The sequence below is a fragment of the Medicago sativa genome, chromosome 6 (assembly GCF_051527215.1).
Source record: "Medicago sativa cultivar Bolivia chromosome 6, Bolivia_mono, whole genome shotgun sequence".
In the NCBI taxonomy this organism is placed as follows: Eukaryota; Viridiplantae; Streptophyta; class Magnoliopsida; order Fabales; family Fabaceae; genus Medicago; species Medicago sativa.
This window is the reverse complement of record NC_140754.1, coordinates 44,694,096-44,766,184: the sequence shown is the minus strand read 5'-3', so window position 1 is coordinate 44,766,184 and position 72,089 is coordinate 44,694,096. Positions and strand designations below refer to the sequence as shown.

The following is a 72,089-nucleotide window of genomic DNA, read 5'->3' as shown; positions in this document are numbered from 1 at the left end:
CTCCATGCCATCTGGAGGACTTCCTTCCACCTTCTTTGTTCCCACTTCCTTCCAGTTTGTAGACAGCACTGTTCCATTCGACTCCACCTGCAAACATAATAAAACGACATGGTTTTCGGTAACTGTGACATTGATGCTAGGTATCAACCAATTTAGCCAATGACTAATATTTGTCGAAGAACCTGACTAGTAAAAAAATTAATAAAAAATCTGACTTCAAGGGATCCGAGTCCAATTCCACTCAGACCAAAGTTTTGATCCTTGAAAGTTTTTGTTACAAAGTGGTCTATATAATATTTCTGTTTTGTTAAATTTTTATGCTTGTGTTGATTTTGTCCTTATACCATACCCATTTTTATTTTAGTCCTTAAAATATTTAGATTATGTTCATTTAGTCCCTGTAGTTTACACACTGATAGAGACTCAACAAACAAAAATATTGGATCATACCATATAGCCAAGATCAAATATAAGAAAGTGAAGAAAAAAAAACTTACAAATGACTTTTTCATGGCTCTTCTTGTATCCTCATCAGCATCTTGATAAATTTCACGGAAAAATTTGTTCAGGGCAGCATCGCCATCAAGGTTTTCATCTTTCTCCTGAAATGACAAATGTTTAGACGAAAGAAGAGCACTGAAATACAAAGAACTGAAACTTTTTTGCAGGCAGAAGACAGACCTCTTTCTTAACTTGAGCCTCAAGCTTATCCCAATCTGTTCTTTTTGGTTTTGAGGACGGGTAAGTGGGTCTTTGAGTGGCAGTAACTGCAAAATCCATGTTAGGGTTAATTTTAATCATAGAATGTAAAATGTAAATAATGATGAACATTAAGGGGTGGCCATAATTTCAATCACGCTAATAATTTGGTCCAATAATCCAAAAAACCATCACTCGTGACAAAACTTTGCGTACAGAAGTTTGCTAGTATTGTGGTTTTTGTTATTATAAAACATCACATGTATTAAAAAGGTTTTGCTAGTACTATTACTCAGTACCATCACGTATGCTAAAAATTGATTTGCATTGTATGTGCTATATTTGGTATCTGTGATTTTAACGAAGGAAACAATTTTTCAGAAATCACCAAAACATAAAGCTGCAGTGAAAACTGTAGATAAATCTGAAGTTACCTGCAGCAATAGCCTTAGGTGCAATTGTGGTCTCTTTGTTGAATTCTAGGGACCTCCAGTGAATAGATTCAGCTTTAGCAAGACGAATTTCAATTTTGGTGGACAAGACTTCATACCGGCATCTGGAAGGTATGATCTGTTTGAAGATATAACCACAGGTTAACATATTATACAGAAAAATAAGACAATGCTAAAGTAAAACGTAAGGGTTTTAATTTTGAATTTCCAATAAAAAGGATTGAAACAGGACAAAATAAATAAATAAAATAAGAGATCAGTATAACCAAAATTAAAAGAACTATCTGTCGTATCAGCATTATAACCATACACAATTTTTTTAGTATAAGCCTATCCAGTTGTAAACTACACTTTTTCCACGTGATCCAAGCTTATTACACATATATGAAAGCTCCCATTCATACCTTTCCAAACAAGCGATTTTGAAAAACATACGCATCTTCTCCAGGGACATCAATGTTGACACTTAGCTACAACAGAAAATCAAAAAGTTTAGGGAGCAAGCTTAGAATGTTATATCCAACTTGTTAAACCAAGTTAAAGTGTAAATAGAAAATAAGAATAAAACGACTAGATATTATTTATAATGTAAACCATACAATTTGTTCACCAAAGTCAACAGTAATGCTTTCCTTCGAGACCCCCTTTGCAAATATGGTTACAACCACTTCTTCAGGTTTCTGGTAAAATTCATGCCTGCAATTTTTTTCCACAGATCAGTAGGAATTTTGTCAATGTACAAATAGTACAAAAGTATCATACGGAATAATGGAACCAAACTTTTCCCCAATTAGATACTAAATTAACAAATCGTATAAGCGTAAAAATGCTGAGGGATAATTGTAAAATGCATAAACCTTTTAATGAGATTTCGAATAATGATTTGAACTTTTGGAATAGTTAGTACATGACATTGGCACAAGCGTCAACATCATTGACCAAGTGGTTTGGAGTTTTACCTTTGCCACTTTACCCTTATGCTTGAAAAGAGTTCATTTTTTACACTTAACGATACCTAAACATTAGCACCCTCCACAGTCCAAACAAACAATAAAAAAGCTGTACTAACCTATATTTAGGCTTAGCAACCACCACTATCGGCTCCTCTGAAAGATCTTCTGGCTGAACATCTTTTGAAGTTGGATCCTGTGTTGTGGACTTTTCCTGTGTAGGTACGGTATCAGATTCTTCTGTTTAACACAATATATCCACCAAGCTCAAGTTAGTTTCCTAGCCAAAAGTGAATTATCCACATTTTCCCTTTCAACGGTCAAGATACAATCATCAGTCACATATAACTCAAACAAAATCTAAAGCACGACGAGTACACCAAAAAAGTAAATAATAAAAAGTGTTTTCAACAAAAGGAATAAAGTTCACCTGCAATGCGTTTGTCACATTCTTCGATCAACTTAACAAATCTTGATTTGTCTGCAGCCAATGAGGCACCCGTCTCTAAAGCAGTCTTAGCAGTCTGATATTCCTCAAGCTTCATGCACGCATTGCTGCCAAAAAAAAAAATTGGAAAAACAAATTAAGAAATTTGGTAACTACATCATGGGAAAACAGGATGAAAGAATATCAACAGTTCTATCATACAAAATTATAAGACATGATGCACTTGATCCACAAATAACCTTGTACCATCTAATTTTCAGATAGTATAACAACATGCCGAAATCAATTTAAATTAGTTTGCAATAAGCAAAAGTTATATGCCATCTCAGAACGCATTTACTGAACTTAAATTGAAAATGCATAATAATGTCATGTACAACTCAGAAATCACATTCAAAATTAACACGTAGCAATAACAACATTTCAGGAACTGACTAGACAGAACCAGCCTCACAGACCCACATTCTGGAACAGATAAGCTTTCGATAACACGTAGCAATAACAACATTTCAGGATATTATTCTATTAAAAATAATTCAATGCGTGCAGCAACAATTACAGAATACTTAGGAATAAGAAAGGGAAAGACAAGGTGGTGACGTATTTACCCTTTGCGCAAATATGCCTTTGATAGAGAAGGATTCAACTCAATTGCTTTGTTTGCATCAGCAATAGCATCTGAACAAAAGTCAAGAAATTTGGTTGCCAAAATTAGTAAATCATTAAAATCACGTAAAAATCAAAAGTACACAGGATAGTTACATTCCAAAACATTTGCAATAACAGAAACAACGTGAATGAATGAGGAATCACGCTCCAAACCAACACAAATGAATAATAAATAAGTATAGTGAACAACAGGATTCAACAAACATATAGTTCTTTTATCATAACTCTACTTTAACTTTGTAATGTTGTTTATCTCATGTGATCAGTTTTCAAAATCCTACAAACCTTATACTAATAATTGCGTGTTTATCAAATCACAAGTACACTTTGAACAAGAGAATTTGCATAACGAAATTTGAACAAATAGTTATTGTTCCAGTATATGCTATTGAACAAACCGCTATTTTCTTCAATCTACAATTAACAAGACTACTTTTTTTCTTTATCACATCATTAAATTGCAAGTTTTAATCATTAAAGGTTAAATACATCAACAATTCCTTCCATTATTGGAAAGAATCTCAGGTTTTCCACATCAACATTCATCCATAAGCAAAACAGACTTATATTAAACTTATTTATGATAGCTTTCATTTCTTATACATAATCCTGCATTAAAAAAAACTCTTACTATAAATGTACAAGACTATTTATAGTTAACAGATTTTGTACACACTATTTAGAGTAAATTTCAATAAAGGTAAAATAGGTCTCACTTGAAAGGGAATGTTATATATACAAAATAGGTACCACAAGACGCAAACAACTCAATATTTGAGGAAGACTTGTACTTGAAATTCCACCAAAAGGGTTCAATAAAAGTGCAAGTATATCAAAATCCCTGAATAGTTTCCGCTTGTGGGAACAATTCTTAGCGAGACTTTACTTGCCTCCGGCTAAACTCTGAATTTCAAAGCCCCTTCCCTAGAAACCGGAGGGTTAACACATATAGACACGGAACACGACACGGACACGTTGACACTGCTAATAATTTGAGAAAATCACATAATTCAGTGTAATCATATGTGTTGGTGTCAGACACGACGCGTGCCCGACACCGGGACACCTAATCCAAGGAGTGTCTGTTCTTCATAGGATAACGCCAACTTTTTTTTTTAAGAAAAATGCAAAAACTTTGGACAAAACAAAAAAAACAATTCATCATGATTAAACCATAATGATAGACTTTGTTATTCATACAAAACAAACAAAGAAAGAAACAATACATACCCTATTGAATAGAGTTTAAGTTTTCGTCAAAAACATGGTTATTCATACAAAACAAACAAAAGGGTATTCAAAAAACACAAATTCTTCAATCAATACATGACCCAATTGAACAAACTTTAATTTTTTTGTCAAATACATGATTGTTCATACAAAACAAACAAAAGGGTATTCAAAAAAAAAAAAAACAATCTTTTTCAAGAAACACAATAGATTATAATCTGTGAAACATGGATACAGACACAGACACTAGACACAACACTGACACGCCGACACCGCTAATAATTTGAGAAAATCACATAATTCAGTGTAATTATAAGTATCGGTGTCGTGACACGTCTAACCCTAACCCAAGGAGTGTCTGGGCTTCGTAGAACAGAGTTTAAGTTTTCGTCAAAAACTTGGTTGTTCATACAAAACAAACAAAAGGGTATTCAAAAAACACAAACTTTTTCAAGAATCAATACAGAAACAAACAAAAGGGACATAAAAAAATCAAAAGGTCATAGAAAAACAGAAACTTTACACAATAGATTATAATACATCAATGAAATACCCAATTGAACAAAGTTGCAGTTTTTGCCAATTTTTGCGGTTATTGATAAAAAAACAAACAAAAGGGTCAAAGAAAAACAGAAACTTTACAACAAAAGAAAAGGGTAAGAAAGAAACTGACTCACCAGTGAAGTGGTTGAGTTTGATATGGGCTTGAGCACGATCAGCGTAGAATTCAGGTTTAAGAGGGTCAAGAGTAATGGCTTGAGAGAGAAGTTCAACAGCCAACTCAAAGTGATCTTCAACAAAGGCTTCTTTTGCTTTCACTTCAAGATCGGAAGCCATCGTAGAGAGAGAGAGAGAGAATCTAGAGAGAGAAAGTGAGTGAGAGAGAGGGAAACGAAAGGGTTGATTGATGATTGAGAGAGAGAGAGAGAGAGAGAGAGAGAGAGATGAAGGAATGAAGGGGAAGAGTGGACTTACACAAGTCTTCTAAAGTATATATAAAAAAAATTAAAAAATAAAGTTTAGGAAATTGTTAAGTAAATATCTTTATTTTTCGAGGAAATCTCGTTTAGATCTTAACAAAAATATGTTTTTTTTTTGTAACAAAAATATTTGTTTTGAAAACAAACAATAAAAAGATTTGTTTTAATTTTGTTTTATTTAGAGGTAGTTTTAATTATTTTGATTTTGATTAAAATTAAAAATATAGATATTTATGATTTTTAAATGACAACAAACTATGTTTTTTTAGGTCAAAGAACTATTTTTCATACTTTGACTATATTTCTCTACTAATATATTTTCTTCGTCTCATATTAAGTGATACAGTTGATTTTGTCACACATATCAATGCATATTTTTTATCTTTAAAAAATATAAAAATTTAATATTTTGAAAATATTCATCGAGACAAATCCAACAACATCTTATATGTTATTATTTATCTTTATATGTTAGATCAACAATGTACATTGTTAACTAGGTCATCTGATATGAGACGGAAGAAATGAAACGGAAGAAGCATAATCAACAATATAACAAATATAGTATAAATTCTTTTTTTGAATAATAATATAAATTCTTATTTTTTTCAATTACACCAATAATATAACAATTTTGTAGACAAGTTTATTTAAGAGTATAATTGAAAGTGAACAAATTACTCCTAATATAAATTCTTATTTTTTTCATTGGAAGTTAACAAGTTACCCTAATATAATTTTTTTTCTTTCAAAAACACTATTATTATAGCAATTTTAGAGGAAAAATTGTTTGAAGTATAATTGAAAATGAAAAGTCAATCCAAAATCATGTATACGCTTTATATGTAGTATAGATAGATATCTACAACAATATTTAAAGGGAATACATGATTTTTTGGGCTGGATTTTTCATTATTTGAGTAATACCTCTGAAGTCTGAACAAATTTGCTTTTAAAAATGTTATATTATTGGTGTTATTGAAAAAAAAAACTTTTTTATTATATGTCAAATATTATTCGTAAAAGATAAACATAGTTTGTTACTATTTAAAAAGTAACAATCTATACATATAATTTTAGTCAAAATCGAAATTTCATAATAAAAAAAAATGTTTATAATTTACACGCGTCAGCGCTTAAAAAACGGACATAGAGTGCTCGTCTGAACGATAGTAACAATATATATAATTAAAACTTTAAAGGTTTAAAAAAAACTTATTCATTTCATTGTGGTCATAATACAAGATGAAATATGCTTATGAACTTGGAAACAAGCGCACGACAATGTCATTCTAGCTAACATATGCGGAACATTGTTTGATTGTCTTTGAATAAAACTTATTTTAAAGTTTCGTGTATGACAAAGAGAAGCTTTACCAAAATATGAATTTACTCCATATATTGTCAACCACATGCTTACAATCAAGTTCAAAAGACACTCATGTTATCAAGTCGTTGATTGCTTCCTTTAAACCATATGCATCTGCTTCCCAAGGTTATGGTCACCCTCTATACCAAGAAATCTTTGTTGATATGAAGTCACCTTTGTCGTCCCTCCAACACATCTTTATACCAAATCACCCTTGCTCCTGAAAGACTGTCGCATCGACATTGTACTACAGTACCCCTGCTTCAAGTCCTTGCCAACAAATCCTATCAACAATGATCTGATTCAGAACTTAAGCAAAGCCATTTTGCATTGCTTGTTGTTGTTTTCTTTTGGCTACACACATGCTTCTATTCGAACACGTATCATGCGCCAATTTTATCATCGCAAGGGAAGGGATCTCAACATCATTTCACATTTTATCATTTCTCCACTTCCATATACACCAGAGAGTATAACAAATATACACCAAAGAGTCATATCAAACATGCAGAGATGTTCGTTGTTGCGCTTAGCTTGCCCATGTGCCGATCATGTGAGTACCTCGTCTTGTACCTTCCACGTGTTGGTATAGCAAAATTCCATATGGAGGTCCACATATCCTAAGCACGAGACCTGTAAGGGCAAAATGGTTTAGTCATTTTGATGATCGACAGCCTCCCAAACACAAAACTGATAAGGGTGAAGTGTTGAATCATTTTGATGGTCCAATTAGGGGTGTTCGCGGTCCGATTTGGATCAGTTTTGAGGCAAAAACTAACCCGATCCAAAGATAAAATTATATGCAGTTCAGTTTGGTTTGGATGATTAATTTTAAAAACCGATCCGATCCAATTTAATGCGGTTTAATTTGGATTGGTTTTTTGATATCCAAATTACAAATAGTAACTTTTTCTATTAATAACAATCTTATAAAAATATGATAAAATAATAGGTTTGATACAAAATATAACATGTGATTTATAAAAAAAATTAATAGTATGAAATAAAAATGATTGATTATCTTTGAAACATATGAAATAGATACAAAATTGATTAAATTAAACTCATATGTAGTATCAAAAAAGAGTTCAAAAAAAAATATTGTATTAAAAAGTTAAAAAGAAAAATAATAATAGCTTAATAAATATACTATACTTATAAAAATGGAAATATGTTTTTTTTTGAAGAAATAAAAATGGGATATATTAACAACGGCGGGGAGAACACTTTAGTACAAGGTGTACCAAAGGAACCACCCCGGAAAATAAAACGTCATACAAAATTTTTACAAGATAAGGTCAGTCGATATCCAAACAAAGTAAAGGGTCCGACCACCATCTTTGGGAACCATACACAAAAGTGATATTGTGGGCTTTTAGCCACCACAACGAATGATACTTTGCCTTTTCTAAAAGCTGGATGACCGGTGTTTCAATGTTATTAAATAACCTGTTATTACGTTCTGTCCAAATCAGCCATATGCAAAGCAACCAAACCAATTGAAGAAACGACCTACTCTTCCTTGAGTGACCTAAGACATGAATAAACTGATAAAAATGGTCACGTATATTTTGGGGATCAACTCCAGCCACACCAATCCAAGACCTGACATGCTGCCATAAAGAACTGAAGACCTCACAGTGCAGAAACAAATGGGACGCCATCTCAGCATATCCGCATCCCGCAACACAAGTGATAGCCGCATCCTGCAGGGAACCTCGCCTTTGCATATTGATTTTGGTAGGTAACCTGTCCTTCAGCAATCGCCAAGCAACCATGGACACCTTCAAAGGAACCGATTTGTGCCATACTAGATCATCCGTTTCATCATGAATTAAAGGACCGTTGGAAGAAACCGTTGATGTTAGAATCTGATACGCTCCTTTCACTGTATAACCAGCGTGAGAATCCGGATCCCACTGCCACCTGTCAGACACAGAAGACTGTACACAAACAGTATCAAGTAAAAGCCTACACTCCCCTAGCATCTCTTCCTCCCACGCCCACAAACGTCTCCGCCACCTCCAAGCTTCACCACCTACCTCCCAACCTAGAGAAAACATATCCGCCACCGTGCTTAACTTATTTGTTGACAGATCAAATAAGCGGGCAAACCTACTACATAAAGGAACCTCTCCTACCCACCTATCATACCAGAATAAAGTATTAGATCCATCCCCTAACACCTTCGACACCCTCGTTGTAAACCAGCCCCCGTCAACCTCACCTACACCATCCCTAATCTTTGCTACCTCCTTCCACCAATGAGAAACACTCCGGCCCCCAACCTCCAACCTTCCAGCCTCCTCTCCATATCTCGCCACTAACACCCTATACCAAAACCCACCTCTATCCACCAACAGCCTCCAACACCATTTACCCAACAATGCTAAATTAAATTCCCGCAACTGCCTCACCCCCAATCCTCCTAACTTCTTTCGTAAACAAATGGAAATATGTATTAAAATATATGTATGCAGTTTGGTTCAGTTTTGAAAAATCAATCCAAAATCTGATCCAATCCGAGCGGTTTTCATTAAATGTCATCTAAAAACATCCAATCTTATTCGATTTTGTGCGATTGTTGTTTTTTTCAGATCGGTTTACGATTTTAATTTGGATTGTTTTGAATTTGAACATCCCTAAATTCAATATCTTTCTAATACCTTTCAGGTGCAGATCCTCTCCATTTCCTTAAGAAATTGAGATCTCAAGTTTGTTGAATATGAGCTTGACACATGGCATATTAAAAAATCAAGGGCTGAGATTTGCTGAAGAAAAAAATGTCTGAAAGCATGAGTGGGAATAGTGAATTCGAAGAGAGAGAATACACTTTCTCCATCTCTCACTAATGTCTCTGAGTAAACCCTCCGCCACTACCATCGCCGCGCCTCTCAAAGTAAAGCTCTCCGCCACGGGTGCAGATCCTCTCCATTTCCTTAAGAAATTGAGATCTCAAGTTTGTTGAATATGAGCTTGACACATGGCATATTAAAAAATCAAGGGCTGAGATTTATTTTAAAATAAAATCATTTAAAAATTAAAAAAAAATCAGAAAATTAGAACAGAATACGAAGAAACGTTTCACTTCCTTCGTCGTTTCACTTCCTTCACCTCTCCATGGTCTGAACCAATACTATGGTGTTCCCAACCTCCTTCTCATTACTTGACTTACCATCATCATTTCGGTTCACTTCTGTGTTGCTGTTTCACTTCTGGCAGATTCCTCAAATTAAATTGAAATAATGTGAAATAGAAAAGGTTTAACTATTAAACTATTTGGCAGGTTTCTCAAATACAAATTGAAATAGTTGGCATGTTCCTCAAAGCATGTGTGTTATTTTGACGAGTCTTTTTGCTGGATTAAGACATTGTTTAGTTTTCAGTTATCAGGTGTGTAAATTTATAATAGTCCCTGTTCTAAATAAAAAAAATCTCAGCAATCAGGTGTATGAATTTATAATTTTCAGTTATCAGGTTATACTTTGCTAGTGTTGTTTTTATACTTTGCTAATGGCTTTATTGATAACAAAAACAAAAAAAAATCGAAAAACTTCATTTGAGTTCAGCAATCACATGATATAAGTTCAACCATAAACACCATCTCAATCTCAAATTAAATGTCAATATACAAAAGAAAGCACCAACGAGAAAGGGTAGGTTTGGGTCGTCGCAGTAACATATGGTGTTGGCGCGACGGCGGCAGTGGCGGAGGGGTGCAGATCCTCTCCATTTCCTTAAGAAATTGAGATCTCAAGTTTGTTGAATATGAGCTTGACACATGGCATATTAAAAAATCAAGGGCTGAGATTTGCTGAAGAAAAAAATGTCTGAAAGCATGAGTGGGAATAGTGAATTCGAAGAGAGAGAATACACTTTCTCCATCTCTCACTAATGTCTCCGAGTAAACCCTCCGCCACTACCGTCGCCGCGCCTCTCAAAGTAAAGCTCTCCGCCACTGCCGCCGTCGCGCCAACACCATATGTTACTGCGACGACCCAAACCTACCCTTTCTCGTTGGTGCTTTCTTTTGTATATTGACATTTAATTTGAGATTGAGATGGTGTTTATGGTTGAACTTATATCATGTGATTGCTGAACTCAAATGAAGTTTTTCGATTTTTTTTGTTTTTGTTATCAATAAAGCCATTAGCAAAGTATAAAAACAACACTAGCAAAGTATAACCTGATAACTGAAAATTATAAATTCATACACCTGATTGCTGAGATTTTTTTTATTTAGAACAGGGACTATTATAAATTTACACACCTGATAACTGAAAACTAAACAATGTCTTAATCCAGCAAAAAGACTCGTCAAAATAACACACATGCTTTGAGGAACATGCCAACTATTTCAATTTGTATTTGAGAAACCTGCCAAATAGTTTAACAGTTAAACCTTTTCTATTTCACATTATTTCAATTTAATTTGAGGAATCTGCCAGAAGTGAAACAGCAACACAGAAGTGAACCGAAATGATGATGGCAAGTCAAGTAATGAGAAGGAGGTTGGGAACACCATAGTATTGGTTCAGACCATGGAGAGGTGAAGGAAGTGAAACGACGAAGGAAGTGAAACGTTTCTTTGTATTCTGTTCTAATTTTCTGATTTTTTTTTTAATTTTTAAATGATTTTATTTTAAAATAAATCTCAGCCCTTGACTTTTTAATATGCCATGTGTCAAGCTCATATTCAACAAACTTGAGATCTCAATTTCTTAAGGAAATGGAGAGGATCTGCACCCCTTTCTAATAGACCAAGAAGAAGAAAAAAAGACAAACAACAACTTTTTTTAAACATAAAAATGTAGTGCAAATCATCATCATATGAGAGCAAGGCATCCCAACTCAACAACCACTTCAGTGCTTTGAAATCAATACCGTTTTTTAAAGAAGAAATCAATACTCATATCTAGGTTTAAATGCGTAATTAGTCCTTGCACTTTGACCATTTTATGGTATTGGTCCCTGCACTTTTTTTTGTTTGGTTTAGGTCCCTGCACTTTGTAAAAAAATTGTTATTGGTCCCTCTGTTAGTTGACCGTTAAAAAAAACCCCAAAACTAACGGAGTGCCACGTGGCCCAATCATTTCGTGTCACGTGAAATTTTGTTTTGTAGTGTGCCACGTGGCACGAAATGATTGGGCCACGTGACACTCCGTTAGTTTTGGGGTTTTTTTTAACAGTCAACTAACAGAGGGACCAATAACAAATTTTTTACAAAGTGCAGGGACCTAAACCAAATGAAAAACAGTGCAGGGACCAATACCAAAAAATGGTCAAAGTGCAAGGACTAAATTACACATTTAAACCCTTATATCTATAAACATTTGTTTTTTTTTTACCATGAAGATACAAATTATATATTTGGGTTAAATAAAATTTATTTCCTTACAATTATAGTGAATTTTAATTTTATCAAAAAAAAAGTGAATTTTAATTTGATCGCTAAATATAAAAATGAGATGTTTTCGTCCTTTCAAAAACTTCCACTTCATTTATTTTGTCACAATGGACAATTTGTGTTTATATTAATTAGGTTTAAATATGTAAAAGGACCCTATAAGTTCGCGTGTTTTTGGTTTTCGTCCCTATAAGTTTTTTTGTTCTAAAACAGACCTTGTAAGTTGTTAACCTTTTGGTTTTAGTCCCTAACGTTAACTTCCGTTACAAAAACGCGTTGCTGGCAAACAGAATCACACGTGGCAATCGCTGACATGGCAAAACACGCTTATGTGTACTGATAAATGATAAGTGACTAGATTTGAAGGACCAAAATCAAAAACGCAAAATTGCATAGGGATGAAATTGAAAAAACGTAAATATCAAAATTTGAAATTTAAATTTTCTTCTTCTTCATCTCCAACCTTTGTTTTTTCTTCTTCATCTCCAACCCCAATTTCTTCATCTCTAACAACAATTCTATTTGTGTTATTTTAAAAAATGAACAACTATGACATTTTTACATTATTTCATTTCATACATATTCGGTTTGTGCTGCCTTTTAAATTTATCAAACCAAATTGAATGAACAATCCATATAAGATATATTTCCACAAATCAATCCTGCCTTAGAACTCTCAAAAAGAGAACCACCAGTTCATCAGTTCATCGTTAAGGAGGACAAAAATCCAACAAGAGATCCATAATTGAAAATTAGTAAGTGTTTTGTGGCAGATGATTTGAAAACGTGGATGAAAGAGCAAAACAAAAACAACACTAAAAGAACAAAATAAACACATAAACAAACGACATAAAAAAATCTAGAAAACAGAGCACACAAGAACACAACAAAATCAATATGATTCACCCTACAATCAAAGGATACATCCACAGACGAAAATTAGTAATTATCGCTTCTTAAATCACTAATGACTTTTATATTAACTTATTAGTCATTAGTGATTTAAGAAAATTTCAAATTTAAGTAGTAAATAATTCAAGACATCCGCAGAGAGATAAGTATGACCAGAGAAGTTTTGCTCTTAAACCGGAGAGAGTTTCGCTTCTAACTGAACAACATAAAATTTCCCGAGTTCTTGCAATTCTGGTGTCATTTCTCTGTTTTCTGTTTCCATTTTCTTCCACTGTGAGAGCTTCAAGCTCATAAATTATGTGGGAACATCTGCAGAGAGATGGAGAAGAAGACATACAAAGATATGAAGAAGATAGAAACAATGGTTTTTAAATTTTAAATTTTGATGTTTACTTTTTTTTTTTAATTTCATCCCTAAGTAAATTTGCGTTTTTGGTTTTAGTTCCTCTACTAACACTACTCGTCATCTCTTGTGCCATCTCAGCAACTTTTGCCAACTCAGAACCTGCCACGTAAGCCTCCGTTACCCACCAAAGCGTTTTTGTTGACGGAACATGACGGCAAGGACCATTTCCAAATGGATTCGAAAATACAAGGGTTGTTTTAGAACAAAAAAACTTACAGGGACGGAAACCAAAAAGGCGCTAAATTACAGGGACCTTTTACATATTTAAGCCTATTAATTAATGTCAAAGTTACGACTCTTTTGTATTTAAAATGTGTACAAGTTATGTCAATTTATTATGTTCAACTCATATGTGTGCATATTATATTTAAGAAATGGCAAGGATATGTCAAAATTATGAAAAAAAACGAAATGAAAAGTTATAAGAAAACAAAAGCATCCCATTTTTATTTTAAGAAACTACAATTAAAATTTGATAGGGACGAAAAAAAACTTAATTAACTCTAGTGTATTTTCATACCATGCCCATTTCAACTTGGTCTATTTAGCAAATGATCTCTGTGTTCCACTGTCCACCAACTCATGGAATTGCTTTTTACATATTCTTTATAAATTCTAAAGAAAAGACAACATTTAAGAAAGGGATTAATCCTTCCTCTGATCACAAGTATCTAACATCAAATGTTGGAAAGAAGAAATAATTTCATGATACATCAAATAATTTGATCCAAATTGTAAGTCTTGTTATTCTCTAGGGTTTGTATATAGTGAGAGTGGTAGTTTTAGCCGTAGGGAGGCGTAGTACGAGGGTGCTACAAGATGAGCTAGCTTTTGAAAGTAAGATCAAAATCCATTTAACATTAGTCATGTTAAAGATAGAAAAGTGACAATTGTAAGAAGGGCACACCAGACGTGAGGGTGAATATTGAAGTTTTATCACGTTCCCACATTGCCAATGTTCGTAGGTTGTTGGATGTATATATATTTTGGTTGAACAGACTCATCATATAAATAAAATTTTGAAAGTGAGATAGAAATCTATTTATGAATGGTCGTAGGGAAATGTGATTTTTAGTTTGTTTTTATCAAGAAGCCTAGTAGCTAGAATTCACCTCTTTTAAGGTGAATAAGTGTGGTGTTTGAGGTTCGAACCCCGGCCTATGCATATAATAATGCATGTCCCTGCCAATCGAGCTATGCACACGGGGACTAGGGAAATGTGATTTTATTTATGAACGATGTTGGAAACTGCGCTGCGTTAGTAGCAAAAAGAAAAACTGTTTCAAAGACCAACATGTTAATTTATTCAACAAATAGTACTTTGCTTTGTAAATAAATATAAATATATTAAAACTCATAATACCAAAGTCATTTCATGCATACAAAGTACAATGTTATTTCTTGTTATTTCAACCAGTTCAAGTTTTTTTGGAGCAAAGGATTGGTCCCTGAAAGACAGTTGAATCTGAAACTACTTAACACAAACAATTTAGTTTGATGCAATAAAAGGAAAATCACATCCAAAAGGAGAATTCAAAGCTCTAATGTAGCTGAAGTTCATGGCTTTTTGGGTTCTTCATTGGAGGTTCCAGCAGCACCATCTTTTCTTGTTTTAGCCACAAGTTCCTCTATCTTTTCCATCTTTGATGGGTCAGCCATAAGTGCATCTAAGGTGTCTTGAAACTCCTTAGGGAGACGAGGAGGACGGTGTTGAGGAACGTGCTTCGGAATTGGTGCGTCGTTTTCAACCATCTCAATTTCGTGATCATCAGGGATACCCCAAGGATCCCATTCTGCAATACAACACATAATATACAAGTGAGTGATCATCAAACAATTAAGATTTGGATATAAACAAATTAACAGTGAAGCAGTAAGAAACATTTAAGATACAAATGATTATAGAGATATAACAAAAACCAGCTTTAGTAGTAAGATGCATCCTTAATAGTTACCAAATTCATGAAGTGAAAAAAAAAAAAAAAAACAGCAATGAACTTGAAAATCTTAAAACACAATCTTATGTAGCCAAACATAAAATACACATTATAACCATTCTTTATTAGTATTTCGTAAAATTCACATCGGTGTCACTAACTAGGAAGAGAATTGATGGAACTCATCGTTTCACTTGCCCCTAACTAAATGTCTAATGTTTTAGGATCTTCAAAAATTTAGGACTATCAAAATCAACATCGACAAACCAGTATTTTACACAGCAAATGAGAATAAACAGAAAAATTTAAACTCATAACACAAGGCTGCTGAGTGACCAAACAAGAATAAGAACCACTGAAAAAAATTAAGAGCCTGTATTAAAAAAAGGTCCTCGATAATATCAGACAATGACAGAGAAATAGGGAGACTTGCAAAAACATATAGGAATAGAGAGACTTGGAACAGAGAGGAAAGTAAAGAACATAAATGTTGACAAAGAGGAATAGAAAGCAAGACAAGAAAAACAGAAGCAGACACAGAGAAAGAGAAGAGTTACTAGAGAAAAACAGATTGGTGTTCTATTTGGATACAGTTGTGGTTCTAGGCTGTAAAAAAATAGGTTTTTCGAAGGAAAAATGGCGTTGAACTTGGCGGTTGATTGGATTTTAATTTGCCTTCTATGTTGATTAATATGTGGGTTTTATAGTCTTAATGGCTTGTTTTCTCATTGAAAAAAGGTAGTGACTTATGTAGGTCATGTTGAAATTACGTCAAAAGTGGGCACAACTTGTGTCGGGGACTCGAGGGTATCTAGGGGTTTGAGTTTATGAGTACCAACTATGAAACAGTCATGAAGACAAAGACACAAGACACCAATAATTGAATGTAACCACATGTTGATGTCAGACACCAACACATGTCGGACACTTAGACATATATTCAACTATAGGTGTCGGTGCTACATAAACTTTCACAAATATTTGAAGCTTTTGTAATGTCAGTGCATGAACATATGTACCATTTTTTGTTACACAGAATGGACACAATAAATACGGTATAACACGGAAAAAACACATCTATATTCGCCTGTTTCCCTCAGTACTCATTCACACAATTCTAGAAAGGTAAAAACACACAGATATGAAATAAAATACGTACAAATTCATCACACCACATGAATGAACAACATACATCAACACAACAAGTTGACAATGATTAACAAACAACATACATAGAGCATATTATGTACAAGGTAAAATATGATGAGTTACAAAAACTAGAGCACTATGCATAACTAATAAATATCTTAATCTTAGACCAACCCGATAATACAAAAGAACAACAATCTGAACATCATAATAAGATTGAGAAAATTCTAAACCATGGAGCATTACATACTATATCATCAAGAAATCCATATTCGTATATGTTTGGTTGCACGTTGAAACTCTCTAAACGTGCGGTGCAAAGCTAAAAGTGATTTAACTTGGTTAAAATGTGTGTTTTGATTTCATTTTAGAAATCAATTCTTATATTCTAAAATCGATTTCAATCGAAGCTACAGATAGTAGCTTTTTTGGCCAATTGAATCGATTCTAGTATGCCTTGCTGTCCTCTTACCTAACTACCCTTACACTTTCTCTTAATTTCATTTTTACTCACAATGTTTTCAACATATGCACTATAGTTTTAAATACCCAAACATCATAAATCGACAACAATCATTTTTATGTTAATGTATCCAAACATAAATCAATTATGTTAAACTCAATTTTAACCAAAATCAATTATCTCAAAATCAATTATTTCATAATCAATTCTGGCAACCGCAGAACCAAACACACACTTCATCCCAAATAAATTCCCTACTTTTTCAGCACCCCCAATGATAGGACCCCATGGATCCTAGAATCGAATTAACAGTAACACAACCAAACAAGAAAATAAACAGATGGCAATTAAATAAAACAGGGTGCCTTTATTGATACAAATGGAAAATAGAAAAATAGTAGAAGAGAGAGTTTCTCTAACTACTCCCAAAGCAAAGCTCCGACACAACTCAGAGGAATCCTACTCTAGCCCTAAACAGAAAAGTTATTCCGTCCAACTCTAAAACTCCAAAGAATTCCCCTTTATATACAAATAAAGAGATCATTCTAGTATTTAACTCTAATGGGCCTCTTATTATTTAATCATGATGGGCCACTTACTAATAATCTACCTAAACCTAATAAACGACCTACTAATTACTTAAAACACCCTCTCATATTAGGTCCTAACGCCCAATTTGCAACAAATAGTAAAAAAAAAACACACAAAGAAGCAACAAGCATACATATTCATTCGCAACACCCTCCAAATAATTGCCTACCATTTTCATCTAACTTTCATTCTCACCCACATTGAAAAGCGCGCACACAAACAAAATCCAAAACCCTAGAAAAACAAAATAACCAAAACACATAACATAACAGTCTTTAAAATAAAACAACAACTAGCACTAGTACTACCACCAAAGTGAAATCACCTAAAATCAATGAATTTTGATCCATCAAGGGTTGATATTTCAATCACTTAGGATCATTTACTTTTTCATCAACCATTGATTACGAAGCACTGAAACACACGCGCACACCAGACATAACACCAACCCGTCAACAGTGCTAATAATTTGAGAAAATGTATTAATCGAATGTAACCACATGTGTCAGTGTCAAAAACTGACACATGTGAGACACACCTTCTGCACAGGTGTTTGTGGTATTGAGACTTTTTTTTTTTTGTTACAGAGAGGGCCGGGAAAAAGGAACTACATTACAACCAAGTGAGGGGTAGCTATCCCCAAAACATCAGCTACTAACAAATGACTAGACTGGGTCGGACACGTCTCAAAAAATATCACATTTGAATCTAAGGAGCAACCAAGATTAGCTAAAGCATCTGGACATTGATTTGCCTTTTGATAAGAGTATTGAATTGCCGAGACTATTGATCATACTCACTTTACACTCTAAATGAATTATGCTAGTAAATTGTTCACTTTAAAAGAACAGATCCATAATCAATTATTATCATTGGTTTTTAAATAAATTTGTCACAATTCCTAACCTCAATAAAATACAGAACATCCTAAAAAACACAAAACAGATCATAAAAAACCACAAATGAATGAATTGAATGTGATCACGTGTGTTGTGTTGATGTCGGACGCGGACATTTGACACCGAAAACACTTCCTATCAAAGGTGTTGGTGCAATGGAGACGGCTGATCCTACTCACTTTACACTCTAAAATGAATCACTCTAGTCACTTTAAATAAGTTCTTCCTAATTCATAGCCTCAAAACACAAAATAGATCATTTAAAAAACACAAACATTGTACAAGAACACAAAACACAAACATTGTAAACAAAAATCTACAAAAACACTAAATAAATCATAAAAAACAAGACACAAATTGTAAAATTCAAATTTTCATCAATGCATAAAGAAAGGAAAAAAAAAAATTCATCTTAATCCCTTACTGTATAAAAACGCAAACATTGTAAAATAAAAAACCTAAAATACACAAATCAGATCGTAAGAAAAAAAACACAAATCAGATCATAAAAAAAAACACAAACAATAAAAATTTCATCAATGCAAAAACAAAAGTAAGCAAAAAAAAACCCAATTTATCATTATTCCTAACCTCAACACAAACATTGTAAAAAAAAAAAAAATCTAAAAAAACACAAACCAGATCACAAAAAAATTCAAAATTTTCATAAATGAAAAGAAGAAGAAGAAGAAGAAAATACCAATCATATAGCCAATGAGTTTGAGTTCATCTTGAGCTTCTTCAATAAGCTCTTCAACCTGACCACAACCAAGACGATTCTCAATCTTCTCCCAATCTTCTTCCTCTTGACAAACCTTAAGTCTATGACTTGTAAAGCTTTCAACAGCTTTACGATACCCTTCATCTTCTGGAACCTTTTTGATCTCGTTAAGGGTCTTACTGTACAGATTGATCAACACTTCTCTTGCATTTGGGACTACGTCTAGTCCTACGATTCCTGTTGTTGTCTTTATTCTTGCCATTAAGGGTCGTGCCATCGCTCGGAGAAACATCTTGTTCTTTGCTCTCAGTGATGATGATTCGTGCTTCTCTCTCTCTCTCTCTCTCTCTCTCTCGGAAATGGAGTGTTGTTGTTATGGAGGTGAACTGTTGGTGTTGGGCTGTGAATAATGGTTTGAGTTTTGATCCATTAGTTTTATAAATGTAGAATTTTGTTATTTGCACCCCCAACTTTCTCGCGTGTCTTTAGTGTTTCAGATTGAAACACATATACGAACACGGACACCAGACATGACATGGATACTGATACGGAGACACCGATAATAATTTGATAAAATCACATAATTCTATGGAATCATATGTGTCATGTCGGTGTCGTACATTGATGTGTGTCTGACAGTTGGACACGCCTAATCCATGAAGTGTTGTCCTTCATAGATCCCAATAATGGTTTGAGTTTTGATTGCACCCCAACTTTCTCTCTTCTCATCCGTGTTTCGAATTTAGGGTAATAATCATTTTGATCGCTGAATATGTAACGAATACCCACAATAGTCCTTCAATGTATTAAAATTCCAAAATACTATCTGATTATGCACTATGCTAGTCAAAATAGTCATTTACGTTAAAATATTTTGTTAATATTGTCATATTAGTCCTTCAACATACTTAATCATTGTGATATTGAGTATTTATTTATTGTCATATTCGTCCATGTATGAAAATAGTTAATATCAGCATTGTGATATTAAATACTTAATCATTGTGATATTAAGCACTTAATCATTGTGATATTAATTCTTCTCTCTCTCTCTTTCTCTGTTGGTGTGGAAATGTAGTGTTGTTGTTTGTTATGTAGGTTCTATGGTTTTGGGCTGGGTTATGTTTTGAGGTTTGATCCATTAGTTTAATAAATGGAGAATTTTGTTATTTGCACCCCCAACTTTCTCTCGCCTCATCGGTGTTTCGTATTTAGGATAATAGTGATTTTGGTCACTGAATGTGTAACGAATAGTCATAATAGTCCTTCAATCGATTGAAATTTCAAAATAGTCATTGATTATACGCTATGCTAGTCAAAATAGTTATTTACGTTAAAATGTTTCGTTAATATTGTCATATTAGTCACTCAATATATTTACTTATTGTCATATTAGTACATATAAGTACTTACATACTGTCGTATCAATCCTTGTTAGAAAATGTAACTGCCCAATTTTCGTTAGATTTATTGTTTTTATGTGTGTTTATATATGCTCGTATGTGATTATTTGTCTTTGTGTGCATTTTGATGGGTTTGGTGTTAGAAGGGTATTTTAGTCATTTTGGACTTAGGGGTATTTTGGTCGTTTCGTGAGCAAGGGTAAATTAGCAAATTCCACCGTGTAGATTATTTTAGTAGTGTTTTGAGTAGGAATAGTTATTTTTACTAAGTCACTAGTGGGTTGCGGTAATTAATTAAGAACCGGTAACTATTCGTTATTTTATCCATAGTGAGTAGAAACTTTGTGAATTTGGTTAATGAGTGCTTTGAGCTCATTAAGACGTAAGGGTTAAGCCCAATAGTGAGGAGCCTATTTAAACCTTAGTCATTGAGGAAAAATTAGGTCACATAGACTCATTCATTCATTTTCACAAAACTTTGGAGAGAGGTAGAGAGAGAAAGAGCAAAAACAATGGTTAGAGAGAAGAAACTTGGGAGAAGAAGATAAGAGTAGAGATTCAAGAGGGTGGAGCTAAAGTGAAGCCTAAGCTTAGTTTGTGCTCAATTGAGGTAAGGGGGCTAGTTTTCTCTCATAATCTTTTAGTATAATCTCTATTCTACTTTTCTCATAAGTGTTTAATTGTGAAAAGTGATTATTGTGAATTTAATTGGTGAGATTCGTGCTCTTATTTTGATACAATGTTTGGGTATGTGAATTTGATGATAATTAAGTTGTTGATGATGAAATTACATGCTTAAGATGTATATATATGTATACTTTGTGTTTTACTCAAAATTGGTGAAGTATGATATTGTTGTTGTTAGATTGTTGATGAGTTCATGGTTAATTGATGTTGTTGTTGTTAGGAGAGGTTGTTGTTGATGATTGATACTGTAACATCCAAAAAATTTAAACTTATATTCAAAAGTGTTTTAAAATAAATAAATAATAGAATAATAATAATAATAATAATAATAATAATAATAATAGAAGAGTTGAAAAGTAAAAGAGGGGGTGGAGATAGTAATTTTTTTGTTGTTATAAAAAAAAAGTAATAAAGAATAAAGAATATAAAACCCCTATTCTTGTGAACTTTCTCCCCACGTTACTTAATTTTGTTTCTAATAATTAAAAAAAAATGAAATGGATAAGTGAAGAAATAAGTACCGTGAGATATTTCAGTAAGTGTACACATAGGCTTCTTATCTTCCTATAAATAAGGTATTTAGTTAATCACCAACACACACCACAAAACACTCTCTTCTCTCTGTAAAACCAGGTTAGTCTTCTCTCCCTCTCTTCCTTTCCTTTTCTGTATAGTCTTTCTCTATAGTTATTCTAAACAAAGAAAATCAGATCTATGTCCCACCACACTTTCACTTTCAAACAAAATAATCAAACTTTTCATTGTATATGTACTGTGTCGTTTTCAAAGAAAAAGAAAGAAAACCATACCCTTTTCAAGAGAGTACTTTTCTTTTATGAGAAAAGCAACATACCTATATCTAGAAAAAAAAACAAACTATATAGATTACTTAAATTATGTATGATGATGTAATAGATTTATAAAATTAATTATTGACCAAACAGTTTAAGATAGTCATTTAATTGAAATATTCCTGAAAACTATACCAAGAGGTTCCTGTTATTTTACTCACTTGAATAAACTATGAGCTTTTAAAAATGAGTAATGGTATTTTTGTTACGTTACAGAAAACAAAGAATAAAAAAAAAAGAGAGAAAGAAACTTAAAACTAATCGATTTGGATATGATAGTATAACATGTAGATTTTAAAATACATAGGTATATATATACATGAATAGTTGGTATAAAAAAAATTAAGAAAAGAGAGTATGGAGAAAAAGCTGGATTTTTTGTTGGTTAGAAATGAATAAAATTAAAACTGGGTTTTTACTTTAGTCTTATGTAGTATGAAAAGCCTAAGACAATATGACCTTGATTATAACTATAGTCTAATAGATAGTTATTTTGGATGAGTATTCTAGGTGATATTGGAGCTGCTTTCGACGGAAACGATATAACAACTTTCGAAGAAACCGAAGGTAAGGGGAATTACTACTAATAAGTTTTAAAGATTTTGCATAAGTTATGTGCTTAAGTGATTATGTGTGAGTAAATAACTCTACTTGTGAGAGTTAATTTCTCGATGATGTGATAATTTCTAGCGATCAAGTACATGTCAAAGGACATCGACTTATATGTGTTTTAGTTAATATAATTAGGAGTTTGAAAATATAATATTTAAGTAGAAGAATTTTTTTTGAAAATGATGAAATTGATTAGATAGTTCCATGATGTTTATTTGGTATTATTCTTGTGTAAGTAGATAAGTAGGTTAATTTTTGATAAGTGTTATGTGAATTCGATGTACGCAATAGGTTTGAACATATGATTAAAAGTGTCATTTATGATTCGACGCTGTAATTTATAATATTAATCGTGATTAAAAACTTCTTAATATCCAAGTAAAAGGTGTTGTTATCTCATAAATATTATAATAAGTGCTACTAGATATATGAAGTAGGCCATACAATTATACACCCGTCAGGGAGAAGAAAATTTCATTATCATATGTTTTACCTTGATTCAAAGCCTTGTGGTTTGTAACTTGTTTAATATTAGTCTCTTGGAATTTCTAAACTGATCTTTGATATTTAGTGACTTATGTAACGCCCGTCTTAATTATTTAATTATTTTAATGAGTTTTAGCATATATTTATATGATTTATATGTGATTTAAATGATTTATGAGGTTTACGTGATTTATATGATTTCTATGTGTGAATTATGTGATTTTTAAGATTTATGAGAAGTATATGATTTTTGTGAAGTAATAATGATGGTGTGACTTATTTTATTATTAAATAAAATAAGATATGAAAATAAAATAAAAATAATAAGAAGTGGGGCTGTGGTGTGAGATGAGTAATTTTAGTGGTGAGAGAAGAATAGAAGAGTGTTATAAATAGAGAAGTTAGGGTGAGAGAATAGTTTTACAACGTACGTTCAAGTTTTGGAGAAAAGAGAGAAAAGTCAAGAGAAGAAGAAGAGACCTGGAGAGCTGCAATTTCATCTGTTATAAGGTAAGGGTGAGACTAACCTTCAATATTATTAAGTTTATAATTCTGAAAAATGGATTTAGCATGATTTAGGTTGAGTTTAGAGAGAATTGAGAATTAGGGTTTATGACCGATTTTGCTGATTGAACCATGAAAAATTGTTAGATTGATGCAAAACTTGTGTACAGACCTTAGATATTTCATAGGATGATAATTAGATGCTGTTTGGATGATAGAACCATGAGATTAGGTGAAAAATTGAGAAGAACATGATTCTGCCCGAGCCTGATATTCATCGCTCGCAATTGCGAGCAAAGTCACCCGCCATTGCGAGCAAACCCAGTACTCGCCACTGCGAGCAAAGTAGCTCGCCTCACGAGCAAGCCAACTTTTGAGTTCCAGAGAGCATGTTTTGCTCGCCTTTGCGAGCATTAGTACTCGCCTCGCGAGTAACACTGTTAGTTGCCCCAGTTGTTTTCCATGCGATCCTTTCGCACGTATAGTCATGAGTTGAATTTAGAAGTAAGAATGAGGGTTGTTTAGAATACTTCCAGATGTCCAGAAACCTGTTTAGATGACTGATATTATTAGTAATGATGTATGAGTACTATTATGATGTTTTATGATATTTACGTTGATGTAATTCATCCGTCAAAATATGTTGTGATATTCAACCACTGCTATATGCTGTATTTTGCTGTTGTTCAATGATGTTGACCATTTAATCTCTTGGAGTTGCATGAGTCGGTCTAAGTTGTAAAGATTTAAGAAGATGTCCATAATAATGGAATTATAAGAGATGTTCATGATGTTGCCTAAGTTGTAGGAAGTTGAGTCCATTGCATACTCATTAAAGATGGGGGCTTGATGCCCTGGAGCTTTGCTTAAACTACGTTGGGGGCTTGATGCCTTGGAGCTTTTGCTCACTTTTGTTGGGGGCTTGATGCCCTGAATGGTACCACATGCATTTGCATATCAAGAAGTGTTAAGATGATTTAAGATGATCAAGTTGAGTTGCATTGTCAAGTTGAGTCACATTGTTGAGTCGAGTGTTGAGTCGAATAAGAGGTTGTTTATGATTTAATGATGATGATTTGATGATGAGATATTGTTCATGATTTAATATGATGCTAAGTGACGAATGTTTGATATGTTAATGATGTTTTATGTTGCTAAATGCATTTTGATGAATTATATGCTTAATTTATTGATTGTGAAATCTCACCCCTTCTGCTTGAAAATGTTGCCCTTCGTATCGGTAACTTGCAGGTAATAAAGAGTAGAGGCGTTCGTGAGTGGACTCCTCACATTGTGTCTAGGTGCTCTGATACGTAACGGGATGGGACTTTGCTTTTACTTCTATTCCTTACGTATTATCTATGAACTTTTTATGAATAAATATTGGACCAAGATTTATGAGATTTTTATGAAGAGGCCTGCGTGCCAAAGACTTTTATTCTTATGTTGAACTAATTTCCGCTGCGAAGTTTCAGATTTTATGATGTTGAGTTTTGAAGGATAATTGTTATTATCCATTTTATGACTTTTAAGAAGTGTGTGACATTCCGTTTATGATTTAAATACTATGATTTATTATGAAATTTTTATGTTGGTAAAACAGGGTGTTACAACTTAATTAAGCATATGCCTCAACTGGTTTCTCAAAACTCCTAGTGTTAACTTGACTTAATTTCTAACAAGAATATGACCATATGAATGTTTTCCAGGAACACAAGTATATAGATATATGACTATACTATATGTGTAGCTAATCTCTAAAAATGCATATGTGCTGTTCAATTGGGATACTGGAATTCTTGTTTGCGGAAATCTGATGTATGTACATAAAAATAACATGTGCAGATTTAATCAAGTGCTTACGTGCTGGAATTTTCATGTACATACAGAATGAAAAGAAAGAACATTTTCATGTACATTCAGAATAAAAAAAAAAAAAAGAAACATGTGTTTGTTTTTCTATTACTTGCTTAATTATCATATACTAATTCCAATATCCTTGTTTCAAATATGGCTAATTTAAATGACTATACCATTTGAATTGAAAGTCTGAAGGGTCTGATTAGTCTTATGAACATATGATAACTATAATGGTTAATTGTTTGACATTGTTGAGTATGAGTAATTGTCTTGTCTAGAAAGTAGGGACAATTAAGGAGCTATAACAGGTCCCTATACACTCAGGTGTAGATGGGAATGAGGATAGTTATGGTTTGGTTACTTTGAGGACCTATCGAGGGCACTTGTGTTTCGAACGCCTATCAATAGTTGGGGATTGCTTCCCGGCTGAAGGTACTCGTATTACCAGACACGGTGAGCCTGACAAAACTAGAATATCTATAATAAGGTAGTGCGATCGGACTAGAATGATTAGAGTTTAAGCATATCTTGCTCAAAATACTAATAATCATGATATAGTTGCCGAAACGGCCTTATGCTCATTAGAGTGGAACCTCCATGGAGTAGTAAAGTGTGAAAAGATAATAAACTAGAGTCGAGAGAAAAGTCAAGAGTTCATGCATGTGTCATGTTGAATGTCCAACTATTAATTCTAATTTGACCTTTTAAAAGATAGTTTTTTTTTTATATATAAAATGCTTTGTAATTATTGTTGGACAGTGAATGAAAAGAAAAATATTATATCTATGTAATTTATCATATTCTCTTGTTGTATATAGATTATTTTCTTTTTCCTTATGTGATAAATCACGTGGAAAACTTGTGTACGAGTAATTCACCCTTCTTTGTTTGTTTTTGTATTTTTTTTTTTTGTATGTTCGGACGTTTTTTGTAGATGATGCCAGGGAGACATTTAGCTCACTCGGGAATCCGCATAATTGAGTTCCTTGAGGATCCGAGGCATGATGTTTGGGAAATAAATCTGGCCACCCAAACATTGATTTTTACCGGACTTGTTCGCACTACCACAGGATTCGGTGCCCAACCTACTACGACTATTGTTACTCATGAAACCACAGAGATGATTCTACCATTGCAGAGGTTGTACCTAGCTCTCCATGACATGGGTGTTGTCCCACCTGTAGGACCAGACCCACAGGAGCCCATAGTTCCCCCTGTTGCTGATCCTGCTGATGTTGCTGAGCAGGGAGGAGAAAGAGTCCATGCACCTGAGGATGAGGATCCAGAGGAGGACCCAGAGGAGTACCTTGAGGAGGGAGAGTTCATTGGGGGAAACCCTAATGGCCATGTTTAGATGTGACTTCTAGTGTGTAGGAAAGAGTTTAAGAGTGCTAATTAGTTTGTTATGTACTTAATGTCTCTTAAAACTCTATAATTTTGGATGGTAGCTAGTCTTGGTGACATAGTAGAAATGACGTAGTTTGACTAAGGCATTATGACTCTAGCTAGATGGTAATTATGCTTTGTTTATATTAAGTCTCATGAAGACTTATGGATCATTGTAAAATATTCACTATGATGACTTTAGCATTATGAGCCGCAGGCTTAGACCGAATGATACATATATATATATAGATTATGATGTAAATATTTGTTACTTATGTTTTAAATTTATTTTTGTTGTGTAGAACCTACGGAAGAAACATACAGAAGAAAAAAAAAGAATGTTATTATGTTGAGAAAGAAACATACGGAAGAATGTTATTATTTTGTTTTTGTTCTAAAAAGAAATATACGGGAAAAAAAAAGAATGTTGAGAAAGAAAGAAAAAAAAATATAATAGTTGAGACAAGAATAAAATGAATATTATTATTTTGACGCGGCCGGAGTATATTTATTTACATTTTGCGCTTATTATTATATGTGACGCGCCCTATAAAGTGAGACAAAAATAGGGGTGTTACAGATACCATGAGTATTCATAATTATAGATTTGTGGTGAGATTTGAGTTGTTTTTGAAAGTTTTATGAAAAATGGGTAAATTGATGATTTGTGTTGGAATGGTGTTTAATTCCCAAGTTTGATATGATTTTGATTGCCTTTTTAAGTACATAAACGTTTAGATAAACTTTGGGGACGAATTTGGGGTTAAGGGATCAAAAATGGGGTTTTGGGGTTGAAAATAGTGGATTCCCGTAAGGGAAAACAACAAGAACAGGGTTGTTGTTCTGGTGCATCCCGCCATGGCGACATTGGCGTGCCCGGCGAGATTGCCAGAAACAGCACACCCCGTTTTTGTTGTTTCAGGCATTTGAGGGCCGATCCGAGCTTTTTAAAATGCTTCTTTCAATATGTTTAATTACTGTTTTCACTCTTTAATCAACTGGAACATCTTATGGATTGGATTTGACTTGATTTTGTGAATTGAACTAAACTTTTGAAAAATGTCCAAGAACGTCGATTTTTCCGAAACTCGTTTTTCTCAAGGAAAAAGGGTAGGGTTAAGGTTGTATACTGATTATATGATTTCTAAAAATGGTTGTGATTGGTTTCAATGAGGTTTAACTTGTTTTGCTTTGAAAATGGAATTCTTTTGGAAAAGTGATAAAGAGAGACAAACTTTGTGATTTTATGATTTTGTCATAGTTGGCCGGTGAAACGCACATGTATACTCAACTGCACTTATATGTGATCTAAGTGTATACATAGTTGATTCATTAGAGTTTATTTACTTGGTTTTGGTTAATTGTTTCAATTGTTTTGAAGTTGCAAAATGATAGACGAACTTTGTCAAAAATGACCTTTAAGACCCAATATCTTGCCAATCTTTTGTGGATAGTTTGATATGATTATATGAAGATATGTGAATGATTGATAGGTGTTCAATATGATATTTATCATAGTATGATGTATTTTATCCTTTACTTGAATTGTGAGAAATTGTATGAAATATTAAAATTGATGGTGATATTGTTGGTGAATGCATATATGTTAATTGATGGTGATATTGTTGGTGAATACATATATGTTAAATGATGATTAAGTGGATGATGATATGGAGATGACTCTTATTTGAATTATGACTTATCGATTGTGTAGACGTAAATACTTGATAATGTAATTGTTTGTGAACTAATCAATGTAAATGGAGGTGTACTTTTACATTGTTGTTGGTGAATGTATATGTTAGGTGATTTTGCATTATTGAGTCTTTGCTTGTATGTCCATGCATCATAGTCGTATTGAGTCATATGAGAAATGTAAAAGGATGTGTACTTTTATATAGGTGAATTGTAAGAGGAAGTGTACTCTTACATATGATTTTTTTGTTGCATCATGAGGTGACGACCTTTGTTGGTGATAGTACCGCATGCATCTAGAAGAGTCTAGAACATTGCATGCATTTGAATAGTTGATGAGTCGTGTCATAATTGAATATGTGACTTGGTGAATTTGTGCATGGGTGAAATTTGGTGAGTGTTGTGATTATGTGATTTGGTGTATATGTACATTGGTGAATTCTTGTTGATGAATGTGAATATTTGAACTAGGCTCTAATTGCATGTCTTACTTGCTTGTGCTTCTACACATGCTGAATCTTGTAACAGCCCGATTTTCGCTAGATTTATTTTATTATTTATTTATGTGTGTTGTGTGTGCTATTATGTGATTATTTGCATCTGTGTGTATTTTTGGTTGGGAATTGTAGAATTCGGTGTAGAAGGGTATTTTAGTCATTTTGGACTTAGGGGCATTTTGGTCATTTTGAGAGTAGGGGTAATTTTGTAATTTTGGTTGAGGATTATTATTTTGAGTGTTAGTAAGAATGTTGTTTTACCGAGTTACTAGAGAGAATGTAGTAATTATTTTATTAAACGGTAAGTGACCGTTAGTGTTGTAATTTTACCGTTAAGTGAGTAGTAACCTTTGGGGTTAGAATAGAAATGGGTTAGGCCCATTGAGGTTGTGAGATAAGCCCAATTGAATAGAGCACATATATAAACTCTAGTTGTTGGTGAAATTAGGTTTTACAAACATTTCACATTTCATTCATTGAGAAGAGATAGAGGAGAAAAAGGGTTTGAAGAGAGAAGATCTAGATGAGGCTAGAGGGAGCTAGAGATTCAAGCTTTGGGAGCTAAAGTGAAGCCCTAGTTGATAATTGTGAAGAATTAAGGTAAGGGGGTTAGGCTTTAATCATAATCCTTAGTTTAATTTCTACCTTAATTATTTACATAATTGTGGTTAAGTGCTTAATTTGATTTTGGTTGTAGAATTTCGTGCTTAATGTTGTTGACATGATTATGTACATGAATTGAATGATAATTGTGATGTTGTTGTTGAATTTGTATGTCAAAATGGGTAGATATGAATATGATATGTTTTAGCATGAAATTGATGATGAATGAAGTTGTAGTTGTAGAATTGTGAATGAATTCATGTTCAAATGTTGTTGTTGTTGTTATCTTGACATATATTGTTGTTGAATTGATGCAATGGGCATCATTGAATTGGGAAATTATTGATGAGTTTGTTGTTGTTGATGAAATTACATGCTCAATATATGTTTACATGTATACTTTGTTGATTTTGTTCAAATTGGTATAAATTAGTGTTGTTGTGGTTGAGTTGTGATGAATTCATGTTTGAAGGAAGTTGTTGTTGAATTAGATACGTTGATGTCGTTAATTTATACCAGGGGTATTCCATTTTGGGAAGTTGTTGTTTGAATTGGTGAAGTTTGTGCCAAGTTGGTTATGTGAAGGACCAAAATGAACTTTTGAAATATGAAGTTGTTGACTGAGTTTTTGATGTTGTTGGATGAATTGGACTTGGTATAATTTCTGTTTTCATGTTGTGGTTGTGTTAGTCGAGTCGTTTGGGAGAAAACGGGTTTTCTGTGTGAAATGTCGGTGTTTAAGCGTGTTTGCAAATAAGTGATTATGTGAGGTTTAGGAGAAATGATTTTGGAATGGTTGAAACTCGAATTTTTCTGTAGATTATGATAGTGCTAAGTGTCAGGAGCATGTAGGCGAAAACAGCATCGAAATCCGATTAACGGTTTGAATTTTATGCGCGAAATGATGAAAACGGAAAAACGAAGAAAAAGCTGTGCTGTCAATCGAGCACGGCCGTGCCGTGCATGGCACGGGCCGCGCTAACTTTCTGTACCTTTTGGCACGGCCGTGCCCGTGCGTGGCACGGGCCGTGCGTGCTGACAGAACTTCGGTTTCTGCGTTTTTTGTGCTTTTTCACCCATTTCTGCTTTGAATTGGCCTTTGGTGTAAACATGAAAGTTTTAGATAATTTTGTTAGCTTTCCAATGGCTTTGGGTTGACTTGAAAATGATTCATGGATTTTAAGTTATGAGAAAAACACTCTAAGGATGTCTTAGAGAAATTTTACGGAAACTCCGCATAACCACTTTTAAGTCAACCCAAACCTTATGGATTGCTTCCTACTTTCAAACTTGGATTTTATAAGTTCAATTATGGTTTTCAAACTATGATGTGTTGGGTCTAACTTGTTTTGCTTAGAAAGTGGGAAATTTCTTGAAAAGTGTTTCGGTGAGACGAACTTTGTGATTTTCTTGAATTCGTCGTTTTTGGCCAATGAAATGCTTATGTATCCTCTACTGCACCTATAAGTGACTTGTGAGAATACATGGCATAGGCAATTGAGCTTGTGGAATTGGTTTTGGTTCATAACTTCTATTATTTTTAAATGGTGACTTTTGGAGACGAACTTAGTAGAAATGAACCTTGTTGAACTAAAGTCTTATGAATCTTTTGTGAATGGTCACATATGATTAAATAACCGTGTTTGAATGATTGTGGAAGGTTGAGAATGATGTTATCATAAATTGTTGTGTTATTCCATTTTACTTGATTTATGTGATGTAAATGGAAATGGATTGTAAATCGATGTTGATGAATGTTGATGAATCTTATGTGAGATGTGATTGTTGAATGTATGGGCATGATTCTTGATAATGCAATGTTGTTGAAATGTAAAAGGAGGTGTACTTTTACATTGTTTTTGATAGTTGTTATGTTGGAGTTGTGCATTATCTAGTCATTGCTATATGTCCATGCATCATACCATGTTGTTGTTGTTGTTGAAATGTAAAAGGAGGTGTACTTTTACATAGTTGTTGTAAGAGGAGGTGTACTCTTACATGTGAGAGGAGGTGTACTCTTACATAGATGTTCAGTTGGCATCTAATGACTGTTGTTGATTTGGTACCACATGCATATATGTGTCAAGTCTAGGCGCATTGCATATTGAAATGTTATCTCGTTGTTGCATGTGAATGGTGATTGTTGATGATAAGTGTGTTTGATGAATACATACTTGTGACATTTGGAAATTAATGGTTGATGAGTTGTGACATGATTGAATATGTGACTTGACGAATTTGTGTATTGGTGAAATTTGGTGAATCTATTTGATGATAATTGATTGGATGATAATGATGAGGTGTGAATTGTATATGTATATACATAAGATGTGGTGATTTCTTTGATGATGATGATTGATTGCTTGTAACTTGAAATGATGAATTGTACTTGTTGAATTAAGCATGCTAAATGAGTAATGAGGTAAGTGATGTGATCATTGATTGATGTTGATAAATGATGAGCTTTTGTTGATGACTTGATTAGAGGCTGAATATGCATGCTATGCTATGATGATAATGTGATAGCTTGGAATGTAAATGATGGGGGATAATAATGATCATGTGATGCGGGTGTTCTAGGAGGGAGGTTTATGTATATGTGATACGTGTATGATACACTTGTGGAGATGAACTTGGAATGATGATAAAGAATAATATGCATATGTTGTGATTACTTATGAATATATGTATGGATTTTTATTCTTGAATATATTCTTTCATTTCCAATGTTCATGATAAATGTTTTTCGTGGATTATGATTAATGTAATGCTTACCCCCAGTGGTTTCGACCGCCTACCTGTCTGTATGGATGGGTAGACGTTGTGCAGGACTAGACGCTTGGTGAGTTTGCTTGTTGGATGTTTGGATGACGGGAGCTTTCTCCGTTGTCGTGTCAGTGTCGTAGTATCTAGGCTCTGATTAGGATTAGCGTCTGTTTGTCGTTTTGGATTCTGTTGCTATGTTGTTGCTATTGTCCACTTGTCGGACTTGGAGTATTTTCATATGAGGATTTATTTGACCATGGCATGTATATGTTGAAGTTTATGATTTGAATTCCGCTGTGACCGTTGAAATATTATATATATGCATGATATCTTTTGGTTTGTTTTGAGACGTAGCATCTATTTCTAGAATATTTCTGATGTATTCGCGCGTTTTACCGCTTAATAGAAATAGGGTGTTACAAATCTATTTGATGATAATTATTTTGGTAATAGTAATGAGGTGAGAATTGTATATGTGTGTGTGTGTGTCTATATATATATATATATATATATATATATGGCATTTCAAATGAGAGCACTTTTAAAATGAGAGGGTGAGAGGATGAAACTGTGGCCATTGGATTAGTTAGATGACTGTGATTTAATTCTTTCATTAGTAGGCCACGTGACACTAATTTGCTGAGCAAGTAATCAAAACGCGCGCTTCCCTCATAACGTTTATTATTCCATCTTCTTCCCTTCATTCAACGTAAAACCTTTCTCTTTCTACAGAAACCATCACTACTTCTTCCAACCAAATACAACCAAACGTTGCATTTCATGGACAAAGATACATCAATTTGATTTGGACAACTTGCACTTCTATTGAGTTGCGTTTATCATTCTTCATGGACAAAGATACATCAACTTGTTTTCAAATTTCTCAGGTATATTATAATTAGTATGGCTTAAATTCATTTGCCTTGTTATATTGATCATATTCAACTATCGATGCCTTAAATATGTATTTTTTCTATGAAGTTTCATTTGCCTTGTTATATCTCCTCATATTCAACTATTGAGTTACCTTTGTCAAAAAAATAAAAAATATTGAGTTACGTAACTTTTTTTTCTTTTCATGGGATGATATTGGGTTTATATATAGGTGTGTATTAGTTGGTTTTTTTTTCTTTCTATTTTCTTGTTGGTTTTATTGCTGTTCAATGGTGGGTTTGACTATAGGAAGGACTAGTTTTTGTTCTTTTTTCTTGCTGCAGCCTGTGCTGTTGTTTATATCTTGTTGATGGCTTCTTAATAAAATTTGTTTATTGAAGATATTTATTTTGTTAATTTTAGGAATATGAATGTGTGCCTAAGATTGGACAAGTATATGATACGTTACAAGAAGGTAAAATTTTTTACGAAAAATACGCACTCTCTGTCGGATTTAGTGTGCATTCATCATCATCGACTATAGATAAAAACAACATTAAGCGTTGGAATCATTTTGTTTGCTCGAAAGAAGGTTATTTGCCAAATAAGATGGATGATAAGGAGCAAAGTGAATCTATTGTCTAGGCTTAAAGAAGAAGGGCTTTAACAAGAGAAGGATGCAATGCAAATGTTGTTTTCAAATGGGAGGGGGAAGGTAAGTATGAGATAGCTCGATTTCATGAAAGCCATACACATCCACTTGCTTCACCTATGAGGAGACCGTTTCTAAGGTCTGCAAGGAAAGTGAATTCAAGTCACAAAAGCTTATTACTTGCATGTAGTAGAGCAAATATTGGACCTTCAAAAGCTTTCCACTTATTAAAAGAACAACGTGGGGGTTATGAAAATGTTGGATGCACACAGAGAGATCTTCAAAACTATTCCAGAGATTTAAAGTCTTTGAATAAAGATTCTGATGCACATGTTTTGATAGACTACTTTAGAAGGAAGCAATAAGTTAATCCATCCTTTTATTATGTGTATGAGGTAGGTGAAGAAGACCGACTGAAGCATGTTTTTTGGGCAGATGGTATTTGTAGGAAAAATTATTCCTTATTTGGGGATGTGGTTTCATTTGATACTACATATCAATCAAATAAATATCATTTGATTTTTGCACCTTTCACTGGGATCAACCATCATAGACAATCTATTACCTTCGGAGTAGGACTTATAACAAATGAGAAAAGTGATTCATTTGCATGGTTGTTTGAAAAGTTTTTGGAAGCAATGGGTGGACATAAGCCAACTCTTATAATAACCGATCAAGATCCTTCCATGAAAGTAGCTATACAAAATATTTTTGATACTTCTACTCATAGATTGTGCATGTTGCATATCATGAAAAAAATCTCTGAAAAAGTAGGTGTTTCCACGAATGATGATGATGAGTTCAACAGAAGTTTCAAGTCATGTGTTTGGGGTTCAGAGACACCAATTGAGTTTGAAGAGACTTGGGCGTTTTTGATGACAAGGTTTGAGTTAGAAAAGAATAAATGGTTGTTACATATGTTTGAGATTCGAAGCATGTGGATCCCAGAATACTTCAAAGACACCTTTATGGCTGGGATATTGAGAACAACATCAAGATCAGAAAGTGAGAATTCTTTTTATGGTAATTTCTTGAATCCTAATGTTAACTTGGTTGAATTTTGGATGAGGTTTGATTCCGCAATAGAAGCGCAACGACATAAGGAGTTACTGGATGATAATAACTCAATTCATTCTAAACCGAAACTAAAGTTGGAACGTGGTATAGAGAGGCATGCAAGAGATGTGTATACTTGTGAGAACTTTTATATATTTCAACATGAATTATGGATTGCATGTGTGGATTGTGGGATTGAAAATAATAAGGATGAAGATGGGATGGAAATATGTCATATACATGATAATAGTGAGATCAATGGTAAACTTCGAGAAGTGGTGTATAATTTTCCCGATCACAATGCAAATTGCTCATGCAAAATATTTCAGGCTGAAGGAATACCTTGTAGACACATACTTTGTGTTTTAAAGGGAAAAAATTTCAATGAAATACCAAGTAAGCACATTGTGAATAGGTGGACTAAGTTTGCAAACAGAACACCTATTTTTGACATAGCTGACAATGTCTTGGAAGAAGATAGCAAACTCATTTCTCATGTGTGGAACCGCTTATATAGCTGTGTGGAGAAGGCTGGAAAAGATAAGGAAAAATTGCTTCTTCTGTTAAATGGGGCTGTTAACATGGAAAAATAATTGGACGAATTTGAAGGGAGTTCTAAGAGAACCAGGACAGATGATTTGATTCTTGGGTCCAATATTCCTGAGGAAGTAGAAATCCTTCCACCAAATTTTGCAAAGACTAAAGGTAGTGGTAAAAGATTCAAAGGTGGCAAAGAGAAGGCTATTGAACAACAACAAAAAAAAGCAAGACTTTGTAAGGCATGCAGTGAGTATGTGCATGATGAAAGCAACAATTGTCCCCAAAGATCATCTCCATAATTATGGTAAAAAAAACCCTTTCAAAATGTACTTATTTTGACCTTTTTTGTGCTCATGTTTATGGTGCAATTGTTTTGATCTTTTTATGCTCATATTTTTACTTGATGTTTTTAGGATTGGAAGAATGACATTGTAATATCCCACCTGTCAGTATCAGAATATTACATGTCGATTGTGCGAGAGGATTAATGTTACAGAAAGAAAGTTTGACGAAAATATTTATTATGTGATGTTAGCTAAATACGAGTTAAGTATCGGTGTCGTGTCAAATACGCTTAAGACAAGGGCATTTTGGTAATTTCACACGAAAGGGATGTTTAATTGGGTTTGACCTCAAAATATCTCATTTCCCTTATCCTTCTCTCTCTAGTTTTCTTTGGCAAAGATTTTCTCCTCCTTCTCTCTTAATCCATCACCCTCTTCCTCTCTTTCTCTCCACCAATCCTTTCCAAATCTTCTCCCTCCAATGGTAAGGCTTTAACCTATGTTCTGTCAAGACATCATAATAATGTGGAAGCTTGGTTTTGGTTTATGGTTTTGAAGGTTGGTTGAACCAAGAAGTTAGGGTTTGATGATGAAGTGATGAGTTGGAAGAGAAACCTAAAGATTGATGAGCTAGCAAGAATCATGGTGCTTTGGATTGCAAGAAAACAACAAGGTTGTAATGGTATGAGTTAAGTAAGCAAGTTGATCAAGAGCTAGGGTTTTGGCTTGCTTGAGCTTGGGACTTGGAGCTGTCACAAGAATCTTGTTTAGGTGAGTTCTTAGATAGTTTTCCACCCTTGGGATTATGTGATTTACTCTTGTAAGATAACCATGAATTTCTAGGGTTATACATAGAGTTTAGTACCCCTTTTTATGTCATGCTTACAAAGCTTGTAAATACTTGCCATACAAATGTTTTACAGGTTTTCTATGACCACTAGAGTCATAATATACTTAGAGACACTTGGTTTTGAGGTTTTTGGGTCAAAAATACCATTTTTGCAGGTGCTGGACTGTCACAACTCGCCACAGCGAGCAGGTTGCTCGCTAGACCACCAGAACTGGGGGTTTGCTCGCCCTCAACTCGCCACAACGAGCATTCACTCGCCACAGCGAGTAAGTCACTCGCCTAGGCGAGTAAACAGTGTGCAAGTGCACTGTTTGCTCGCTTCAGGCGTTGTTGGCATGTTCCGGTTCAGTTTTTCTTTGAGTAGTCTTTTTATAAAAGTAAACCCCTCGAACCAAGGTCCTATGTGATAGTCTTTTGCAAGTTTCTTATAAGTGAAGCAAGTATTTGGCGTATATAGTAAAGCATGGCAAATGAGAGAATAATACGTTACGAAACGGGAAGCAAGTTAATCTTTTAAGGAAAGGGAAAGAACTAGAGCCTCGATATAGTTATCGAGAACTAGATAGTTAAATATGAATTTATTTATGCTAAGATGTGAATGATTAGATATCTATTCACAAGAAAGTTAAGCAAGCATATAATTTACCTTTAGTAGGATCGCTTAAGGATCCGAGGTAAAAGAGATAACATGTGTAGATTGAATCCTCATGCATGCATAGACCAAGACTTTTAAAGTTAAAAGTGCCATGTCTCTTGTACTCCTTCCGAGGTTGGATACAAGGGGTTCTCATGATGGGAACAGGGTTAGCCGTAAGGAACCCGCATGTCACTTAGTAAGCAAGATGTAGTTGTCGTGTCTTTTGTGATCCACACTAGGTTGGACTCAATGGGTTCTCTAAGGGGAATGGTTTAGCCGTAAGGGATCCGCGCGTCACTGCAGGAGTGCCGTTGGTTATACCTTAGATAGGTTTCCATCGGTTAGAAGGGATTGTGCTCGGGTTTACTCTACCCTGGGGCTCTCCGTAAAATGAACTCAGATAATTGTTTGTTTGTTCAACGCTAACCTAATGAATGAATCTGACTATGCATATTAATTAGACATTTATATGTTATGTCATAGAGCCTTGACGTAGATCGTCAGGAATTAGTATGGTAGCAAGAATGATATGTTGTTAGACACAACGTATTTATGCAATAGAGCAAGTCGAGAAGGTTATGCCGATGACGATCTTAGGTTTCCCCTAATCATCCAGTTTAGAATTGTGGCATGATTGTATTATGTGTAGGCTTCGATGCGTAGAGCATATCTTGGCATAGAGGTCTTAGTTTCCCCTTAACCGCCATGACACGTATAGGTAAGCAAGACCTATAACAAGTTAAGAAGTACCTATGACGGGTCTAGTATGCACGACCGTCTAGGAAAGCATGACCACACACGTATAATCAACCGTCAGGTTGTATTGTAGACACGTGGTGACCGTAGGTTTTCCCCCGAGGTTACCTATAGCCTAGGATTAGGTAGAACTCACCGAGACATTATGTCTCATCCCGGTCCTTATTTGTTTCAGATAAACAGGTTGGTTTAACAAGCTAGTAGCCGAATGGATGTTTCAGCAAGAGTTCGTTCGTACCCGCTGCAGGATGATATGGATATTCAAGGACGCTTTTACTATGCTTTAGAAAAGTGGAGTTGTATTATCATTGTACGAACACATATTGTTGTATAAGATATTCATTCGAAGTTTTATTGTTGTAAATTTTAACGTATCCAGTACTAAACTTAACGCACATGCTAAACTTTCTAGATACGTTTAGTATGGGTGTTACATTTGGTATCAGAGCCGGTCGATTCAGATCGTGCCTTGGGTCATTAAGTTACAACTAAGGTAGTTGGGCCATTGGGTTCTGGGTAAATGTTCTAGTTGTTGTTGTTAGTTGAGCCTGATCAACTCAATTTAGCATTCTACGATTAGAAGGGATGCCTGAGAGCTGAATAGGACCCAGGAGGAACGAAGTATGTGATGAAGATGAGCTGAGAAGTGAGAACTCAGAGCGAGTTATAGTAAGAGTTTGATCGTGCCAGTAGGTGGCCGGTGAACTAAGCAAGTAGAAGTGCGAATCCTCCGGGAATGTAAGGCAATGTTAAGAAGGAACGTTCCGACAGCGTTGGGAAAGATGTTAATGATACTTTGTATAGAAAGGGATTGTATTCTGGAACGTAAGTGCAAGGCTACAAGATAGGGAGAAGTCGACATATGTTGACGGAGTTAGTAGGCTCTCAGGAATAGCGTTATGTGATTGAAGTTGTGGACTTGTATGTTCAGAGTGGACAAGGTTCTAGTGTTCGGGAAGTTGTGTTAAGCGGCACCGTAATGAGGTAAGCTACTCGTAGTGGAAGAAGTTAAGGATTTAAGTGAAAGTTTTATGTTAACAGGATTAAGGCATTAATTTTCAATGTGCCGAGAATCGTATCGAATTAAGTTGATGCTTGCCATGCATAGGTGAGAGAATATTTTACGATGCTAGGAACGAATGATGTGCATTAGATTACTTGAGAAATAAGAATTTTCATGCAAAGAATGTTTTTCGAAAAATTGAGCTGGAGAAACTCGCCAATAACAAACCTGGGGCGCAATTTTCAGTTTTGCTAAAAACTGTCAGCTCGTCTCTATGGTCTGCAAAGACTATTGGGGAGTTGTCTTCATAATCTTTTATGCGACGAAAACCTTTTATGACATCAAGTGACGAATGCATATCACATCCTAAGGTTTCCAAAGGAAAAAGGCATGAGCAACTATTAACGAAATCGATTCGGTTTAAGGTAACTTAGGAAGTTAATGTGACAAGAGATAAGAAGGGGCTTAGAACAAGAGTTTAGAGGTTCCGGTAATTAGAATGGACGTCACGGATGTGAAGACATGAAGTAAGGAGTTAAAGTGGTGAAGAGTTATATGAAATCACAAGGTTCTCGGATTTTGTGGAGTTATGAGTATCCCTCGAATCTATGTTTTGCTTGATTGACTTGCTAAGGCTCGTTATGATGTTGAATCATAAAGTTACCTGAGTTTAGAAAGATATGCGCATATGGGTGATTGAAGTTGACATTTTTGGAGTTAAAATGGAATTCTGCAGGTACCGGTCGGTCACGACTCGTAAAGAGTAACCTAAATTCACAAGGAACAAGGTCTGATAGCACAGTTGTGTTGTCAACTCGTTCCGTGATTTCAGAGTAACGACTGGGGCCTAGGTTCAGTATATTTTTTTTTTATAAATACAAATAATGGAAAAATCATCAACGTCAATGACCCGTGTGCTAATTTATGAAGTTTTCTTTAAAAGAAAAATCAACGAGCAAACATTGGTATGATTAAGCAAAATATGGTATGCGAGAATACAAAGATACAATGTTGGATGCTTAAGGAAAGTAGGTCCGAGTGCAAGATGAGTCTACCATGGGAAGTTGTAAGAACGATTCATGGAAATAGTAAGTATGTAGTAACAAAGATGTGCTCTATGAGTTGAGATTGCTCAAGAATAAGTGTAAGTATGGCATTGATATGTCAAGAGGTAAGTCTACCTTGAGATTTAATCTTACAAGCAAAATGTAGAGCAAGGTTGCAGAGTTGATTGTAACATAGAAAATCTTGAGAAGAGTTCAAGAAGTCATTAATGAAATGATAGAAGAAGGGTGAAGTTCACTCGTCTCAATGGATCAGAGTATTGGTTAAAGCCAACCGGTGGGAATCAGAGTAGCGCAACGGAAGTTAATCGGTAAAGTTGTTGACGGTAACCATGGAACATGGAAATTGGTAGTAAGAGTCTTCGTGAAGAATGTTTGGTGTAGTAATACAGTTTTAGTGAGAAGCATTATGAGACGAACGAGGAGTTCTCGATATGATAAGTAAGTATTGATGCTCATACAGTCAGTGATGATTAAGGTAAAAGTATAAAAGATGTATCTTCACTTAAGTACGACGAGAAAGACTAGAGTTACCACAAATGAAGTAATCGGGTTGCCTATTGGTGGTGTCAAATGCATAGAAGAGCTGTTGGTTAGTCAGGAATAGTATGTGCTATGATAAGGGAATACAATTCATGAGATATGCACGATGAAGTACATACCCTCTTATACCATACTTGTTAAGTGATAACGATATTTGCTAGAATAATGTTAAGCCATGATTTATAACTTTTAAAGTTAAGATAGGTATTAAGGAACTTGGGAACGATGTTTATTTTTTAAAAACATGATATTTTACATAGTTGAAATTGATGAGGTATGTCGTAAGCGAGTAAGCTCACTTAAGACATACAGACTTCAGGACCAACTTGTTATAGGCAAGTTTGGGGCGATTTGGAAAACCTTTTTCGAAATATAGAGACTCGTCCTATGGTTCTGTAGTACCATTACAGACTCAGTTTTAAAATGATATTTTTTTAAGTCATATATCTATTCGTTCCAAGAACCTATGTACCAATGTTTAGATATTTCTTGAAGTAAAATGCTAGAACGAGTATCGTTATTAACTAACAAGAAACGGTACTTGGAAGTATGCAAATACTATGGAGATAAGGTTTTATGAAGAAATGACAATGTCCGTGTGATACCAATAGCATACGGGATGCACAGATTTTTGCTAAGAGTATTCAAGTGCAAATGGACTTAGTAGAAAGTTTTAAGAGCATGTGATCTGGTTAATAGATTGTCAGGTGAATCGGCGTAATTGATTTCGCTTCTCCAAGTCAAGTTATGTGAGTTACCCATGAATTCTGGTGCAAGGAGATTGTGAAGAGATAGAAAGGTTTCTTAAGACTCTGAAAGGAGATAAGAGGTTCGTAGAATCATCAAGATAAGTAACATAGGTATGAGACATAAGTCGCAAGGTGCGGTAAGAAAGATTATGTATGCATGATAAGATGTATGCATAATAAGATGTTTTAGATGCAAGTAAGCACTGCAGGGCAAACCTGGATTCCAGTAGGACCCCAGTTTAAAGGCAAATCCTGAGTGTTTTAGTTAATGAAAGGTTATTATGTGAATGACTAATACTAAGTGGATAAGTTACGAGGCAACCAATCCACATGTAGCAAAGGTAAAGTTTCAATCACAATGTCCTAAGATAGTTCTGTGATTTTTAGAAAGATATTAAGATTGAAGAAACTATATTCGTTTTTATGCCGATAAAGAACGAGGATGAATTACATGTTTTGATGAGGAAAGTATGCTTCGAACTCTTTGGAGTGAGTACGATCACACTTTATTTAACTGAAACCGAAGAAGGCAGGTTTTAGTCCCAGTGATTGGTAGATGATCTCTAAATTTCGAGGACGAAATTTCTTTAAGGGGGGTAGAGTGTAATATCCCACCTGTCAGTATCGGAATATTACCTGTCGATCGTGCCAGAGGATTAATGTTACAGAAAGAAAGTTTGACGGAAATATTTATTATGTGATGTCAGCTAAATACGAGTTAAGTATCGGTGTCGTGTCAAACACGCTTAAGACAAGGGCATTTTGGTAATTTCACACAAAAGGGATATTTAAGTGGGTTTGACCTCAAAATATCTCATTTCCCTTATCCGTCTCTCTCTAGTTTTCTTTGGCATAGATTTTCTCCTCCTTCTCTCTCAATCCATCGCCCTCTTCCTCTCTTTCTCTCTACCAATCCTTTCCAAATCTTCTTCCTCCAATGGTAAGGCTTTAACCTATGTTCTTTCCAGACATCATAATCATGTGGAAGCTTGGTTTTGGTTTAAGGTTTTGAAGGTTGGTTGAACCAAGAAGTTAGGGTTTAATGATGAAGTGATGAGTTGGAAGAGAAACTTAAAGATTGATGAGCTAGCAAGAATCATGGTGCTTTGGATTGCAAGAAAACAACAAGGTTGTAATGGTATGAGTTAAGTAAGCAAGTTGATCAAGAGCTAGGGTTTTGGCTTGCTTGAGCTTGGGACTTGGAGCTGTCACAAGAATCTTGTTTAGGTGAGTTCTTAGATAGTTTTCCACCCTTGGGATTATGTGATTTACTCTTGTAAGATAACCATGAATTTCTAGGGTTTATACATAGAGTTTAGTACCCTTTTTTATGTCATGCTTACAAAGCTTGTAAATACTTGCCATACAAATGTTTTACAGGTTTTCTATGACCACTAGAGTCATAATATACTTAGAGACACTTGGTTTTGAGGTTTTTGGGTCAAAAATACCATTTTTGCAGGTGTTGGACTGTCACAACTCGCCACAGCGAGCAGGTTGCTCGCTAGGCGAGCTAGACCACCAGAACTGGGGGTTCGCTCGCCCTCAACTCGTCACAGCGAGCATTCACTCGCCACAGCGAGTAAGTCACTCGCCTAGGCGAGTAGACAGTGTGCAAGTGCACTGTTTGCTCGCTTCAGGCGTTGTTGGCATGTTCCGGTTCAGTTTTTCTTCGAGTAGTCTTTTTATAAAAGTAAACCCCTTGAACCAAGGTCCTATGTGATAGTCTTTTGCAAGTTTCTTATAAGTGAAGCAAGTATTTGGCGTATATAGTAAAGCATGGCAAATGAGAGAATAATACATTATGAAACGGGTAACAAGTTAATATTTTAAGAAAAGGGAAAGAACTAGAGCCTCGATATAGTTATCAAGAACTAGATAGTTAAATATGAATTTATTTATGCTAAGATGTGAACGATTAGATATCTATTCACAAGAAAGTTAAGCAAGCATATAGTTTACCTTTAGTAGGATCGCTTAAGGATCCGAAGTAAAAGAGATAACATGTGTAGATTGAATCCTCATGCATGCATAGACCAAGACTTTTAAAGTTAAAAGTGCCATGTCTCTTGTACTCCTTCCGAGGTTGGATACAAGGGGTTCTCATGATGGGAACGGGGTTAGCCGTAAGGAACCCGCATGTCACTTAGTAAGCAAGATGTAGTTGTCGTGTCTCTTGTGATCCACACTAGGTTGGACTCAAGGGGTTCTCCAAGGGGAATGGTTTAGCCGTAAGGGAGCCGCGCGTCACTGCAGGAGTGCCATTGGTTAAACCTTAGATAGGTTTCCATCGGTTAGAAGGGATTGTGCTCGGGTTTACTCCACCCCGGGGCTCTCCGTAAAATGAACTCAGATAATTGCTTGTTTGTTCAACACTAACCTAATGAATGAATCTGACTATGCATATTGATTAGACATTTATATGTTATGTCATAGAGCCTTGACGTAGATCATCAGGAATTAGTATGGTAGCAAGAATGATATGTTGTTAGACACAACGTATTTATGCAATAGAGCAAGTAGAGAAGGTTATGCCGATGACGATCTTAGGTTTCCCCTAATCATCCGGTTTAGAATCGTGTCATGATTATATTATGTGTAGGCTTCGATGCGTAGAGCGTATCTTGGCATAGAGGTCTTAGTTTCCCCTTAACCGCCATGACACGTATAGGTAAGCAAGACCTATAACAAGTTAAGAAGTACCTATAACGGGTCTAGTATGCACGATCGTCTAGGAAAGCATGACCACACACGTATAACCAACCGTCAGGTTGTATTGTAGACACGTGGTGACCGTAGGTTTCCCCCGAGGTTACCTGTAGCCTAGGATTAGGTAGAACTCACTGAGACATTATGTCTCATCCCAATCCTTATTCGTTTCAGATAAACAGGTTGGTTTAGCAAGCTAGTAGCCGAATGGATGTTTCAGCAAGAGTTTGTTCGTACTCGATGCAGGATGATATGGATATTCAAGGACGCTTTTACTATGCTTTAGAAAAGTTGAGTTGTATTATCATTGTACGAACGCCTATTGTTGTATAAGATATTCATTCGAAGTTTTATTGTTGTAAATTTTAACATATCCAGTACTAAACTTAACGCACATGCTAAACTTTCTAGATACGTTTAGCGTGGGTCATGATAGGATATGTAACAACACATTTATCTATAATAAGTTAGTTCTTATTAGGATATAAATCAGGACACAATTTCCAACCTGTTCAAAGCAATAAGTTAGTTCTTTGTCATGTAACAACGCATTTCTCTGTATCAAACAAAGTAGTTCCAATGGCTTGAATATAAAAGAAGAGATTGGTCTCAATCACATATAATTGTCATCATGGTTATGAGTTGGATTAGTTTTTTATGAATCAAAGTTGGATGATTATGTTAGTCAATAGTAGGTATATACTACAAGTCAATATCAAACATATATCACAATAAGAATTTTGGACTGCAAAATTTTGGATAGCAATAACTCAAACCAATATCACAATACAACAATGGGAATCTCATCATAAACTTAAAATAGAAATTACGCTTTTTCAAACTATTTTTCTTATACTATCTACAATATGGCTATTCTAGTTGAAATACATTTCTTGTTCACTTTGTTTGCTGCTTTCAAATTTGCAAGAGTATTCAAACTCAAACTTTCCTTTATTGTATCCCATTGGGCTTCTTTTCCCACTTTTCTTCCAGTTTCCTTCTTCTTTTCAGTTGCAGAATTTAAATTTTTTGAATATACAACCAATGCAAAATTTGTATATACAGTATCTACATGTATGCATATTCTAAATGAAATTTCTTTCTTCTTCTTCTTCTTCTTCTTCTTCTTCTTCTTCTTCTTCTTCTTCTTTTCTTGTTGTCTAGGCATAACAGTAACACACAAGTAACTCAAATTTGCCAACCAAAGTGCCTTTCCAATTTTCCTTCCAAAGTGAACCTAATTGATTCACCCAAAAAATAAATTGAACTTGGAAAAGTGACATTCAAACAGAACAAGATGTAAACCAATTGGGGTATCAAATTAAATTGGTAAAAAGTTAATCAAAGGTATTGAGAATTAAAATGGGAAAAATTGAATCAAATTAGGGTATAAATCAGGACACAATTTCCAACCTGTTCATAATAGAATCACCATGAGGATTAACGGAAGGAAGAAATGTGAGAACTGAGAGAAATCATTTTCTGGAACCCTAATTTGTGATGTCGCAGAAAATGCAATGAAGATGAAAAAGAGAGTTTGCAATCGATACAGAAAAGTGGAAAGATCGGTAAGAGTTAAGAAAGAAAAACATTGAGAGTTAAGAAAGAAGAACGTTGAACGTTCACGGTGACACTCTCAACGGTGAAGGCACAGAGATAGAAGAAGAAGCAGAAATGTTCACGGTGAAGGCACATAGACAGTCAAAGGGAGAGAAACATGTTTAATTCTCTGGCAAAGAGTGTCACGTGAGTCACTCAAAGTGAGAATTAAATCACAGCCATCTAACTAATCCAATGGCCACAGTTTCATCCTCTCACCCTCTCATTTTAAAAGTGCTCTCATTTGAAATGCCCTATATATATATATGAAGTGGTGATTCCTTAATAATGATGATTGTTTGCTTATAACTTTAAAATGATGAATTGTACTTGTTGATTTAAGTATGCTAATTGAGGAATAAGGTGAGTAATCCTTTCACTGATTGTTGTTGATAAACGATAAGCTTATGTCGATGACTTGATTAGAGATTGAATATACTTGCTATGCTATGTTAGAATTGTGATAACATGATGTGTATAGAATGGGGGACAATATTCATGTGATGTTAGTATTCTAGAGGGATGGGTATGTATATGTGTCATGCATGAACTCCTTGAATGCTTATGTTTGCTTATGTTGATTATGATTGATGTGAAGCTAACCCCCAGTGGTTTGTGGTGGACCACCTACCTATTTGTATGAATAGGTAGACGGTGTGCAGGTGTGATCTTTTAGCTTGCTTGGTGAGTTGCTTGAGGATAGAGGGAGCTTCCTCTGTTTATATATTTAGAGTCTTGTGTAATGGACCTTCTGGAACAAAACGATTGGGATATCCAAAAAAAAAATATGAAGAAATTGCTAAACCGAATGACCTCCTTCGAGAGAAAGATGCCATACTTGACCGGGTCTCGGGACAAAAGAAGAAGCAGAGGGCTTTCTTTGCCAGCTCATGTTCGTATCCATCCCCCTAAAGAGTCTGAAGTTCCTCTAGTGTCGCTTTTAGTGTCTTATGTTTTCTTTTATAAGTCTATCCATTGACTTTGTTGTTAGAAAGGGAATTATCTTGTAATATTTTAATTTTATAAGTCTATCCCTTGGCTTTGTTGTTAGAAAGGGAATTATCTTGTAATGTTTTATATTTGTAAGTCTATCCCTTGCCTTCGTTGTTAGAAAGGGAATTATCTTGTAATACTTTATTTATTATTAATGTAAGGTTTAGGTTATTATGTTTACAAAATCGTTTTTATAAGTCCTTCGATAAAAAACTAAAAAAATTGCACATTTTTGCATTTAGCATGTCATGCATCATATTGCATTTATAAAGTGTCAAAACCAAGTCTCATGCTTTACTCCTTTTTGCCGCACTAAGCAAAAGTGGCATGACGTATTCAGTACAAACCTACTCACATTCACTGTACTCGAGCTTACATCAAGAAGAGAATGGTATCCGCTGAACAAGAAAACGTTGAGCTTAGGGAGGAGGTTGGTAATCTCAAGGTAGGGTTAGAGAAGCTGACGATTATGATGGAAACTATGATGGCCGAGAAGGCACAAGAGGAGGTCTCTGAGCCAATCCCTACTGTAGTCGTTTCTGTTGCGTCTGGTGGTACTTTGTAGCCAATTCGTACTACTGCTGCATCTGCTGGAACTACGCAGCCTCTCATGGTGGGTTTCTCGTCTGGTGATGTGTACAATGAGAGCTTCCGTCCTCCTGGTCCTCATGGATTTACTTTTAATCCTCAGTATGACATGCCGAAAGGATACCCATGGGGCATGCCACCCGTGACTAACGATGGTTTCCGTCCTGGAGCTAATGAGATACCGTTTCCTCCCGGTCAACAGTCAACACCATTCTTTCAAACTGGTCAACCGATTCCTTAAACTACTGTGACTCAGGCGGGGCCTATTGTTCATACGGCCCAGTAAGAGGAAGGACAGATTTATCACTCTTGTAGTGTAATGGAAGATGACAGGATGGGAAACTTGGAGGATAAATTTGACGCAGTGCAGAAAGAGTTGAAGAATATTCGTGGTAAAGAGGTGTTCAGTCAGAATGTGCATGATCTCTGTTGGTTCCAGATGTGATGATACCACCTAAGTTCAAGGTGCCGGCCTTCAAGAAGTATAGAGGGGATACTTGGCCTCAAATGCACTTAGTCATGTATGTGAGGAAGATGACAACTCACAAGAAAAATGAACCTCTACTTATCCACTGTTTCCAGGACAGTTTGGCTGGTCCTGCACACACGTGGTACATGAATTTGAAGGGTATTACCACTTTTGAGGAACTGGCCAACACTTTTATCCACCAGTACAAGTATAACTCATATCTGGCACCTAACCGGAAAGAGCTACAATCTATGACTCAGGGGGATAAGGAATCTTTCAAAGAATATGCTCAGCGTTTTATCCAGACGTCTGCTCAAATCCGCCCGCCTCTGGATGAAAGGGAAGTGTCCGACTTGTTCTATGAGTCTCTGAGCCCTTTCTACTCTGAAAAGATGCTTGGTTGTTCTTCGCAAAAATTTACCGATATGGTAGACATGCGAGTGCGTATCGAAGATTGGGTCCTGATGGGACATGTGTCTAAGGAAGGTGGTTCATCAGGTGGCTCGTCAGGTGGTTCATCGAATGGTAATAAAAAGTTCGGAAATGGGTACCCAAAGAAGAATACTCAAGAGGTCGGCATGGTGGCCCATGGCGGATCTCAACCTATATACCCAAACTACCCCTATGTTGCTAACACTGTACCACAAATGCTAGCTGCACAAAACCCAAATTATCAACCACAGAGGCCTTAAGGACCTCCACCATATTATCCACCACTGTACCAACAACCTTATCAACCATATAATCCTCAACAGTTCTACCAACACCCATACTATCCTCCACCACCTCAACAACAACTTCGTCCTCAAACACCTCAACAACAGCCTCGCCCTCCAAGAAACCAATTTCCACCTATCCCTATGACCTATGAAGCCTTGCTACCCTCTCTACTTGCTAGAAATCTAGTTCAGGTTAAGCCACCCCCTCGTGTGCAAAATCCCTTACCTCCTTGGTATCGAGCAGACTGCACTTGCGCCTTTCATCAAGGGGCACCGGGGCATGATATCGAACATTGTTACCCTCTTAAGGAGGAGGTCCAGAAATTGATCCAGAGAAAAGAGTTATCTTTCATAGACCCTGACCCCATTGTCCAAAACAATCCCCTGCCACCTCATGGGCCTGCCGTCAATATGATTCAAGATTATCAAGAAGTTGGTCTCGTTCTCCGTGCCCAGGACATCAGAACTCCTTTGGTTTTTATACATGTTAAGATGTGCGAAGCCACTCTGTTTAGTCATGACCATGAGGTTTGCGACGTATGTTCTATGCATCCCCGGGGATGCATGCAAGTTCAGAATGACGTACAAGGGTTGCTGGACAGAAAAGAGCTTATTGTTACAAGGAAAGAGAAAGATAAAAGTGTTTGTGTTGTCACTCCTGTATTCAAGACTCGGGAACGGCTCGTAATAACGCCCAACAGTGCAAAGCCAGCTGGCACTCCTCTAGTGATTTGTCCACCATGACCATTGCCATATACTTCTCAAAGGGTGATGAGTCAATAATTAGTTATTTTTATATAATATTTAGTTTCGTTTTATTTAGATTTAAGTTTATTTTATGTAAGTATTATTTTCTTTTTGAGCTATTTTACTTCAATTGCATATTATTATTTTTCAGGAACGAATGTTTGATAGATTGAGTCTTGGAGCAGAAGAAAAAGGATTAGGAGCTGATTCGGGTGAAAAATACGAAGATTGAAGACAAAAATATGATCCCCAAAGTCAGAAGCTTGGCACGGGCAGTGCCAACAATTGGCACGGCCGTGCCACCTCCCAGGCCATCTTTTGCTGCTTTTGCTTCAAGAACTAGCTGCCTGTTTTGACCGAAAAGCCCGTGGTTTCTTGTGGAACATTCTAATGAATAGTTGCTTAGGTTTTAAGTCGACAATAGGACTATAAATAGAGTAGTTAGATATCCTTAACATTCATCTTTATTCTTGGAATTCAGTAAGTGACAATTGTCTTTCTCAATAAAGTTCTTCTTTTATTTCTTTACTTTCTTGTTATTTTATTTATGTCCTTCTTCTCCTTCTCTATGTCTACGATGAACATGAGTGAGTAGACTTCTCTTGTCTTGGGATTGTTGGATAAGTCTAATGACATAATCCTAATCAAACCAAGCTTTAACCTTAATTTTATGTAACCCTAGTTTCTAATCTAAATTCACAGTTTTAACATGAATTAACCATTATCAAACTGTGGAAACAAAAGTGGAGGTTTGATAATTGTTAATCCATCATCTCAAATATCAATTCATAAGGGGAACGCGGAGCTTTGATATTGGAACAAGTGAATTTAGACAAGAATTACAAAGGCAGTGAAATAGTCTTTGCAATTCTTGAGACATTGGTAGTTTCAATCCTTAAAAGCTTCGTCTAGTAATCAAATCAGCGAAATCGGTTTGGTTGCTAGAAGTAAACTCTCACTGGACTTGGTCGGAAAGGTGAGGGGCTAAAGGGAAACCGATCTTTAGAAATTAGGTCTAACATAAAGTTATGAGTTAAGGTTTTGGTTTGTGAAGGACTTGTTTTTACGATGAACCAATAATCCCAAGGCTCCTTTTATTATCATACTTTCTTTCAACCAACTGAAACCCTCAACTTTGCAACTTAATTCTCTTCTAATCATCCACTAAAGTTAATTGAATTGAACAGCTCCCTGTCGGAACGATACTCTCTTTATTATTACTTCGATAAACCGTGCACTTGCAGTTTATCCCATCAAGTTTTTAGCGCCGTTGCCGGAGAGTTAACTAATTTGATTAACTTTTTCTTAGTGATTAAAATCTTTCTTTTTCTTTTCTTTCTTTCTTTCTTTCACCATTAAATTTTTGAAAAGCACAAAAATAATAACGACATGGAAAGAATAGATTAGCTCTTCGAAGATAATGACATTGATTTTTAATACATTTGAAAGTTAACATTTTTAGTTTATCAGTTTATATGTATATTAAAATTATTAGTGGTTGAGCCTCAGTTGTGAAAATCTATTTTGATCTCAGTATAATTTAATTAAGTGACGTATATATTTGTACTCATTTAAAAGGTACTGTGGTATATTTGAATTTTTTTTAAAGTATAATTTCTCATATATGAGGAGTTCAAGAAATATAAAAATAATAGAAGCAGAAATGAACTTAATGTATAAGCAGTACAAATGTAAAATATTGTGGTAACAACTTTGACTTATTAACCAAAGTTACATAGATTAACTGGAAATACATAACCTTGTAAACACTAAGGACATATGAATAACATTTTCTAATAATATAAAAAGATTCATATGTCTAAGACATAATAATGTAAGCATAAAATTGATGACATATAAATAACATTTGTTACAATGCATAAATAAATAAAATACATAACAAAGCTGATGAAATTAACATTAATTTGATAGAAGTTTGAAGACGTGACACTTGTCTAGTAAATCATCAATTTGAAATTTAAAGCGGATGAGATCTCCTTGTTTGCAATTGTTCCCGAAGCAGAAAAGTTTCCAACCAATTTTTGTTTCGGTTGTGATTCTATAATTTCAATTGCTATACTCAAAATCAAACTGAACATTGTCTCCATTGTCACCACAAACATATATCCAGGAATGAGTGATATAGGTTTTGATAAAATTTGCGAGTTCAAGTGGTAAAATCTGAAATAAAAGTAACGGATAAGAATATAATATTAATTAGATATTTTTGTAATATATAAGGAATGTACTTAACTAATGACTCTGCCTTCAGTGGATCTTGTAGGAGTTGAATATCAAAGTGTATAGTCTTATTTGGATCGGTAGACCGGCTGCGGAACAGTGGAATTTGAGTTGATGTGTCTATTGGATTGAAAGAGTCCATATCATATATATCTTTTCCGTAGTAAGATAATACTATTTCTGCATTTTCTGGAATGTTGTAGCAATCTCATAGCTCATTCCATCCTTTTGTTAAAAGTGGATTGAAATAATTTTTGTTGAAGTTTAACAAATGGAAACGGCCATCCAACCTATTTCATACACTCCACTTATTTCCTAGTTGATAATAAAAACTTGCAACAAACTTGGGGTCGATTTTGGCATGTCGCTGCTTAATTAATATCAGAAATATTAATGTTATATTAAAAAAGTATGTAGAAATAATTTGCTATAAGATCATTAATTAATTAACCTGGAATGAAAACTTGATGAGTTTAACATTGATAATTGGCTGAGTTTGAAGAAATGAGATGATTGCTGCCATAGAGTCTTGTTGAATTGTGATTGAAAGAAATGTGACATTGACCTAAAGAGAGTAGTTGTTTATATAATGAAGTTTTTTATTAGTAAATGGTGAAAGCATTCAATGTCTGGTGGATACTGATAAAATATAGAAAAATGATAAAGAAGAATAAATGAATGTGGTTGAAGTAATGAATATGAGTTGACATGGTCCATTAATTTTGTCATTGATACTTTATGTTGATTTTATTATATAATACGCTTTTGCTTTAACTTGACATGCCAATAAAAGTTTATCTCAATCAAGCATGACCAAGTTCTGGTTCAACACATAACATGGGAATCTCACATGTCAGTGAGTATAAGTAGAAGACAAAAATAATAGAGATATAGAGCAGATATGTGAACATAGCATGTATGTTCCAAGTTTGAATATCCAAAATGTATTGAAACTGATGATCAAATAAATTTGTAGTACTTTAAAGATAATGACCATGTGAACTCAGAATGATATAGGTATTATAAAATAAAAATAATGATAACAACGTAGAACTTCAAAATAATGTCCATGACAACATTGTTTTGGTGAACATAACTTGGTATATGTTTTGACCAACACATGAGACTTGGTTGCATCAGAATTATCTTTGGTATATATGCAAAATAGAAAGATTTATATTAAATTTTTGATAAGAGTATATAAAAACAACTGTAGTATTGTAGAGGCTATAAATAATCAGGGTTGTTGTAATTGTCCAAGAAATCAGTGTATGTGCTTTTCACAATTGCATCTATAGGATTTTCAAAATCCTTGATCAAAAATTCATCTGGTATATCAATCTCCGCAAAACCATCATTTGGTTCAGCTATCTTTCCTTCACCAACATTGAGTATCCGTTCAGAAAACTTTTTAAGTTCAATAGGATCCTCTAATTCACAGCTTTGTTGCAAGCGCATGTTCTTCGTGAGAGTGAGAACTTGGCAGTGATCCCATATATAAGATGAACTTATAGATGCATGTACAATTTCTGATCTATTTCCTCATGGTATTACCGGCAAGATTTGGCAGAAGTCTCCTCCGAATACAACAACTTTTCCACCAAAGATTTTGTTTGAATTTGAAGTTGCAGACATAATATCCTTGAGTGTTCTATCTAGTGCTTCAAAACAATTCCTATGCGCCATAGGTGCCTCATCCTAGATGATCAAGTTAGCAACCTTGAGAAGTTGTGCTAGTTCACTGCCTCCGTCTATGTTACATGTTGAGTTATCAAGTGTAGGAACGGGAATTTTAAATTTTGAATGAGCTGTTCGACCTCCAGGTAACAACAGAGAAGCAATACCACTGGATGCAACAGTTAAAACAATTTTACTCCTCATGCGCAAAGATGCAACTAAGGTTGTCCACACAAATGTTTTCCCAGTACCGCCATAACCGTGTATGAAAAATACACCACCTTTGTTACTATTTACTGCTGTAATGATTTTCTGATAAATCATTTTCTGTTCACCTGAAATTGCATAAAGTATTAAATTAATTCAAAAAAAAAATAAAGTTACTTAACAAATATAGTTGCTAATGTGGGGTACCTGTAAGTAAGTTGAACAGTCTTTCAAATTCAGCCTTTAATGCATTAACATCGTAGTTGAGTTCATCATATATTAGCCTATTGCCAAGTTCTTCCATGACATATCCGGTTGGATACGGAAAGCATTTAAATTCATTAAGTGATCTCCTATTTTTCTCCATGTGTTTTTCAATCAAGGTTAGAGTGAGATTTTTGATCTGCTTTTCTGTAAGATTAAGACCTGAGTGCAATATATTTAAACTTTAGTTATATTTGTTTATTGGGAAGTATTAATAACATATAAAAAAATTAATAAGTATACTTTGATTGTTAGCCACTTTTCTTTGTTCAGATAGGACACCATCGCTTAACCATTGACAAATATTATTCCAGACATGTATTGGTCTATCCATTGAAGCTGAAAGCAAAAGGGTCACAAACAATATTCTCAGAAATAGTAGCCCAAACACTTGCTTCTTTGATTGCAACTATTTATTCTTTATCATCTTCCAAAAATCCCATTGCATAGCATGCTTCCCTAAAACTATCATATAAAATATTATTCACAGTTCTAATATCTTCGTAAGAAGTTGGTCCCTTAACACAAGTTAACATCCTCCTCAAATAGTAAACTTCTCCGGTACTTGGAGGAACCCACATCAACCTACCAATGGTGAATCCTTTCTTCCTTGGCTTCCATGTTCTTTGCGGTTTTTTATATACAAACTTTGAAACAAACTTAGAATAAGTAAGTGATTTAGCCTCTGGATATCGAGCATTGCATTCAAGCCAAGATGTAAACATTGATTCCGTGACTGAAGGCTTTAAGAGGACTTCATCCATTTGTTCATAATCGTTAAAGTACACAGATTGACATTACCTTGATTTGACTTATCGAAAACCACAGCTGCAGTGCGGTCATAACCTTTGTTAATATACTTGAAAAGGTATTTAATTGAACTTGATTGGTTACACCATTCCATATTGATATGAGCTTGATACTTCATTAGGAGATAAGGATTATGCGGAACAACATGACGATTGTCCAAAGTTATTCCCTTTTTCAGAATATGCCTACGATTATCTCTTCTTCTGTAAACAGGATACCCTTCATGGTCAACAACAGTTTCATTTTGGATTTTTTTTGGAAAATATTTGGAACAACGATCTTTCTTCATGCAAGGAGAACTGTTATTTGCTAAACCACAAGGTCTATGTATCATGTGAGTGCCAACCAACTTGTATAGTTCTTTCTGGTGAACTGGACTTGGTATCTCAGCAGATATAACCTTGTTAATGTGCTCTGGAGTAGGATATTTGCTTGAAGAGTGTAAAAATAACAGTAAATGTGCATGTGGCAACCTTCGCTTTTGAAACTCAATAGTATACAAATCTGTTAAGATAATAGATAAGAATCAGTAATAAATTATGAAGCAAACTGTGGCAAAGGTTTTCCATATTGTATTATAAATACTTACGTGCAACTACTCTGCCAAGGATATGATTTTTAGTTAAATCATTCAAAAGTTCATCAAATTTGATTTTGAAAACTCTTGCTACTATATATGGATGGTCATGTGCTTTTAGATGCAGAGGTCCAACAACTCTTTGAATTTCAGGCCAGTTGGGATTGCAAGTAAATGTTATAAATAAATCTGGAAATCCCACTGAACTTGAAATGACCATACCATCGAAATATAGTTGATCCATATATCTACGGCCTCCAACATAGCTTGATGGTAAAACAACCCTCTTACCTTGTTTTCCAGACTGATCATCTCCATCTGATGGCCTTTGATTCAAGCTTTTGTACTTTCCAACCCTCAATTTGGACTGATTCCTCCTCAACCATTTCAACCTATCAGCTTCCATCATTGTAAAACCATCAACCAAAAACTATTGAAATAGCCTTCTTGCACACAAAATTGTTATAGTTTCTATTCTCCTTGCTTGTAGTCTGAATGATAACCATTCTCTGATTGTCAGTTTTTCTCTTTTCCGAGTACAACCATCAACGACATTTCTGTGTAAAACATCATCTCTATAACCATCCTCACCATAAGGGAACAGTAGAGGATATTGATATGCAAGATATGCTGGGTGAAATTCATCAATTCTTTCTAGTTGACCACTTTGCCTTTCCATTATGATATCCCTTTTTGATGTCGAGTCGACATCACCAACTATCAGTGCTGCCACTTCGGATACAATAGGTTGATTATAAATCCTTCCATGAGTTGTCCTATCAGAAATGAGCTTTAGTTTAAATTCTTGGACATTGTTGTTCCTCAATCGGTCACGTGCCTTTCTAAAAGACTTTGCATGGCAGTTCTTTTCATCCAACATTTGTTGTAGTCTAGCAGCTGTCTCAATGTTCACCGACTTCGGATTGCTGAATTAATAATACAAAATGTATGTTTAGTTTTAAGCAGGAATAATTAAAAACCAATATTATAACAATCAAAGGAAACTATCTTACCTGAGACCATGGATTCTATTTTTCAATTCATTGTCTGTGTCATATATGTATAGTTGCGCAAACTTTAGACGTTTTCTGGGTAAAGGAATCATACTTCCAATCCTGTGACATGCTTCACCTTGAATTCTTATAGTAGGGGGGCCTCTTCCTGGTCTAATTCCTTTATCAACTTTAAAGCCATGTGAACTAAATGCAAACATGCTATTGTATAGTCGTATGTTATCCTTAAATTTTTTTGACTCAATAGCCGAGTGATCAAACATTAAATGTTGTAGCAATGGCGGAGGCTGTGGAAAAAATGGCATTTGAACATTACCATTGCTGCAACACATGTTATATTTTGGTTGAGCACTATTCCTTGATTTGTTTTTATGCTCTTGATACCACATGCATGCACCACATTTTTGACATTCGATTGATGGATCTCCAATATCAGAATATTCTGAAATAAGTTATACAAATATACTCAGGTATAATGGAAGGAATTTGAACTAACATTGAGACAAAAGAAATTAACTTGTGAAGCAGTTATATAAATACATGAGATAATGGTCAAATCCATGCAATTATAATGAAGTATTTGAACATTAAAATAGATGAAGGTTTATATGTGTTAATTATCATTGATTTAACATACCTCCATGACCAACTTGTGAAGTTCCATTTGAATTAATATCATGATATGGCCTTTCTTGATCCTCAATGTCTGAATCAGATGTATCACTTTCATCATTATCTTGTCTAGGAATGTATGCCTGTAATTCTTCACTATCTATGGTATCATCATCAATATGCATTCCATTGCTGGAGTCATTAATCTCAACCTTAGGAGTTGATGAAGAAGCCACATCTGCTGTGTTTGCAGTAAATCTATCCATTAGATTCACTCTCATTTGATTAAAATTAGATCTTATCTTGGTTGACGCCTTGAATTGATATGAGGAGGTTGGCTGAGTGAAATTTGGGTAACCATTATGTGTAGCCTGTGTTGGTGTAATCTTATCCTTTCCCTTTTGTTGAGATGATTGATGTAACGCCCTACTTCTATTAAAGCGATAAAACACGCGAATATAACAAATATTCAAGAAATAGACGCTACGTCTCAACCAAAAATCCAAAACAATAAGCATATATATATAATAACCTCATCAGTCACAACAGATACAATTCATACATCTCCAAAATATATATATATATATATATATATATATATATATATATATATATATATATATATATGTCATGGTCAAAATACAATATCACATAAAATCCTCCAAGTCCCAACAAGTGGGCAATATCAACTAAAATAAAAACAGAATCCAACAACATAAAAGACACGACCACCTAATCAGAGCCTAAACCTACGACTCCAACCGATAACGGAGATAGTTCCTGCTATCCAAGCACTCACCAAAGCAACTACTCCTGCACAATGTCTACCCATCCATACAGACAGGTAGGCGGTCAAAACCACTGGAGGTTAGCTTTACATTAATCACAATTAATAAATAACAATTGACATAAATAAATCAATTCAACTTTCAATGAATCGTATGAACAATAAATTTTCATATACATTCATACAATCATTCCAAGTATCGCAAGCAACACTCATCAACAATTATCATCAACAAACATCATTCACATATCACAACAAGATCTCTTCTCCATATGCAATGCACTTATACTTGACACATATATGTATGTGGTACCATACAACAACAATAGATGCCAACCGTACATCTATGCAAGAGCACACCTCCTCTTACAAACAACTATGTAAAAGTACACATCCTTTTACATTTCAACATATGACTCATATGGTATGATGCATGCACATACAACAACGACTCGATAATGTACAACTTTAACATAGCAACTACCAACGACAATGTAAAAGTACACCTCCAATTACATTGACTATCTCAACAACAATAGCATTATCAAGTATTCATGTCCGCACATTCAGCAATTCACAATTCAAATAAGAGTCATCACCATGGATCAACATGCATCAACATCAACTACCAAATATCACAACAATTCCATATACTCCTCATAAACCAAGTAAAATGGAACAACACAACATTTCATGATAAACATCATATTCAGCCTTCAACAATCATTCACATATCCTCGATTAATCATATAAAACCATTCATGGAAGGTTTATATGGCAATTGGTTCAAAGGAACCATTTTCAACCAAGTTTGTCTATCTTACTACCATTTTCAAAATAATTGAAGTTATTGAACCAAAACCAAGTAAACAAGATCCAATGCCTCAACTACGTATACCTTTAGACTACATATAAGTGCAGTAGAGTATACCTTGGTGTTTCACCGGCTAAACACGACGAAATCATGAAATTCACAAAGTTCGATTCACTTTATCATTTTTACAAAGGAATCCAATTTTCAACGCAAAACATGTTAAAACTTGATGGAACCAATCACAACCATTTTTAGAAATCATATAAACATTATACAACCTTAACCCCACTCCCTTTTCCGGAGAAAACGAGTTTCGGAAAAATCGACATTCTTGGACAATTTTCAAAAGTAAGTTCAAAATCACAAAATCAAGTCCAATCTCATGTATGAGATGTTCCAGTAGGTTAAAGAGTTAAAATAGTAGTTAAACATGTTGAAAGAAGCATCTTAGAAAGTTCGGATCGACCCCCAATTACTCAAAACAACAAAAATGGGGTTTGCTGTTTCTGGAAATCCTTGCCCGGCACGCCATCTGTCGCCGTGGCGGGAATTGCACAGAACAGCAACCCTGTTCTTGTGTTTTCCCTTACGGGAACCCACTAATTTCACCCCAAATCCCCAATTTTGATCCCCTTGACCCCAACTTTGTTTAAAAAAGTTGTTTATAGGTATATGCACATTATAGGACACACAAACATGCATCAAATTTGAGATTAAAACATCAATTCAACAAATTTCACCATTTCACCAAAACTTCCACAACTTTCAACAACATATATAAATCTCATCACCAATTCACCATTTCAATGATACCCATTACATCAATTCAACAACAACATATGTCAAGATAACAACAACAACATTTGAACATGAATTCATTCACAATTCAACAACCACAACTTAATTCATCATTAATTTCACACAAAAACACATCATGTTCATATATACCCATTTTGACATACAAATTCAACAACAACAACACAATTATCATTCAATTCATGTATATAATCTTATTATCAAAATTTACGCACGAATTTCTACAACTAAATTCAAATTAACCACTTAATCAAAGAATTAGGGAAGAACTACAACTATTAATTATGATTAAAGTCTAACCCCCTTACCTTAATTCTTCACAAAATCAACTAGGGCTTCACTTTAGCTCCCAAAACTTGAATCTCTAACCTCCTCTAGCTCTCTCTAGATCTTCCTCTTCAAACCCTTTCTCTTCTCTTGCTCTTTCTCTCTCTACCTCTTCTCTCAAAATGAAAAATGATGGTGTAACCCTATTTCTCTCAAAGAATAGTGTTTATATAGGCTCTACATGATTAGGTTCAACTCACAATGCCTTAATGGGCCTAACCCATTACTAATCTAATTCAAAATGTTACTACTCTCTTAACGATAAAATGTAATAATAACACATACTGGTAATAAAATAATCCACTACAACTCCCTAACACTTAGTAAAATAATACTAGCTCTCACTAAGCACTAAAAAAAAAATCCTCATCAAAATTACTAAATTACCCTCCCTCCCTCACAAAATGACCAAAATACCCCTGAGTCCAAAATGACTAAAATACCCTTCTAACACCTAATTCTACACTCCAAACCAAAAATACACACAGAGGCAATTAATCACATATGAGCACATACAAATATACATAAAAGCAATTAAATAAATAATAAAACAAATCTAGCGAAAAATCGGGCTGTTACAACTCTCCCCCACTAAAAGAATTTTCGCCCTCAAAAATTACCTGAAGGAAACAATTCTGGATATGAAACCCTCATCCTACTCTCCGATTCCCAAGTGGCACTCTCACCAGTTGGTCCAACCCAAATCACTTTAACCAAAACGATCTCCTTGCCACGCAAACGCTTCACCTCCCGATCTTCAATCCTAACAGGCCAAGTCTTAACGGTCAAATTATCTCTTACTTCCATATCATCCACTTGAATCACATGAGACACATCATACACATACTTCTGCAACTGAGATACATGAAACACATCATGAAGATTCGATAGAGATGGTGGTAACGCAATCCGATACGCTACAACCCCAACCTTCTCAATAATCTCAAACGGTCCAACAAAACGAGGAGTCAACTTCCGACACTTAGAAGTACGACCAACACCAATTACAGGATTCACTCTCAAAAACATATGATCACCAACCTGAAACTCAATGTCCTTCCTCTTCTTATCATGATAACTCTTCTGCCTACTTTGAGATGCTCTCATCTTCTCTTGAATCATCTTAACTTTTTCCGTAGTCTCTTGCACAACCTCCGGTCCTAACAAAGCACTTTCACCTGACTCGTACCAACATAACGACGTCCTACACCTCCGACCATACAAAGCCTCAAACGGTGCCATTCCGATACTAGAATGAAAACTGTTGTTGTAAGTAAACTCAATCAACGGAAAGCATTCGACACAACTGACACCCTGCTCCAAAACACAAGCCCTCAACAAATCTTCCAAACTCTGAATAGTCCTCTCCGTCTGACCATCAGTCTGGGGATGATAAGCAGAACTCAACCTCAACTTAGTTCCCAAAGCTGCTTGCAAACTCTCCCAAAACATGGAAGTAAACCTCGGATCCCGATCCGACACAATACTAGAAGGAATAACATACAACCTAACAATCTGCTCAATGTAGATCTCAACCAACTTCGCCACAGACATACCAGTCTTGATAGGAACAAAATATGTCGACTTCGTAAAGCGGTCAACAATCACCCAAATTGAATCAAAACCTTTCACAGTCTTCGGCAATGCTCCAACAAAATCCATAGAGATACTACCCCACTTTCACTCTGGCACAAACAACGGTTGCATCAAACCCAATGGTTTCTGATGTTCAATCTTAGACTTCTGACAAACCAAACAAGCATACACAAATTCCGCAATCTCCTTCTTTAACCCAAGCCACCAAAACAACCGCTTCAAATCCTGAAACATCTTAGTCGCTCCTGGATGAATACTCAAACTACTTCTGTGACCTTCTTCCAATATCCATCTCTTAAGCTCTATAACATCTGATACACAAACACGATCACAAAACATCAAAACACCGTTCTCACCCAACTTGAAATCTCCACCCTTACCTTGATTAACCAACACCACACGATCTACAAGTTCCAAATCTTCCTTCTGACCATTCTTGATCTCTTACAATATATTACTCGTCAGCTTCAACATTCCCAACCTCACACCATCCAGCGTCAACTCACTAACCAAACTCATATCTCGAAACTGCTTAATCAACTCCAACTCTTTAACCATCAAAGCAGACATATGCAACGACTTCCTACTCAAAGCATCAGCAACAACATTCACCTTTCTAGGATGATAACTCAACTGAAAATCGAAATCCTTAAGATACTTCAACCATCTTCTCTGCCTCATATTCAACTCCTTCTGATCAAACAAGTACTTCAAACTCTTGTGGTCACTGAACACTTCAAACTTAGAACCATACAGATAGTGCTTCCAAATCTTCAATACATAGATAATAGCTGTTAATTCCAAACCATGAGTGGATAGTTCTTCACATGCACTTTCAACTGCCTCGAAGTATAAGCCATAACCTGACGATTCTGCATAAGCACACCACCAAGACCCATCTTACAAGCATTACAATACACAACAAACGATTCCTTTGGATTCGGCAAAATCAACACTGGAGCTGAAGTCAACCTCTTCTTTAACTCTTGGAAACTCATCTCACACTTAGCATCTCACTCATAAGCTTGTCCTTTCCGAGTCAACCGCGTCAACGGAAACGCCAACTTAGAGAATCCCTCAATGAACCTCCGATAATAAACTGCCAAACCAAGAAAGCTTCTAACTTTAAAAACTGACTTAGGTGATTCCCACTGCAACACTGCATCAACCTTCGACGGATCCACGACAATACCACCTTTAGAAATCACATGACTAAGGAAACTTACTTCCTGCAACCAAAACTCACACTTCGACAACTTAGCAAACAACTTCTTTTCCTTCAAGACACCCAACACAATCACATGACCAACCGCCGCCTGCTCATTAGCCTGAGACAACACCAGTGCCATCGAAGCCAAAGCCTGCGCAATCACTGCATCATCTCTACCACCAGCCATCTCAAGACAACACAAAACCAACCAACAGATAAGAACAAAAGCACAACAAGACAAGTACCGAAGGTAACTCATTACCATTCGCATACTAACAGGAAAATTCAACGGATGCTAGTCCGGACAAGACTGACCACGGCTCTGATACCAACTTGTAATGCCCTACTTCTATTAAAGCGATAAAACACGCGAATATAACAAATATTCAAGAAATAGACGCTACTTCTCAACCAAAAATCCAAAACAATATGCATACATGTATAATAACCTCATCAGTCATAGCGGATACAATTCATACATCTCCAAAACATATATATGCCATGGTCAAAATACAACATCACATAAAATCCTCCAAGTCCTGACATGTGGGCAATATCAACTAAAATAAAAACAGAATCCAACAACATAAAAGACACGACCACCTAATCAGAGCCTAAACCTACGACTCCAACCGATAACGGAGATAGTTCCTACTATCCAAGCACTCGCCAAAGCAACTACTCCTGCACAGCGTCTACCCATCTATACAGACAAGTAGGCGGTCAAAACCACTGGAGGTTAGCTTTACATTAATCACAATTAATAAATAACAATTGACATAAATAAATCAATTCAACTTTCAATGGTTCGTATGAATAATAAATTTTCATATACATTCATACAATCATTCCAAGTATCGCAAGCAACACTCATCAACAATTATCATCAACAAAGATCATTCACATATCACGACAAGATCTCTTCTCTATATGCAATGCGCCTATACTTGTCACATATATGCATGTGGTACCATACAACAACAATAGATGCCAACCGACATCTATGTAAGAGTACACCTCCTCTTACAAACAACTATGTAAAAGTACACCTCCTTTTACATTTCAACATATGACTCATATGGTATGATGCATGGACATACAACAACGACCCGATAATGCACAACTTCAACATAGCAACTACCAACGACAATGTAAAAGTACACCTCCAATTACATTGACTATCTCAACAACAATTGCATTATCAAGTATTCATGTCCGCACATTCAGCAATTCACAATTCAAATAAGAGTCATCACCATGGATCAACATGCATCAACATCAACTACCAAATATCACAACAATTCCATATACTCCTCATAAACCAAGTAAAATGGAACCACACAACATTTCATGATAAACATCATATTCAACCTTCAACAATCATTCACATATCCTCAATTAATCATATAAAACCATTCATGAAAGATTTATAAGGCAATTGGTTCAAAGGAACCATTTTCAACCAAGTTCGTATATCTTACTACCATTTTCAAAATAATTGAAGTTATTGAACCAAAATCAAGTAAACAAGATCCAATGCCTCAACTAAGTATACCTTTAGGCTACATATAAGTGCAGTAGAGTATACTTTGGTGTTTCGCTGGCTAAACACGACGAAATCATGAAATTCACAAAGTTCGTCTCATGATAGAGGTTTGGCAAGTGCACCAAATACTATCGAAGTAGTAAAAATATCGATCCCACGAGGACTGTTTTTAACTTCAATAATTCAATCGCGTTATAAAAATAGGATGTATAAAAGTTTATTTTGTTTTGCCACTAGGCAGTAGATTTGATTTGATTTTAATTAAATCAAGTAACAGAAAATAAAGATTTGATTAAGAAAATATGGGAGAGACGAGATCAGGTCTGTCGAATCCTCTATGTTTCCCCTAATTGGTTACTGCACCTATTGTTACTAATAATTTTCTAGTTTCACGATAGTTAACAAATTAGCCCTAATCAATCCCTTGAGTTAGGACCCTCTTCTTAAACTACAGCCCCTAATTCCTTAGGTGGTCTAATAATCTTTGAAGGTTTTATGAAAGTTAACCTAATATCACTAATAAACGATTATCCATTCCTAGACTAACCATGTTTATCAGAACAATTCAATTAGGTCTAAGTCGAAAGCTATGGTAAGTAGTCATTCGTTCTCACAAAATCATGTTATATTTGATCAGGATATAAAAAGCATTAAGAACAATTGAATTGAATAAAGACTAGAAATTCATTAATAAACAATAGAGTTTCACAGCAACATATGATCAATTAGGGTTACATAGATTCATCTCTGACCTAATCTCTAAGAGATTTAGCTACTCATAATTGAGTTTACAAATAGCATAATCAATGAAAGAATTAAAACATACATAAACTGGGTTAGAGATGATGAAATCCTCTCCGCTGCAGCCTTCTGGGTGTTAAAATCGCACTTTAGCTCTCCAAAATCGTAATCCTCTTTGTTTGAGACTGACTTCAGCTTAAATAGGCAAGTTCTGATCACCCAAAATCGTACCACGATTAGAGAAATCGTACCACGATTGCATCTTTGAACCCTAATTTCCTTAAAAGCCCTTCTTGAAATCGTATCACGATTATATGGATCGTATTACGATCCAGCTCCTTCAAAAACATGCTTTCTGACTTCAAGAAATCGCATTGCGATTGGAAAATCGCAGTACGATTGACTGATTCCAGTTCTTCCAAATTTGTTGCTTTTAACTGCTCCTGGACACTCAATGTTGCTTAGAACTCTATCAATATGTCAAAATAAGTCCTAAAAATTACGTAATGACAGCATGTCATCACAACCCCAAACTTAAACCATTCCTTGTCCTCAAGGAATTTGCTTGCAACAGTGACAAACGACAGTAAAATAACAGTTACCTGACAAAACGATAGTACCCAAAAGTTCATTCTCCTTCTAGCTAAAGATGAGCTAGTTTGACTTGTTCGCATCCACCAATTCACAACTCCTCGCATCAAATTGAAATAGGGTTCTACCAGTCGACATGCAGGTCTACATATTACCATACGCTCGAAAAGTTTCTAAACATCAATCAAAGTCAATATCATTACACACTTTTGAGGTCTTTAGGGTTATAACGGGGCTTAGGTGAAAGGTGGGATATATTTGGATAAGTAGGCTACACAAAATTTGAGTTAGGCATTCCTACGAAAGTTAAAGCACAAAATTCAATCCTTCATTAATTCACCTTGTGGAAATACAATCGATGCAAAGGTACTAGAGAATATTTTTAACATTTAGGGACAATCGAGTTTGAGGTTACTCGGATTTTCAATGTTTTGTCCATTTTTCAGCATTTATTTTCATTTTTTTTCATACACCATTTTTGTGTATATTTTGCATGGTAATTTCATATTTCTTTCATTTTTGTTCTCTTATTCTCTAGTACCCCCACCCCAAACTTAGTTGGTTGCAAATTCCAATAGCAACCCCAAACTTAATCTTTAGCAACCTTCTACAATGCCTTAACTCAGAAAATACATTAAGGGACAAGTCCTAAAAGTCTCTAGGCTTGTAATGTAGTTTGTCACCGAACAAAAAGTTCTAATCCTACCGGCTCACAATTGGTTAAGAAAGGATAAATTCAACAAATTAAAACAGGGTAGGCTTCAAAAAGGCTCACAAGACCAAGCACTTTTGCCTCAGTGTGTAATTAACAAAGACCAATCAATAATAGAGAAACAATGCAAGTTCTAGAAATGTAGTTGCATGGAAAACTAATCTAAATATAAGTAAATTGAAAAACAATATTTGGCAATGAACTTTATGGCTGAGATTTCTGGGAGTATGTGACTACCTAGCAACGCCGTACACTTCGCCTTTGAATCAAGTCACCCCTCCTTAACTTCGATCTCCTTCAGGTGTCATTAGTTCAACAGCTCCATATGGTGACACGCTTTTGACCAAGAATGGTCCAGACCATTTTGACTTGAGCTTCCCAAGAAACAGCTTCAACCTGGAATTATACAACAAAACTAGTTGTCCACAGTTAATATCCCTAGGCACTAAGTTTTTGTCATGATTCCTTTTTGTCCTGGCTTTATAGATGAGTGCATTTTCATACACTCTAAGCCTCATCTCCTCAAGTTCATTAAGTTTCAAAATTCTTTTCTTACCAGCGGCTACTTGATCAAAATTTAAGGCCTTAATGGCCCAATAAGCTTTATGTTCTAGCTCGACTGGAAGATGACATGCCTTCCCATAGACTAACTGATAGGGTGAAAACCCAAGATGAGTCTTAAAGGCTGTCCTATATGCCCACAATGCGTCATCTAATTTCCTAGACCAATCTTTCCTATTTGATCCAACTGTTTTCTCTAGAATTTGTTTCAGTTGTCGGTTTGAAACCTCTACTTGACCACTAGTTTGTGGGTGATAGGGAGTTGCAATTTTGTGCTTAATGTTATACCTTTTTAGCACATTTTCAAGAAAATTATTGCAAAAATGCTTCCCCCCATCACTAATCAATACTCTAGGGGTTCCAAACCTAGTGAAAATATTCTTCTGAAGGAAGTTGACAACAGTTTTGGCATCATTAGCAACACATGGTATCGCTTCAACCCACTTTGTGACATAATCAACACATACTAGAATATGGAGATAAGAGTAAGAGGAAGGGAATGGTCCCATAAAATCAATACCCCAACAGTCAAATGGTTCAACTTCAATGATTCCTTTTAGGGGCATTTCATTCCTCTTTGATATGTTACCTGTCCTTTGGCATCTGTCACATCTTGTGACAAAATCGTGGCGATCTTTGAAAAGGGTGGGCCACCAGAATCCACTTTGCAAAACTTTTGCAGCTGTTCTTTCTCCACTATGGTGGCCTCCATAAGCTGAGCTATGGCAGTGCCACATGATATTATGTGCTTCCTCACCTGCAACACAACGTCTAATCAAACCGTCAGTACCTAACTTAAACAGATAAGGGTCATCCCACAAGTAGTGGTTTGCATCTTTGAAAAACTTTTTCCTCTGAGGGTAGGTCAGATCACCAGGAACTATGTTGCCGGCCTTAAAGTTCGCCATGTCAGCAAACCAAGGCCTTTCTCCAATAGCAAACAGCTGTTCATTGGGGAACTCGGCCTTGATGGCCTTCTCCTTCTTTGTCACCTCATCATTCTCCAGCCTTGAGAGGTGGTCAGCTACCACGTTCTCGACTCCCTTTTTGTCACGAATCTCAAGATCAAATTCTTGCAATAATAGGATCCACCTCAACAGTCGAGGCTTTGAATCCCCTTTTGTTAAGAGATATTTAAGAGCTGCATGATCTGTAAAAACAATGACTTTGGAGCCTATTAGATAAGAACGAAATTTTTCCAATGCAAAGATTACGGCAAGCAATTCCTTTTCAGTGGTGGAATAGTTAACTTGATTTTCATTTAAAACCTTTCTTGCATAGTAAATTGCATGGAAAAATTTGTTCTTGCGTTGGCCTAGGACTGCACCAACAGCATAATCACTTGCATCACATAAGTTCAAAAGGTAAATCCCAATCGGGTGCAATGATTATTGGTGCAGTCACCAACTTGTTTTTAATCAAAGAAAAAGCATTTAGACATTCAGAATCAAAATTAAACTTGTTTTCTTTGACCAAGAGGTTACAGAGGGGTTTGGAAATTTTAGAAAAGTCTTTTATGAACCGCCGATAGAAACCGGCATGCCCTAAGAAACTCCTCACTCCTTTAACATTAACGGGTGGAGGAAGTTTCTCTATAACCTCTATCTTAGCTTGGTCCACCTCAATTCCTTTAGCACTTATTTTATGCCCCAAAACTATACCTTCAGTTACCATAAAATGACATTTTTCCCAATTCAAAACAAGGTTAGTTTCGGTGCATCTTTTAAGTACAACATTTAAATGGAACAAGCATTGATCAAAAGACTTACCAAAAACAGAAAAGTCGTCCATAAATACCTCAATGTTCTTCTCTATCATATCAGAGAAGATGGAGAGCATACACCTTTGAAAGGTCGCCGACGCATTACACAGCCCAAAGGGCATCCTTCGATAAGCAAACACTCCAAATGGACAAGTGAAGACAGTCTTTTCTTGATCGTCCGGAGCCACTGCAATTTGATTATACCCCGAATACCCATCCAAGAAGCAATAAAAGGCTTGGCCAGCCAATCTCTCAATCATTTGATCCATGAATGGTAATGGAAAGTGGTCCTTCTTGTTGCGGTGTTCAACCTCCGGTAGTCTATACAGATTCTCCAACCAGTGACGGTGCGGGTGGGTATCAATTCATTTTTTTCATTTGCCACCACCATCATTCCTCCTTTCTTGGGTACCACTTGAACTGGACTTACCCATGAGCTATCTGAGATAGGGTAGATCATACCTGCATCTAGTAACTTCAGCACCTCTTTCTTCACCACTTCCTTCATTGTTGGGTTAAGTCTCCTTTGAGGTTGAACTACCGGTTTGTATTCAGCCTCCATGTGTATTTTGTGCATGCAGTAAGCTGGACTAATACCCTTCAAATCATAAATGTTCCACCGCAAAGCTCCTTGATTGTCTCTTAACACCCTCATTAATTTTTCTTCTTCCAAAGGTGTCAAGGTATTGCTGATGATTACTGGTTTAGAGGCATCCTTAGTGAGAAAAACACACTTCAAGTGAGAAGGGAGTTCTTTTAATTCTGGATTTTTCTCTCCTTCTCCACTCAAAATAGGAGCATCCATAGAGTACTTACCCATTAATTCTTCTATTTTTACCGGTCCCAACTCTTGCTTGCTTGCTTCTAGTTGCTTCACACAATCACTTACTTCAAGATCTTCATCATCACCACAACTTGCTATAGAATTCACAATTGCACGTTCAAGAGGTTGTGTTGGTTGATGTTCACAAGAGTCATCTTCAACTATTTCTTCAACAATGTCTATCCGGTAACACTTGGGATTTTCATCTTTGTGCTTCATGGCCTCAAATATATTAAACACGACTTGCTCCTTATGGAATCTCAACATTAGCTCTCCTTTCTCAATGTCAATCAAAGCACGACCAGTTGCAAGGAAAGGTCTTCCTAGAATGAGTGGCATTTCTTCATCTTCAGCCATGTCTAAGATCACAAAATCTGCTGGAAACACCAAGTCATTAACCTTGACTAGCACATCTTCAAGCACACCGAAAGGATAAGAGATTGACCGATCAGCTAAAGTAATGGTCATTTTTGTTGGTTTTGGTTCCCCACACTTAAGCTTCTTCATCATTGAAAGAGGCATCAAGTTGATACTTGCTCCCAAGTCACATAAAGCTCTACCAATGTCTACCGATCCAATTGAACAAGGGATAGTGAAAGCTCCAGGATCCTTCAGCTTAGGTGGCAGCTTCTTTTGAAGAATAACACTACAATTCTCAGAAAGTGCTATGTTCTCATCATCCTTAGGCTTCCTTCGTTTAGTCAACAAGTCTTTCATGAATTTAGCATACAACGGCATTTGATCGAGAGCTTCACCGAAAGGAATATTCACCTGAAGTTGTGAGAAAAGTTGCATGAACTTCTTGAATTGACCTTCATCCTTTTCTTTCTTCTTGGAAAGGTAAGGGTATGGAAGCTTCACATATGATGGAACAACTTGTGGTTTATCTCCATCTTTCAAGATTTGACTCTTCGACTTCCTCAAGATTGAATCTTCATCAATTAACTTCTCACTTTTTTCTCCCTCTATTTTTTTCTTCCTTTCGTTTTCAACTACTCCATGATCATTTTCTTTTTCAACTACACCCTCATCATTTTTTTCAACTTCATCATTCTCTTCCACCTCAACTACTTCATCAACCTTCTTTGGAGCTTTTGGAACTAAAGGTGTCAAAACCTTTTTGCTCTTCAATTCAATAGCATTACAAGACTCATTCTTAGGGTTGTCTTTAGTGTTACCTGAGAATCCGCCTTTGCTTTGTTCAGCCAATTGCTTAGCTAATTGCCCCAATTGAGTTTCAAGCATTTTCCTAGAAGCTTCATTGTTCTTTCTTTCAGCTTCTTGACTTTTCTTCATCTCTTCAAAGTTTCCTTGAGTCATCTTCATAAAATTCATCATAGTTTCCTCAAGAGCTGATGGCTTTCTTTGTTGTTGTTGAGGAGGAGTAAGCATCTGAGAATTCAAAGTGTTGTTATTCGAGTAGCTTAGATTGGGATGCTTGTTGATTCCTGGAGTGTAGTACTGATTTTGCCTTTGATATCCTCCCATGTAGTTAGCTTCTTCACTAGAACCTTTTGGTACACATTCACCATTGGGATGTTCTTCACCACATAGATCACATTTGATTGCAGCCACTTGTTGTTGCTTATGAGCCAAAGTGAAGCCTTGAAACTCCTTAGTCAGAGCTTCGATTTGTTTGTTCATAGCTGCTTGGTTAGCAAGGATAGCAGTTTGTTCACTCACCCCAAACACTCTTCTTTCCTTCTTCTTAGCTTCAGCACGATACTCATTTCGAGCCATGTTTTCTATCAAAGCCTGGACTTCATGATCAGTTTTGCTCTTAAGACTACCTCCCACAGAAGCATCTAAGAACATTCTAGTGTTTGGTGTTACCCCCTCAGTGAAGATTTGGAGGTATTGTTTCTCGGTGAACTCATGATTAGGGCATCTCTTAAGAAGCAAATTGAATCGCTCTCAAGCATCATACAAAGATTCACCTTCTCCTTGCTTGAAGTTAGAGATCTCCATCTTCTTTTCCCAATATTTAGACATAGGGAAATATTTCTCCAAGAACTTCAGCTCTAACTCTTCCCATGTTTGGACAGTCCCGTTTGGTATTGTTAGCAACCAATCTTTTGCTCTTCCCGTCAAGGTGAAAGGAAATAGCCTTAGTTTCTTTTGTGCTTCAGTCACGGTGGCTGGTTGCACACAAAATTCACAAGTTTCAGCAAAGCGGCTCAAGTGTTCATGAGGACTCATAGCTTCAGTCCCATCGAATTGCTTGTCCCTCAAACCGTTGAGGACAGTTGTCTTGATGACGAAAGTGTTATACCCTAATTTTGGACCTAAAAATACTTGTTCAATTCTTCTTTTCTTGCATTTCAAGTCATTTGAATATGTCTCTGAGCAATTGCATCTTTCTCTGCTTCCTATTTCAATATTACTTGCAAAATTCACATAAAAGGGCATTTTAGTCATTTCCTATGTTAAAATTTCTTTCAGTCTTTTAAAAATTGTTTGAGTCCTTCCAAATAGTTTGAATAAGTCTTCATTTCAATTCTATGTCAAAATCCATTTCAAAGATTGCATTTGAAGTCATTTTGAGTCAGTTTAGCCCCTAGGGGGCATTTTAGTCTTTTCATGTGTTGAAACTCTGTTTAAATTCTAAAAATTGCCTCTGAGTCTTTCCAATTGGTTTAAATAAACTCTTGCTTTAATTCTTTGTTTAAAAATCATTTTAAAGTTGCATCTGAGTCATTTTTAGTCGTTTTAGTCCCTAGGGGCATTTTGGTCATTTCACACGAAATTTCGACAGAGAGAGGTTACTTTAAAGTACCTCATTTAAGTAGTTGGTTCATTTTAGTCCGTTTTGTCAATTTTAATCGTTTCACTTTACGTTTATTTCAAATTACATTTTTTTTAATTCAATTTTATTATTTCTTTTTTCATTTTTAGTCATAAAGTTTCCAAAAATTGCATTCAAGTCCTTTTTAGTCCTT

General features: G+C 35.3%; 2 protein-coding genes, 1 long non-coding RNA gene, 1 other non-coding gene and 3 pseudogenes across 4 annotated transcripts in view; 4 read left to right on the top strand and 3 right to left on the bottom strand.

Annotated features, from left to right (window-relative positions):
- Positions 1–5,415, bottom strand: part of LOC146915425 (protein SGT1 homolog A-like) — a 5,621-nt gene extending 206 nt beyond the window's left edge. Inside the window, exons 1-10 of the mRNA XM_085717821.1 lie at positions 5,126–5,415; positions 3,158–3,227; positions 2,532–2,656; positions 2,221–2,341; positions 1,751–1,847; positions 1,556–1,621; positions 1,134–1,269; positions 682–767; positions 498–602; positions 1–87 (exon numbers count right to left, since the gene is read on the bottom strand). The exon at positions 1–87 is cut by the window's left edge and continues 206 nt beyond it. Of these exons, the coding sequence (XP_085573947.1) occupies positions 1–87; positions 498–602; positions 682–767; positions 1,134–1,269; positions 1,556–1,621; positions 1,751–1,847; positions 2,221–2,341; positions 2,532–2,656; positions 3,158–3,227; positions 5,126–5,285 (1,053 nt within the window). The 5' untranslated portion in view covers positions 5,286–5,415. The remainder of the gene's footprint in view (positions 88–497; positions 603–681; positions 768–1,133; positions 1,270–1,555; positions 1,622–1,750; positions 1,848–2,220; positions 2,342–2,531; positions 2,657–3,157; positions 3,228–5,125) is intronic.
- A 9,427-nt stretch (positions 5,416–14,842) lies between these two features.
- LOC146915424 (NADH-ubiquinone oxidoreductase-like protein) lies at positions 14,843–19,626 on the bottom strand. Its single transcript, XM_085717820.1, has 2 exons — positions 19,262–19,626; positions 14,843–15,315 (listed from the first exon to the last, which is right to left on the bottom strand). Exons 1-2 carry the CDS (start codon positions 19,572–19,574, stop codon positions 15,080–15,082), a joined length of 549 nt encoding a protein of 182 aa, XP_085573946.1. The 5' UTR covers positions 19,575–19,626; the 3' UTR covers positions 14,843–15,079.
- Positions 19,627–21,155: 1,529 nt separating this feature from the next.
- Positions 21,156–25,361, top strand: LOC146915423 (uncharacterized). The gene is made up of 3 exons (XR_015013330.1): positions 21,156–21,295; positions 22,734–22,790; positions 25,077–25,361. It is a non-coding gene; the product is annotated as an uncharacterized LOC146915423 (long non-coding RNA).
- An 8,119-nt stretch (positions 25,362–33,480) lies between these two features.
- Positions 33,481–36,052, top strand: LOC146915422 (protein FAR1-RELATED SEQUENCE 5-like; annotated as a pseudogene).
- Positions 36,053–47,328: 11,276 nt separating this feature from the next.
- On the top strand, positions 47,329–49,695 carry LOC146915421 (uncharacterized; annotated as a pseudogene).
- Positions 49,696–52,931: 3,236 nt separating this feature from the next.
- On the bottom strand, positions 52,932–62,601 carry LOC146915420 (uncharacterized; annotated as a pseudogene).
- An 8,419-nt stretch (positions 62,602–71,020) lies between these two features.
- LOC146915419 (small nucleolar RNA R71) lies at positions 71,021–71,126 on the top strand. Its single transcript, XR_015017227.1, has one exon. It is a non-coding gene; the product is annotated as a small nucleolar RNA R71 (small nucleolar RNA).
- The last annotated feature ends 963 nt before the right edge of the window (positions 71,127–72,089 follow it).

What these genes read in the sequence shown, in the direction of transcription:
- LOC146915424 (XM_085717820.1), bottom strand. Translation starts at nt 19,574, where the DNA reads ATGTTTCTCCGAGCGATGGCACGACCCTTAATGGCAAGAATAAAGACA. An exon ending in ACTCATTGGCTATATGATTG is followed by an intron (nt 15,316 to 19,261) that starts GTATTTTCTTCT and finishes GTTGTATTGCAG; the next exon opens with AATGGGATCCTTGGGGTATC.